The sequence below is a fragment of the Cucurbita moschata genome, unplaced genomic scaffold (genome assembly GCF_002738365.1).
Source record: "Cucurbita moschata cultivar Rifu unplaced genomic scaffold, Cmos_1.0 Cmo_Scf00011, whole genome shotgun sequence".
Taxonomy (NCBI): Eukaryota; Viridiplantae; Streptophyta; class Magnoliopsida; order Cucurbitales; family Cucurbitaceae; genus Cucurbita; species Cucurbita moschata.
In genome coordinates this window covers 420,743-492,831 of record NW_019268527.1, presented here as the reverse complement: position 1 = coordinate 492,831, position 72,089 = coordinate 420,743, and the positions used below count along the sequence as shown (strand labels likewise).

Here is a 72,089-nt window from a genome sequence, read left to right as displayed (position 1 = left end):
CAATAGCCCATCCTAGAAAAAAATTTAGAGCACAATTCATCACAAATATTATCGCAGAAGTATTTTGATACTTTCTTACATCTTATATAGCTTACTCATCCATATTGCCCAACTTGTATTATAGTCCTGAAAACAACATGGATCTTAAAATCTTATCCTAGGGGTATAACGATAATTTTTCATATTATACATACAATGCATTCTTATAAAAAATTGCCCTTTTGAAGTCTTGAACATGCATTTTCTAACCATTTAAGATAAGAAAGGTTGGCATGCTAGCACATCCTAGTGACCCTTACAAGTATTACTTGTCTAAAGTTTGTTTCGCTACTTACATGGATGAAGTATGCTTGAGCTAGCTTTTCTGCGTGTTAGAGGCTCTAAATTTTCTAAAATGTCTCTGGTGGGATGGTATAATTAGGGTTAGATCATAATCAAGACAAAAGTGGCTGAATGAGGGTCAAACAAGCCAAACTGGCTTACCACGTGCATACTGTCACAATTGCACAATCGCAACAGAGAGACAACGATTGAGTGACACTTTTTCTAACCCAGCGAATAAGTCAGACATGTGAAATTTGCACTTCCTGGACAATATTGGCATATCCTTTTTCTCATGTCAAATTTGTGCAAAATATTTTAGAAGACGTGAGTGAGAAAATACTTTGAATTTTTTTTTTTAGAAAGTAATGTTATAAGCAATGGGAAATGCTCAACTTTCAACCAAAATTCGCTCGGTTTCCACTACAAATTTCTCTAAATTTCCCAAATAGATTCTAGAATAAGAGAAAAGGTAAGCACCATCGAAATTTCTTTCCCATTTTCACAATTAGCTCTAGTGGGGAGCCTTTCATAACGAATCGTCTAAATTTCTTCCATGAATCAACGGTGAAGATGAGTTGATTGGAATGAAAACTACTCAAAACCATCAACAAACGAGGGATAACTTAAGAGGAGAAAAGCAAAACTTGATTTAGTGATTTTCCTTCGAATTGATGCCCCAAGACTCTTAAATCCTCTTAATCAAAGCCTCAAGAAATCGAGAAAAAAAAAACAAAAAAGCTTTGTGTATATCGAATTTTGAGGAAAAAAATCTACTAACTAGCCAATCTTTTCTCTCTCGTAACAAGTTACTAACTAAGAATTATGGAGAAAATTATGGTAAAGAACTAGATTTCCTTATCCTCCCTTCTATCATTTCCTCCTCATATAAGTCGTCATTATAACTCCTCTAATTCACATCCAAGCCTCTTCCATCTAGTAGTCATAATGTCACAATAAGTTATTGTCATGTTGCCTCCATAAAGTCACCTCCTACCCTTCTCAAGTTACTGCATACACCTTCTCTAATTTATAATCATGTCCCTCTCCCAAGCATTCTCGAAGTAATTGACATGTCACATCCTCTTAGTCACCTTTATATTATCTCCTTCTTTGAATCACGCATCAACCTCCTACAAGTCACAGTCTTATCACAACATCAACCTTTTTAAGTCATAGTCATGTTGGATCCTCCAACCCTACTCCAAGTCACCATCATATCTCTTTCTCCTAGTTGCGTCCTTGTCTCGTCCTCCAAGTTGCCACATAAGTCTTTTTAAGTTAGAACCATGTCTCTTCTTCAATCCTCCTCCAAGTAACCGACATATCACCCCTCCAAGCCTCTTAGTAAAACTTGGACTCGAATCCCAGACATATTTTTCTTTTTATTATTATAACAAACAATATATCGTGGAGATAATTAGGGACTTGCTAGCTTATCTTTAATCGTGGACCCTCAAGACCATATCAACGTTGGTATTAAATGATGGACTAAATATCAAAGTAGATGTAGTAGTTTAGTGGTGAAGATCCAAGTTGTGGTCGTGTAGACCTACGCTTGAATCCCAACAATTGAAAGTGGATTGAGTGTAATGAAGTAATTTTTTTATTTTTTTGCAATGGTTTCTTAAAAATTACACATGTTAGCGAGTTACAAGATAATACGATCATGTTACTATGTATGAAATGATAAAGAGTTTACTAGTTTAAACTTAACTTTACACTATCAAGATGGGCTCACAGTATGAACAATTTGATGTGGAGACAATTAAAAGTTTGTTGGTTTATCCTTAAATCATGAATGGTCCAGATAAGATCAACCTTGGTATTGAACGACTAGTTGATAGATGAGCCTTTTGGAGCTGGTTTACGGTGAATGATGGGCTAAAAAACAAAGTGGTTGTAGTTTAGTGGTGAGAATTCCACGTTGTGGCCGTGGCCGTGGAGATTTAGGCTTGAATCCCAACAGCCACATTTGAACTACTGATTGTGGCAACAACAATCCAATTTCTCATATCCTCGATAACAGGCAACAACAATATCTTCTTGAATTTCTTCATCAAACTTCAGTTTCTCGAACTACTGATTTTGGCAACAACAGTTCAATTTCTCGTATCCTCAGTAACTGGCAACAACAATATCTTCTCGAATTTCTTCATCAAACTTCAGTTTCTAACTACTGATTGTGACAAAAATATCTTCTTGAATTTCTTCATCAAACTTCAGTTTCTCGAATGGCTGATTGTGGCAACAGCAGTCCAATTTCTCATATCCTCGGTAACTACTCGGACATATTTACACCCCTTGTCTAAGGAATGATTCATTCCTTGTTTAACTGATGTGTGATTTCAAAATAAAGTTAAAAATTTGTCAACAACTGGATTCGACAAGCATAGCCCAACAAATTTTGAGTTTGTCCCCTTAACCACTCGAACATATTGACACCCCTTATATAAGGAATGATTCGTTCCTTGTTCAACCGAGGTGGAATTTCACAATAAAGCTAAAAATTCTTCAATAGCAGGTTTCAAACCTGCACAGGTATAGCTCGAAAGATTTTGAGTCTTTCTCCTTGGCCACTCGGACATATTGACATACCTTATATAAGAATGATTCGTTCCTCTTATCCATTCGGACATATTGACACCCTTATATAAAGAATGATTCGTTGTTTGTTCAATCAATGTGGAATTTCACAATAAAGCTAAAGATTCGTTCCTCTTATCCATTCGGACATATTGACACCCTTATATAAAGAATGATTGGTTCCTTGTTCATTTGATGTGGAATTTCACAGTAAAGCTAAAAATTCTTCAACAACAAATTTCAAACCTGCATAGGCATAGCTCAATAGATTTCGAGTCTATCTCCTAGGCCACTCAAACATATTGACACCCTTATATAAAAAATGATTCGTTTTCTATCCAATCGACATGGGATTTAACAATAAAGCTAAAAAGGTCGTCAACAACAGGATTCAAACCTATGTGGGCAAAGCCTAATAGATTTTTAGTCTGTCTTCTTAACCACTCAGACGTATTGACACCCCTTATATAAGGAATGATTTGTTCCATATTCAACCGATGTGGGATCTAACAATAAAAGCTAAAAAGTCGCCAATAGCATAATTCCTCCTTAACCACTCGAACATATTGACACCCCTTGTATAAGAATGATTCGTTCCCTATCCAACCGATGTGGAATTTCACAATAAAGCTAAAAAGTCTCCTTAACCACTCGAATATATTGATACCCCTTGTATAAGAATGATTCGTTCCCTGTCCAACTGATGTGGGATTTCACAATAAAGCTAAAACGTCTCGTCAACCACTTAGACATATTGATACCCCTTGTATAAGAATGATTCGTTCCTGTCCAACCCATGTGAAATTTCACAAGATTTGAACCTGTGCAAGCAAAACCCAACAGATTTCAAGTTTGTCTTCTTAACCACTCAAATATATTGACACACTTATATAAGGATGTGGGACTCACAATAAAGCTAAAAATTCGTCAATAGCAGAATTCCTCCTTAACATCTTGGACATACTTATATAAGGAATTATTTATTCCCTATCCAACCAATGTGAGCAGAATTCTTCCTTAACCACTCGCATACTAATACAAGGAATGATTTATTTCCTGTCCAACTGATGTGGGATTTCACAATAAAGCTCAAAAGTGGGATTTCATAGGATTCAATAACACAATAGTAATTTCATGGAAGAATCAAGAGAAAAAGGAAAGAAAAGAGAGGTTATAAATGGTGATTACCAAAAGCAACAACTAGATGTTCTTTGCTTAGCTACCATTGGTTACAATCTCTAAGGCCAAGAGGCTATTTTTAAAGACTTTTCTAAGGAAGTTGTAGATTAAACACTCTTGACAATAAATTAATTAACATTCAAATTCTTGAAGTGTTTAATGTCGTAGCCTTGTCTTTGAAACTTTTTTATGAGTTAGCTTATGTCTCTTTGATGAAAGACCCTTAGTAAGTTCTCCCTATGTTGTACACGATGAAGTCATAAAAAAAGGTTAAACCGATGGTGGAATATGAAAGGTCTTTGATTCTTGTGTTTGCGTAGCCTTACTTTGTGTCATTTGCTTTAAGTTATGACTAGGTTTGTGGCCACAAGCACTTTGTGTCATTGGAGCGTTGTTGGTTTCACTGCCTCTCTCGTTTTCTCATTGTTTTCTTTTCTGCAGGTGGTTCTGAGATGGTTGAAGTCTAGAGTTTGATGTTTTGGTGATCCATCAGTTGGGCGGGGGTCATGGGTCGTGTGAGAACAAAAACTCCAGCGTTCGTCGGAGTTTTTGGGTCTCGCCGGTGACCACAGACGCCTCTGATTTTTTTTTCGTTTGATCTGTTACATTCTCTAGCCCTAAAAAGAACTTTCGTCCTCAAAAGTCTCAAATTTCTGGAACAATTTAGGGTATTTTCTCTTATACACCCACGTATCTTCTTCGGTTTGATGATTTTGCCATAATACTTTGACAGAACCTATGTCCCTATTACGTAAGACTTTCACCTCCCAAGCTAGGACTTTAATCGATTTCTCTTGGTCACATAAATCTTTCTCGATCTCAAGGGGTCTGTAGTCTATCATGTGCGTAGGATCTGTAAGGTTAGCTTGGTAACATAAATCTTTCCTCAACATGGACAAATGGAATATGTCGTGTACGCTCGAGAGTGAAGATGGTAAGGTTAGTTTGTATGCTACTGAGCCTATTCGTTCTAAGATTTCGAAAGGTCCGATAAAGCGGGGGCTTAGCTTTCCCTTGAGTCGGAATCTTAGGATGCTTTTCATGGCAGCTATTTTTAGGAACCCCAAGTAACCCTCTTCGAACTCTAAATTCGTACGCCTAACATCCGTGTAGCTCTTTTGCCTACTTTGTATGGTGTACATTCTTGCTCTAATTTTCTATACCGCCTTGTTTGTAATGCGGACCAACTTGGGCCCTATTAATTTTCGTTCTCCTACTTTGTCCCAACACAATGAGGATCTACATCGTTTTCCATATAACACTTTAAATGGTGCCATCCCAATTGTTGCTTGGAAACTGTTGTTGTACGAGCATTCCATTAAGTGATATTTGATGTCCCAACTTCTCGTGAAATCCATAACACATGCCCGAAGCATGTCTTCTAAGATTTGGTTCAATCGTTCCATTTGACTATCAATCTGTGGATGGAAGGCAGAGCTAAATTCGAGGCGGGTACCCTACACTTTTTGAAGTCCGCGCCAAAAGACCGACGTAAAACGCGAGTCCCGATCTAATACTATTGATACTGAGACTCCATGCAACCTCACGATTTCTTTCAAATATAGTCAAGCCCAATTTTCTACTATATATGTTGCCTTACCTGATAGGAAGTGTGCCGATTTTGTCAGCTTGTCAATAATTACCCAAATTACCATGTAACCCTTTTGTGTTTTGGGTAAGCCTACTATGAAATCCATAGCAATATTCTCCCACTTCCACTTCGGTATGCTTAGAGGTTGTAGTAGTCCGGCTGTTTTCTGCCTAGGGGCAGCTACTTGTTGGCACACTAGACGTTTACTCACGTCCTCTGCGATATCCTTTTTCATACTCCGCTACCAGAAGTGTTGTTTCAGGTCTTGGTACATCTTCGTACTACTGGTTGTATCGAGAAAGGTGAGTTATATGCCTCGCTTAAGATTTCGTTCTTTATTTCACTCACAGCTGGGACACATAAATGTCCTTGACATCACTGTCTGTCGTCTATTGATTTAGAAAAACCGTTCATTGGGCCTCCTATTAATTGGTCTAGAATTTTATTTAGGTTAGGGTCTTCTCGGTTCGAGTCTATGATCCTCTGTCTGAGTGTGGGTTGCATTGTAAGTCGCGCTAATTCTAGGTTAGGGTCTTTTCGCCATATAGAGAGTGTCGCCAAATTTTTAATGGGAGCACCACCGCCGCTAATTCTAGGTCATGTGTAGGATGATTTTTCTCATAATATTTTAATTGACATGACACGTATGCAAGTCATTGTCATTGTCACGCCACCTCTCCCGAATCACAAACATACTACCTTACAAAGTTGACCTTTTCCAACTCATTGTATATCACTTTCACCAAGTTAACCTCCAATTCCCTGTCATGCCATCTCCTCCAAATAACTATCAAACTTTCTTCGGCAAGTCATTGCGTTGTTCTCTTTCAAGTCATATCAATTGGGCCTCCTCCTATAAGTCATCATCATATCTCCTTTTTCAATTCATATCCAAGCCTCTTCCATATCGTAGTCATATTGTCGCTATCAAATATTGTCATATTGCCTCCATGAAGTCACCTCCAAGCCTTCTACTCAAAGTTACTGCATACACCTCCTCTAATTCATAGTCATGTCCCTCCCCTAAGCATCCTCTAAGTAATTGACATGTCACATCCTCTTAGTCACCTTTGTATTATCTCCTTTTCCAAGTCACTCATCAACCTCTTACAAGTCACAGTCACATCACCACATCAACCTCTTAAGTCATAGTCATGTTCGATCCTCCATCTCTCCTACAACTCACCATCATATCTCTTTCTCCTACTTGCCTCCATGTCTTGTCGTCCAAGTCGCCAGATAAGCCTTTTTAAGTTAGAACCATGTCTATTCTTCAATCGTCCTCCAAGTAATCGATATATAACCCCTCCAAGTGTCTTAGTCATTACAATGTTGCCTCTCTAAGTCACCTCTATGTCGCCCCCTTGACTAAGTACCTCCATGATGCTTCCTCCCAAGAGCTAGATTATGATGAATGATGGCCAGAAAGAGCTAGACAAACAATAAGCCCTAGGCTCTCATAGTATTCTATTCCTATATGAAATTAACAATATAATGTTAAGATAATTAGGAGCGTGCTAGCTTATCCTTAATTGTGAACTACGAGGATAAAATCAATATTGGTATTAAATGATGAGATGACAGATGAGCCCCACCGGCATAGATTATAATGAATAATGGTAAAACTTGGGCTCAAATTCCAACTACCATATTTGTTTTTCATTATATAATGAACAATACATTGTGGAGATAATTAGGGACTTGCTAGCTTATCTTTAATCGTGGACCCCAAAGACTAGATCAACGTTGGTATTAAATGATGGACTAAATATCTAAGTAGATGTAATAGTTTAGTGGTGAGGATCCAAGTTGTGGTCGTGCAGACCTAGGTTTGAATCCCAACAATTGAAAGTGAAATTGAGCCTAATGAAGTAATTTTTTTTGCAATGGTTTCTTAAAAATTACACATGTCAATGAGTTACCAGATAATATGAATGTTACTATATATGAAATGATAAGGGTTTACTAGTTTAAGCTTAACTTTAAACTGTCAAGATGGGCTCCCACGGTATGAACAATTTTAGGTGGAAACAATTAGAAGTTTGCTGGTATCATGAATTGTCAAGATAAGATCAACGTTGGTATTAAATGACTAGTTGATAGATGAGCCATTTAGGGCTAGTTTACGAAGAATAATGGGCTAAAAATCAAAGTGATTGTAGTTTAGTGGTGAGAATTCCACGCTGTGGTCGTTGAGACTTGGGCTTGAATCCCAGTAGCCACATTTATCTCCTTAGCTTTTAGCTATTAATCAGCCATATTATTATGACTCAAAAGCAAAAAATACAAACAATAGACCTCAAATATGACATTCGTAATGATGTACTTTGGTCCTTGTTCCACCTCAAGTAGAGTTCACAACCCACCCAACCCTTCGAAAAATGACAATTAGTTATCAGATGATACGATCGTGTCTAGTTACTATGTAGGAAACGATAAAGGGTTTGCTAGTGTTTATGCTTGACTTTAAACCGTAAAGATGAGCTCTCAGATTATGAACTATACGATGTGGAGACAATAAGAAGTTTGCTTGTTTATTCTTAATCATTAGGCCACAAGACCAAATCAACGTTGGTAACCAAATATAAAACTTGTAGTCACATTTGTTTTTATAATTCTAAAAGCTAGTAGTTTTACTTATTTTTTAATTTTTTAATTAGATATGTTCTTAAAAATAACACAAATAATTTCAAAGTGAAATCGAGTTTGATGAAGTAATTACATAAATTTTGTAACAATCTATGAATAAATGAAGCTTGATTCTTATTGAATGTGGCATAAATTGCAACAACTTGTAATAATTTGAACATCTTTGTAAAATCTTCCATAAAGTGTATATTGCATGATTGATGCCTTGGTTAATATCAGAAGTTCTTTTTACAACTCTTAAGACAGGTAAATTTGCCGAATTGATGACCTTCCTCTTTCCTATCTCTCAATGTCACGACCCAATATTTTACTATGGGCCGTGACTCAAAAAGACAACATGAATGCAAAGAAAATAGTTGAAAATTTATAAGGGTGAAATGATTTATTCCAAGTAAAGAAAATAGCAATACCAAGTTTCAAACAAACAAAAGTTTTAGGAACAAAAATATGAAAATATGAATGCAAAAGAAAAGACTAGACTGATGCCCCAGGACATGTAGTTCTCTGTGACAATCCACCTCTCTCATCACGCCCTACCTCGACCAAACGCCTCACGTACCTAGAAAAAGATATAGCAGGGATGAATATAAAATTATACCCAGTAAGTCACCTACTTGTAGGCTCTCATTGCATCCTAAACTTAATAGATAAACATGGGCTTCTCATTGGTTCTAGGATGTCTGGTTCTAATCTTAGGCCATTAAGGCTTGCCCCTTGGGACTTCTATGGTTCTTCGTCCTCTCATTTAGTACTTAAGAGTTCCTTATGCTAAGCTGAAATGACCGGTGTCTCTCAATGGGGCACTACCTTTGTATGGCTAACTCAGATTACATGGTGTCTTGCCTAGGTGTGTGCTGAGTACATCCTGAGCTCATAATAGTCCCCTTATGGGGGGCATGACCCAACCCGTTCTCATGCAGCTAATGGGCTGTACGACGTGGGGACACATTTCTCATGCGAAATGGCTAGGAGCAGTAAGAACTGATCAGGAACCCTGGTCCTTCCATGAAGCTATAGATATCGTTCAGACAACTAACAGTCTAAGAATACCCCTAAGGTAGTATGTTTACCATGGTGATCTGCTAAGTTCCTAAGGAAGGGATCTATCTAAGCTTAGTGACTTGTCACTCTAATCATGGATCCCTAGGCTTATCATTACCGTGCTTCCTAAACATTATCAAGATGGTGCAAGCATCAAGAACAAGACACATCATGCACAGTTTATGCAAAAATAGGCAATCATGCTCAACGGGGCGATAACATCCATCAACACCCGAAACGAAGAGTTCACAATTTTTCCATCCTCCCTTCAGCATGCATAAACAGATACATACTAAGCGGAAGCATAAAACATGGTTAACTTTTCATAGAACGTACACATTGCCACCTAAGCTCATAACATGGAAAAGTCTAATCAACTAAGGAAATTAATCTAGCATGCATGCAATACAAAGCGATTCCTACAAGTACTCATTCCTAAGTTCCGTGTGGTGACTTACATGGTTGACACGTGCCCTTTCGCTAGGGCTACTAAGCACGTAGGGTATCCAAAACTATTGATTTTCCTCAATTAGGTCCCTATTCACATAAAACCATTGTTAAAACTGGAATTGAGATGAAAATCGGGCAACTAGAAGTCAAACAGGTCAAAAAGGTCTTTACACGCGCCCTCACGTGCAGGGAAGGAAGCTAGTCAAAAGTGGACACGCGAGTACAACTCTCGGTTTGCTTTTGCACAGTCGTGGGTCAGCGCTCCAGTTTGGGTCGACGATTTGGATCGCTTGGGTGGACCGTGGGTTGGTTTGGCCGACGAATTGCGGGTCGGGTCGGATCTACTCGCAGATCTGGAATCGGGTAGGGCACGCAGACGACGCATGTCGCCATTTCGCTGGGGCCGCATCGCTCCAGTTGTCGTCCGACACGGAGCTCCAGTCGATGTCTGACGTGTGTCGCCTCCTCATCAAGTTGTGCCTCATTGATTGCCAAACGACACGTGGCTGCTAGAAAAAATCTTCTCTCCTTCCTATCCGACAAAAAAAAGAAAATGGGTAAGTTTTCTTGAATCTTCTCTTTTTTTTCTTCATCTTTCGATCTAAAACTCGAATCAACACGATTTCTTTTACAAAGTTGTAGATTGTAATACCATCTACACTTTAGCATTTTTTCTTTATTTTTTTCCTCATCACAGGACGAGTTAGAAATCGAAAGTAAGTCCATTAGCATCCTTACCACTTTTGGGAGAGCTTTCGGACCCTTCGTGTTTTCAGCCAAGTTTCTCCACGGAATCAGTGAAAGACCTTTCCTAGGTAACACACCCAAATATTAGGTCTCAATTCATAAAAGTTAGTCTCAGATCTGGAAAACATTCTAAAACTCATCTCGATTATGGACGAAGTTTTGCTTGGCTCCTAGATTCTCCCAAACTTTCTTCTAATCCTCCTTTTCTTTTTTATGGTCAATATTAGGGTTACACTTGTACCCCTCTAATAGATGGAAGAGTAAGATGACTCATTTGTCCCTTTGTTGACTTGGGCCAATTTCTCTCTCTCTCTTTGATTTCAGCTTTACACTCCATGCCAAAGGTTGAAGTATTTTTCTTTGATCTCCATAATGTAGTATTGGGTCAATGATATTCCTGACCGCTTTGTGATTAATCCGAGCCTCGACATATATAAGAGACTATGTTCCACTGATTTCCTTATTTCTTCCACTCTCTTCTGGAGAGCGAACAAGTACTTTAGTGCCCCCATGCGGTGGCATTCAACATTCTCAACTAACGATATCTTTTTTCTACTGTCTCATACTCGACTTTTGAATTCACTCGGAGTTTTGCTTGAAAGGTGTATAGTACCACCTTTTGCAGGCATTCAGATTTTTTATGGGCCTCTAGCATATGTAGCAAGACAAGGGGCCTTGATCGTGACTACTCTTACTATGAAGTTTTTGCCATTGAGTTCTACCTCTCGGTTGGGAGGACTCGCTTTCCCCTCTTCTTCCTTTAAGTCTATCACCTCCCCCACCCTTGGGGGAGAGGTCGGTAATTGCTATTATTCCCACTTATGGAAGCTTGGTTCTGCCTTTCGTCTTGGAATTGATAGTTGCTAAGGTAAGTAGCATAAGCCATTGAAAAGGTCTTGGTCCCTTTGGTCATAAAGTGTGGCCTTCGCCCACACTTCAGCCCCTCAATAAAACTTAAGACCTTGTCTTTTTCAGACATGTCACGAATATCCAACATAAGCCCAAAAAAATCGCTTAACCTAGTCTCAAATATTGCTAGTATATCTCAACTCTCTTAAATTTCTTGCGTGTATCTCGACATTCTCTAGGAAGAACTGAAAGCAGAGTTCTTATTTTAATCTTTCTCACGTGTCCATGATACTACAACCATCTTAAATGTCCATGTACTTGGATCTTCACCACAACTTTGCATCGTCGATTAGATGCATTATTTCCAAAACTTCACTTCTTCTGCTACGGTGTTTGTGGCTCGAAAGTAAAGTTCAAAGTCAAAGATAAAATTTCGTAGAGCCTTTCCATTTTAAACCCCATAAAAGGGCTTAGGCTCCAGGATCTTTATCTTGTTTAATTGTATTATAATTCCAGGTGAGGTTTGGTTCCTCACAGCTCCCATGGTGAGGTTTAATCTAGTTCTCAGACAGCCACTTCAGCCCTGACCACTCCTAGGGCTGCTCTCAAATCCTTAGAAATTTCTTAGACCATTTGATCTATTGCTCGTTGGGCCTTGTCTAAGCCTTTGATGTATTCTTCCAACCGAGTTTTTTTTTAAAGGTGATAAGGAAACCCTATTCCTCAGCCCAACGATCCAAGCTTTTGTTCAAGCAAAAATCCTGGAATCAAAGAAATTAACACCTCCTTATACAAAATTCGGATCAACGAAGAGATAAGGCTATAATTAGATTACATCTTACGATCAAAGATCTAGAAGCTGATGGAGTTCATATAACACATGCGGAAGTAATTTGGATCTTAGACACTCTTAGAACATCTATTATAGTAAATAACTAGCATGTTCATAAGTATTAAAACTCAAGGTCTTTGAGTACTAACCTTTTGTAATTCAAATTCCTTTTTCCTCACGAACCGGTTTCGAACTACTATTAGTGTCTTCTCCACTATTCTCCGGCCTTAGAACGGGATTGTTGAATCCAGTGAGTGACAAAACTTAGGAGGGATTTAGTATAGATGAAGAGAGAGTTTGTGAGAGTTTTTCTCAAGATTTTTCCAAGGGAGAGGTTTCATGTACCTTGATCACTCTATTTATAGAGTCATGTTTGCATGTTCATGCAAATTTGAGATAACCAAATTTTGACCCTCAAAATTCCACTCAAATGTTTGGATTAGGTGGCAAGCATGCAAGTTTGGTTAAACCAAATTTTGACCCTCAAAATTCCACTCAAATTTGTGGGGATTATTTGGCAAGCATGCAAGTTTGGTTAAACCAAATTTCGACATCTCAAAATTTCACTAACTTAAACATGAATTTTTCCATTGAATGAAGTCAACATTTTGACTTTCTTCCTTTTAATTCAACAATTAATTTGAATAATTTAATTTTATATTAAAGTAATATTAAATTATTAATTAAACTATTTAATTAATATTTAATATTAATTCAAATATCAATCCCAATCAATTTCGAGATATATTTGATTAAAATATTTAAATCTTATTTAAATATCTCAGATTCTCTTTTTTTTTTGTTTAATTCGTAAATAAAACAAAAATGCGGTTAAATATATCGTATATATGTAGCACATATTCCCTAATTTGAATTCGAACACTTCGAACTCACTCGTCATACTGTTCTATGGTTTAGTTTGATATGAGCTAGCAGAGGAACCTAATTGACCTATAGATCATGGGCTCCAACGATCCAAAATTAACCGGTTAAACTCGATAACCTTGTTAACCAACATTCGTTAACTACTAGGACATTCCACTATAGCCTAGTAGTTGCACTCCCCTCACTATAGATATATTTATGTCCATTTGATATAATCATGATGTAAGTCGATCCTTCACAGGTTGTTCATAACTAGAGCTAGGTCAATTTACCCTTTTATCCCTGAAGTTACTTCTTGTTCCTTATGTCCCACTGATCCTCTAATTAACAATTGGTTTGTTGTCCATCCAGTAAACCGAATCTCTCTCAGGCCAATGAGAGGGTGGGGCCCCTTGTTCAAGACCTGGAGTTAGTACTTAATGGAACTACTTCTCTTCTATCCCTAAAAGTGGGTAGGAGTCTATTTTGCACCCCACGTCCCCAGCCATTCACCCAGTCTTACCCCTGAAATGGGAGGCCTATTGAGTCAGTGAACTCGAGCCACTCTCACCCATGCAAATCTAAGGATAATTCCAAATAAATAGGAGTTCATGGTTAGCTCAGGATTAAGATCGAGTTACCTAGGTCATTGAATGAAAAGAAAATCAGTCTCAACAGTAAACGGCATTATAAAGTGAGAGTGATTTTCTTCATGGTCTGATCTTATGCAATACTCATTGCATAGGACGCTCCCACTCACATGTCTCCGCATGTACAATTTAGTGATCACATTGTTTATGTCCTATACAAAAGTAGGGCGCATTCATAGTGTCCCAGGATAAGGTACTTAGTCTTATCCCTGTACTATATATCATTTTGATTATATACTTGAACTTGATCCACTCTTATGTCTCTACGTATAGTTCAAGTAATCATACTATAGTCAGAGTGTTCTTAGTTTATTGGATTTAGATTAATAATCGTAAAATTCACTTTATTCAATAATAATCTTTACTGAATAAACATCAATAATAACTTTATTGAAAATAGAATATGTTATTGTTTACCAACTATGAGTTTTTTAACCCAAAACCCAACAGAATCAAGATTTGGAACCTTGTCCTAAATTGAGTCACCCTACCGTCGAACTTGATTGAATGGCTTGGGTGCAATCTACCACAAGAATTGCTTGAAACTTAGAAATGACAAAGATGATGCTCATATTACTAAGGGAGAACGTCTCAACTTGAGACCATTCATCATAAATCTAATTTCTACGTAATAATTTGTGGGTATTTATTGTCTCCCACAAAAGAAGCTAGTGGTCGTGATTTAATCTCAATCCCCTTAAAAGAACCTTCGAGCCATGTGTGTGCCGCCTTCTCTATGCATGTTTTCGTGTTAGTGTCCTCTTTTTGCTCCTTTAGACCTCCGTTTGTCTGTTTTTCATCTCAATTTTGATACTAACCCTAATTTGATTTGAATTATGACCTACTAGAGAAATTTTATNAAAAAAGCAAGCTAAAAAAGGCACAAATCATCCCAGCAAGTATCCACATAGCTCAGTTTCTCAATTATCTACTACAACGACACTATGTGAATTATTCTATAACTCAACCTCAACTCCCACTTGCTTTGTTCTCCCAGAACCTTTCTTGTCTTTGTCCTTGTACATGACATTTTTTGATTATTCTGTAACTCAACCTCAACTCCCACTTGCTTTGTTCTCCTAGAACCTTTTTTGTCTTTGTCCTTGTACATGACATTTTCATCCAAAGTCACGTTACGGTGTCACAAGATTTTTTTTTTTTTTGTTTTTGACGTCCCAAAACTTGTATCCAAACATATTAGAATCATAGCCTTAATTTTTTTTTGTTCTTGACATCCCAAAACTTGTATCCAAACATATTAGAATCATAGCCTATGAAGCAAAAGTCACGTTATAGTGTCTCAAGATTTTTTTTTTGTTCTTGACGTCCCAAAACTTGTATCCAAACATATTAGAATCAAAGCCTATGAAGTAGCATATCATAGTCTTAATTTTTTTTTTTTGTTCTTGATGTCCCAAAACATTTATCCAAACATATTAGAATTATAGCCTATGAAGTAGTACTTCAAAGCCTTAGCATCAAGCTTGTAACTCTTCTTTGGATCAACACAAACATACGCACCTTAAATCCCAAGGGTACTGACGACCCTATATTGCCCACTCATTCAATGTTCAGTTCAACGAATTGTCTTGCTTTACCTGTGACGTAGAACTTTGATCAACCAAGTGATGAAGCTGGAGCGTTTGTGAAGCTAACTCGTTTCTGTTTGTCATAATATAGTTTCACAAGAACTCATATCAACAAATTTCAGACCTCGTAATGTAGCTTTACAAGGACTCATATCAACAAATTTTAGACCTTCTAAATCTCCATTTATTTCCCCTTCGGTCAGCACTAAAGCACTAACAGATGAATATCACTACTCTACCTTTGTTTGGGTCATTCCATTTACTTCTTCCCCTTCGGTCAACACTGAAGCACTAACAGATGAATATCACTCTACCTTTGTTTGCAAGATTCGAACCTGCGCAGGCATAGCTCAACAGATTTCGAGTCTATATCCTTAATAACTCAGACATTTTGACACCCTTTATATAAGGAATGATTCATTCACTATTCAATCGATATTGGATCTCACAATAAAGCTAAAAAGTCATCAATAGCAAGCCTCTTTAACCCCTCGAACATACTTATATATGGAATGATTCGTTCCCTGACTAACCGATGTGAGCAGAATTCCTCCTTAAACACTCAGACATACTTATATAAGGAATGATTCGTTTCCTATCCAACCAATGTGGGATTTTACAATAAAGCTAAAAAGTGAGATTTCACAAGATTCAATAACCCAATAGTGATTTCATGGAAGAGTCAAGAGAATAAAGGAAAGAAAAGACAACCTCACTCGTCGATTAAAGTCTATAAGTAGGCTACTTAGTGATATCAAGGACACGATTAATATCAAGGACAACCCAATAGTAATATCAAGGACACGATTAAAGTCTATAAGTAGGCTACTTAATGAGTCTTTGAACTCGTTCCATGTTTTCCAGATTTTTAAGGTAAATAAGGAGCTAGTTGAGGTCAGGAGTGAATTTTAAAGCAAGTTCCATAAAGAAACCTCACTTGTCGTCCTTAACTCTTTTGATTGAAAATATTCTGTCAGTTAGTTATTTTGTATTTTAACTAATTATGTTTGAACTCTATTTTGAAATAATGTAAATTTATTATATATTATATTTTAAATTCTATTTATTTTATTTCGCAAAAAAAATTGCTCGTCTTTTATTACATAATCGGGTTAAGCCCTAAGTCGCGTCTGTGCCTTACAGACCTAACCCAAGTCAAACCACGCCCCCAAACACTCCACCATCATGTTCACTCAGGAGCGACACCTTTATTTTTGTGGAAACCAACTTCTAAGATCGTAAGCACTGAAGATCGAATCATCCTTGGACTTGGACTTGGATTGGAGAGGCATTTTTTTAGAAGTACTACCCTACGGTAGCAACGTTAAAAAATTAGGAGGCATTCTTTAGCCTTAAACAAGGGAAAAGGACCATGGAGAAATATAACGTAGAATTCACTGAGATATTTAGATTTGTCCATGAGATGGTAGATACGGAGAAGACAAGAACTTTCCGCTTCATTATGGGCTTAAGGGAAGATATCCAAAGGTTATCGGCTGCCCATGCTTCAAACAATTACGCCACAACCCTTAACTTCGATAAGTCAACCAGCACAACCTTTGAAAATCTTAAATATCTTTACATCCATTCGGATCATCCCCAAATTTAAGTAGATCCAACGGCTGAAATTTAAAATGAAAGATGGTGAAAGCTTGATGGAAGAAGATATTTTCAACAAAAATTCTAAAAATTTGGATTTCAAATTCATGGCTAATCTAGACGTTTCAAAGTAGGTTTTAGCTCAAACTATAAATTAAGAAGCATGAACTAATTCATTTGGATTTTAGGTCAACCTTGAATTTTTCTAAATTTGAGGGTTATAAATATTTTCCTTCAATGAAAGATGGTGAAAGCTTGATCGAAGAAGATATTTTCAACAAAAATTCCTAAAATTTGGATTTCAAATTCATGGCTAATCTAGACGTTTCAAAGTAGGTTTTAGCTCAAACTATAAATTAAGAAGCATGAACTAATTCATTTGGATTTTAGGTCAACCTTGAATTTTTCTAAATTCGAGGGTTATAAATATTTTCCTTCCAACTTCGTTCCTAAAAATTCTAAGATAAGAAAACGTACAACTTTGGTGAAGCATTGAAAGTGCATCTAAATTATTTGGGCAATACAATCACCATTAAAGAAGTTTAAGGAAAAGCTTGGAATTGCAATACGAGGTTATAAACGAATTCATCGTGTCTAATCTATCCCACTTAGTTTCTTCACCTTCAAAGGGTATTATCCTAAAAGAGCTCGAGGAATTGCAATACAAGGTTATAAACGAATTCATCGTGTCTAATCTGTCCCACTCAATTTCTTCACCTTAAAAGGGTATTATCCTAAAAGAGCTCAAAGGCCAACGAGCTTAGGAGCGTGCCCAATTGAAAGAAATATGTTTCTCTCCACTCCCTATTATCTCAAATTAATTTTTCAATATATGATAACAAAAAAATAAATATATAAAATAATGGCATCGCCCGAACTTCAACCGGTGAACCAGAGACCTTCAATGTGTTAGACTGATGTGATAACCAACTACACCCGACACCAATGATTTTCAAGCTCTAGTCTATATGCTTTTTATTATGTGTTTCTACTAAATAAAGGACATAAAGGACATGTAGCTTCTTTAATTAATACTCAGCTTTCTACTCCTAGTAGTGCTTCAATTTTCACTATCTCGTACTTAACTTCTAAATTTTTTTTCAAGTTTTGCTTATGAACCAAGACGAAGTGCCTTGATTACGATTGTTCTGGCTATGAAGTCTCCTTTGTGAAGTTTTACCTCTGTTAGGAGGACTCACATTCCCCTCCTTCGCCTTCAAGTTTGTCGCCTTCCCCACCTTTGGGGGAGCTGAGTTGGTAATTTCTATTATCCCATTTGCAAAAGTTTGGTTCTACCTTATGTTTTGGGATTGATCGTTACTAAGGTCAAACAATCATTAGACTATAGAATAGACTTGAACTCTTTGTTCAGAGAGCTTGGTCTTTACCCACAACTTCAACCCCTCAATAGAACTGAAGACCTTGTCTTTTTTGGACATGTCACAAATATCAAACATAAGCCCAAAAAACTGCATAACGTAGTCTCGGATATTCCAAATATGCCTCAGTTCCTTTAACTTTCTCCTTGCTATTATCTTGCCATTCTTTGAGAAGAACTGTGAACGGAGTTCTTGTTTTAAGCTTTTACAAGTGTCTATAGTACATCGTTCATCTTGAATGTCCGTCCATGTACTTGGACCTCAAACATAACTTTGCATCATCGACTAGATAAAGTTTTCAAATGCATTGGTATCTCAAAGCCCACAGAAGAGCTTGAGCTCCAAGACCTTGTTATATTGGATTGCACCCTCAACTAGGGTTTGGTTCCCCACAGCTCTCATAGTGAGGTTTAGTCAAGCAATGAGGTTTAGTCAGGCAATCAAATCCAACACTTCAGCCCTGACCACTTCAAGAGGTGCTATTACATTCTAAAACATTTCTGAGACCATCTTAACAATTGCTTGTTTGGCATTGTGTAGGCCATCGATATATTCTTCCATCCCAACAATAGAGCTCATTGATCTATCTCTATGCTCGACGCCACCAACAGTTGTGGTCTTATCTTCTAGGGCATTGACCCTAACCATTAATTCACAGATAGGTATTGCCTCAAGGCAGCCTACCATTTCGTCAATCAAGTTGCCTTTAATGACAATCTCATTCATCCGGGACTCCTAAAGCCCTATTCCATAAGCAACTTCACTCAGGTAGAGTAACTAATCTTTGATCTCTTTTCATACCCATTCAGTCAATCCATGTTGCGATTTGTGTGTCTTGCAAACTCAAAAAAATTGAGTCATGACAGAATGGGTATTAGAGTTCAAGGTTTTTCTATGCCCCAGCTTGAGGCAACGCTATGCCGAAACAAGGTAAATATGCTTCTAAGACTCTAAATTTAACTATGCCTAAGGTTTTCGATCATTAGGTGCATGATTATAGAGTTACTATTTAAGTTAAGATTTAAGATAACCTCAAGATCCTTAAGATAAGTGAGTAACCCTAGAGTACTCTTTAGGACTAAAACCATGTGACCCAAGCGTAGGACCTCAACTAGATGAATAAAACAAAGGTTGGCTTCTAAGAACTCCACATAAGCAACCGTTGATGTAGAGATGGTCCATGCCCAAGTCTAGAACACATAAATAAAAACTCATTAAGGACACATAAATAAAAACTCATTAAGGACCTTCTAACACTCGAAATAAGGATAAAGTAATTAAACTAAGATTAACCTGCCCAAGTAAGACCCAAAATTTTCAAAAAAGGAAATTATGGCATTCATCCAAGGAGAAGGATCTTAAGCAAGTCATTCCAATACCCTAACAAGTAATTTTAGGGATTTAAGGCCTCCGAGAAGACTTTGAAAGGAAAAAGTAAGCATAAATAAGGAAAATGTCATTTTTCCAATTTTCAAGGAACTTTCAAGATTTTTAATTCCATTTTTATTTCGAGCCACAATCTATTTTTTTTTTTTAAATTGAGTTGTTTTCTAGTTTAAGAGGATTGAGATGAGTAATTTTGATGAAGATATTGAGACCTAACACATCTTAAATCAAGTTGCCTAAGAACTCGAAGCTCTATATTTCGGGTGAGCTGTAGACCAAGGATAATTTCTATAAACTCAAGCCACATGCTTAAAAACGTTCCACCAAAATAATTTCTTTAGCTAGAGGAAAGAAGAAGGAAGAAGTTCCATTTTGAAATCAAGCGTGGAAAACCTTTAGAATTGACTGCCCGATATAAAACTTATCGATTGAACTCTCGTGAGAAAACAATTTTTCGAAGATCTTTGGAGGTTAATAATTTTGGCTACGATCCTCGAGAAGGTATGAACTCAATCCCTAACTCTTCTCTGTAACACCATCGTTAAGTTTCATAAAGAAATCCAGGGAAGAAACGTCGTAAACGAAGCTCGAGAGAGGCACTTTCAAGCAGCAGCAAATAGACCGTGCACATCTTCTTCCCTCTCAAATGAAGACGACCAATGTGGTCGGTTCAACTGAACCAACCATTCCAAACCAAATTGCGGCAAAATCTTGGACTTTTCTTAATTTTAGCCATCTTTTACATTAGTTCTAGTTAAAAACTTCAAGGTTCCAAAAACTAGACACTTTGAGGATTCTTTCAAAGAAAATTTTAAGTAATTTTAATATCGAAACCTCGAGAAAGGAGGTCTTGAACGTCGATGACGAGGTAAGTGGCCACCTTAGATTTTTCTTAAAAAATATATGTAGGAATAACATGAATTTCTGTATGAATCTTAAATTAAGTATGAATTAAGGAAATATGAAAAAAAAAATACCAAGAACTGTGAGTTAATACCCTAAACCGATTAATTTTCATGGGATTTAAATAAGGTTAAAATTACCCACTAAATCAAATCCTTTGCCCATGAAATTTTAATGTTCGAGCAAATTATGATGCGTTAAGATAAAATATGAAATTGGAGACAACTGATCGTGACACTCTCGATGTGTAAAGCTGAATATGTGGTAGCATCTTGGTGTGTGTGTCCCATGATATGGCTCAGAAGTTTGTTGAGCAAGATGGAGCTAAAACAACTAGGTGCAACCGTGATTCAAGTTGACAACAAATCAGCAATTGAGTGGGCAAAGAACCCAGTGAACCATGAAAGAAGCAAACACATTGACGTTCGTTTTCACTTTATTTGAGATCATGTGAAGGAAGGAAGTGTGGAATTGCTGCATGTGGCAAGTCAGGATCAAGTTGCGGATATCTTTACAAAATCGCTACCGAAAAGTACTTCTCGACAAATACAAGAAGATGATTGGTACGACCGATGGTAGGAGCATTTAAGTTTAGAGGGAAATTTTATTGAATAAACATTAAATGTTATTTTTAGTTAATTTTAGTGGGTTTTAAATTCAAAAGTCAGTCAGGAATACCCAGAGTATTGAAGATGAAAGGCGAAGAGTGTTTATAGGAAATAGTGGCATTTGATGGATTAGGAAACAGTGACATTATGATGACTATATTTAGTTTTAGAAAAGCTTATATATAAATTGTTATTCCTATATTTAGTTTTAGAAGACCTTATGTATAAATTGTTCTTCCTATCGTGAAGTAAAGAAAAAATAGAGAAGTAATAGAAGAGAGTTTTTTCACATGAATAGAGTGTTCTTTGTTTCTTGTTCTTCCTATCGTGAAGCAAAGAAAAAATAGAGAAGTAATAGAAGAGAGTTTTTTCACATGAATAGAGTGTTCTTTGTTTCTTTCTATTGGTGTGTGTGAGATTTATTTCACAAATTTGTGAGATTTCTTTAACATTCTCTTCTTCAATCCTACTCCAAGTAATCGACATATAACTCCTCCAAGTCTCTTATTCATTACCATGTTGCCTCTTCAAGTCACCTCTATGTCACCCCCTTGACCAAGTACCTCCATGATGCTTCTCCCTAGGAGCTAGATTATGATGAATGATGGCTAGAAAGAGATAGAGAAACAATAAGCCCTGGGCTCTTATAGTATTCTATTCCTATATGAAATGAAGAATATAATGTTGAGACAATTAGGAGCTTGCTAGCTCATTCTTAATTGTGAACGGCCAGGATTGAATCAACATTGGTATTAAATGATGAGATGATAGATGAGCCCCAAGGAATGGAACTTTCATTGGTATTAAATGAATCAACATTGGTATTAAATGTGAACTTTCATTCTTGTGCTTGCGTAGCCTTCCGTTGTGTCATTTACTTTAAGTTATGACTAGGTTTGTGGCTACCAAGCCCTATGTGAGGAATATGATATGATGTTAAATTGATGAGATTCGAATAAGTAAGTTAGAATAGAAGGGATGGAGGAAGACAAGGTAATTATAACATCCAAGTAAGTTAAGGCACAAAGAAGATGTTTTCAACCCTTTACTACCTTCTCATAAGGATCCAAAGATATTGGAAAAAAATAATAATAAGCATAAAGAAAAAATAATAATAAATAATTTTTCTAATTGTTTAAGAAATTTCTTTGATTTTTAATATTTCATGGAGAAGGAATTGAATTTTTAATTTTTTTTAGTGGAGGATGAACTTTAAAATGTTGAAGAAGGAAAAAATTACTAACAAGGGTAAAAAAATTTAAGATAAAGTTTGGAGTTTTAGAATAAAATGTTCAAGAAGACTCGAGGTTCAAAATTGCTCATATCATCAGATGGATTGAGCTGAAATTTGAATATGTTCAAGAAGACTCGAGATTCCTTAGATCCAACAACTAATATTTAAAATAAAGGTAGGTAGAACCGTCATATGAGTAGATATTTATGACAGACAGTTCAGAAACTTGGAATTAAAATTTAGTACGACTCTAGAATGATCAAAGACAATGCAAGCTTCATCTATAAATAAGAAGTTGTGGGCAATATTTTGAGATAAGAATCGAGTGATGAGAGTTCCTAGAACTCGAGAGATTAAGGCTCTTATTATTTTTGTTCAATTTTCTTCTCGAATTTCTTCTAAATTCGAGGGCTACGCTACACTATTTTCTCTCAAACCAATTTGTACATCTTCTAAATGAGTTTTCTAACAAGTTTCATGAAGGATTTTGGAATTAAAAGTGGTCAGACCAAGTATGTAATGAGAGTCTACAAATACATTGCTTACTGATTATATTTATATACTTGTCCTTTCGACAATTTTTTCTTTGAGGTGTATGATGTTGTTGGATGGGGCGAGAAGTACTTGAGAGCTAGGTAGCCACAGAAGGGTGTTGACCCAAGGCGTATGTCTTCTCCATTATTATTATTATTATTATTATTTTGTCTGTTATATCATATACATCTTTTGTATCTCGGTCCCGTTCCTTCTTTTAGGAACAAATTGAACATAGTACATGTATATGTTTTTACATTAATTTTCGTTATGTTATTGAATGTTTAAAATCGCGCAAAAGTTTAGGGTAGTTTTCTATCCTATTCTCATACATTCATGTTGCATTGTATAGTTCATTAATCATGTCAGGTTAAGCCTTTACTTATTAGCCTATTAGAGAAACTAGAGTAGATTGAACTGGTAGCATATCGATTAGCGTTACCCTCAGTTCCCTCAAGAGTTCATGATGTGTTGCATGTTGCACAAGTATATAACAAACAATACACACGTGATTGACTACGAGCCGCTTCGGTTAGAGGAAAGATTAATCGATGTGTTGAAATGTCACAACCATTTTTAGGCTTCGAAACTTTCGGAATTTTATTTCAATAAGCTCCCACAAGCCTTACCTTGTGTTTTAGTTATATCGAGGAAGACTTTATGGAGGAGATTCATTCATTAGAGGAGTGGAGCAAGTAGATTAAAGTCCGGCCAAAACTTTCTCTATATTTCTTCAAGGTATGTTTATTTAACCTTTAATTTTGTTTAATTCTAAATAAAATCAAAGCTGATTCCAATGCTTCCACTACATGAGTAAAATGTTCATTCCTTTTTATTGGTGTTTTAAACGTAAGTGTTAAGAATGAGAAATAGAAGTGGGATCGAAAGTATGATCTTCATTAATGTTTACGAGGTTTAAATAGGATCCAAACTATCAACTAATATCTTAAAAATGAGGGAAAATATATAACTAAGTTGGTAAATAAAATAAAATATACTGCTAATCAAATCCTAAGATAAAATATATTACTAACTACTCCCACAAATAAAGAAAAAAAAATTAACTGATTAGAGATATGTAAGATATACTCCACAACTAATTATTAAAATATATCCTTCAAATCATATCTTAATAGTAAGAGAATATTGGAAAACCTTCTGGCCAATAAGAAAATGAAAATGAAATAAAAAAATTCGAAGATAAGAAAAATTTGAGTTGACTTAAAAGAAAAAAAAAATGAAAATTATGAACAATTTTATCACAAACATTTAAAGTGATAAGTCCACCACAAGCAACTAAGTTTTTCTATTGTAATTGTTAGGATTGCACAACAATGCACACGTGAGATCTAGATGAACACAAAGGATAGAAGAGAGAAAATGCATGAGAACTACTAGCTAAAAGTTTATTGATGACTTCAGTTATGTACTGTAAGAGATAATACAAAATGTACATTTTAAAAGCACTGCCGAAGGATATATGGATATATATATATATGGTTCAGTTTACTATATATGATTTTATCAAACATAACCATATGCTATATATATAACTATCTACCATATATATCTTTACAAGCTTTTTATTATAAATAATAGTTTACTATATATTTTCCATACATAACTTTACTAGTATGTATAACAATTGGATAAGTTATAAATAGGCAGCAGGTTCCATAACCTAACAATTCTTGAGGTTGATCCAGTCAACAAAGAATTTCATTCTCAAACAACCATCAATATCTTCACTGCACTATACCAATTGAGACTTCGCACAATCTCATTTATTCAACATCAACACATTTTGTCAACGTGTTTGCTAGATTCTTTGCACACTTTATCTTCTTCAAACACATCACCATCTTCCACTAACCTGCGAGTGCAATGGTATCATTTTCTGATGTGTTTTGTCTTTGATAGACTGGGTTCTTCACCAACTGTATGACACTGTGACTATCTACATGAAGAATCTTCTCGTGCTGCTTCTTGCCTAATTCTTTACATAGTCTGTCATCAATATCATTTTCTTTCTAGTTTTAGCTATTGCCACGTACAAAGCCTTAGTAGATGAAGGAGCAACACAATTCTGAAGCCTAAACATCCAACTCATCTCATCATCCATGGCTTGCTCCCACTTGGTTGTATCCTCTAACTGTAGGGCATCACTAAAGGGCTCTAGTTCCTCTTCATCAATCAACAACATATAGTGTAATGAAGGTACATACCTATCTAATAATCTGATAGTTCTGGTTGATTCTCTTAACACTTGCTTAGGTGTCACTTGCTCCACCTCTGGAACCTAAGCAACAGTCTTAGAAGTTTCTCGAGTATCTACTACAACATCACTATGTGAATTGTTCTGTAGCTCAACTTCAACTCCCACTTGCTTTGTTGTCCCAGAACCTTTCTTGTCTTTGTCCTTGTACATGACATTTTCGTCAAAAGCCACGTTATACTGGCTCAAATTTTTTTTTGTTCTTGACGTCTAAAAACTTATACCTATGAAGTAGCAATTCATAGCCTTAGCATCAAGCTTGTAACTCTCTTTTCTATCCATACCTCTTTTGGCAACTTGAACCGTAAGGGTACTGACGACCCTCTATTTATCAAGTAGGCTATTGTATTTACAACATCAACTCAGAATGTCTTTGACAATCTAGAACGAATCCTCATACTCTTTGCCTGCTCATTCAATGTTCTGTTCATCCTTTCACCAACACCCCTTAACCACTCGGACATATTGACACCCCTTATATAAGGAATGATTCGTTCCCCCTTAACCAATCGAACATATTGACACCCCTCCCCCTTAACCAATCGAACATATTGACACCCCTTACCCTTAACCACTCGAACATATTGACACCCCTTACCCTTAACCACTCGGACATATTGGCAGGACCTGTGCAGGCATAGCCCAACCGATTTCAAGTTGGTCTCCTTAACCACTCGGACATATTAACATCCCTAATATAAGAAATGATTCGTTCCCCTTAACCATTCGGACATATTAACAATCTTATATAAAAAATAATTTGTTACTTGTTCCACCCCTTACCCTTAACCACTCGAACATATTGACACCCCTTACCCTTAACAACTCGGACATATTAACACCCCTAATATAAGAAATGATTTGTTACTTGTTCAACCGATGTGTGATTTCACAATAAAGCTAAAAATTTGTCAATGGTAGAATTTGAACCTACGCAGGCATAGCATTTCGAGTCTGTCTCATTAACCACTCGGACATATTAACATCCCTTATGTAAAGAATGATTCTTTCCCTGTTTAGCCGATGTGTGATTTCACACTAAAAATTCGTCAAACTTCAGTTTCTTCTTGGATTTCATTAAACATCGGTTTCTCAGATCTTCAATTTCTCGTTTGCGTATACTTTCGCTGAGAACTACTTCTCGAATTTCTTCATCAAACTTCAGTTTCTCAGATTCTCGGGTACTACTGATTGTGGCAACAATAGTATCCCACTTTCATTTCTCGTTTGCGTTTACTTTCGCTGAAACTACTTCTCGGATTTCATCAAACTTTAGTTTCTTCTAGTATTTCATTAAACATCAGTTTTACAGGTTTCTGAATCAAACTTCAGTTTCTTATCGTATTTCATTAAACATTAGTTTCTCAGATTTCTGAATCAAACTTCAGTTTCTCAGATTTCTACATCAAACTTCAGTTTCTCAGATTTCTACGTCAAACTTCAGTTTCTCAGATTTCTTCTTCAAACAAGATTTTCAGGGATAGCCCAAAATTGCATAGCCGAGTTCGTCTCCTTAACCATTCGGACATATTATATTGACACCCTTACCTTATATAAAGAATGATTCGTTCCTTGTTCAACCAATGTGTATTTTCACGATAAAGCTAAAAATATGTCAATAGCAAGATTCAAACCTACGTAGGGATAGCCCAACAGATTTCGAGTCTGTCTCCTTAACTACTCGGACCCAAACTTTAATTTCTCAGATTCTCGAGTACTACTGATCGTGGCAAACCATTCCAACATATTGACACCCTTATATAAAGAATGATTCCTTCAGTTTCTCAAATTTCTTCTTCAAACAAGATTTTCAGGGATAGCCCAAAATTGCATAGCCGAGTTCATCTCCTTAACCATTCGGACATATTATATTGACACCCTTACCTTATATAAAGAATGATTCGTTCCTTGTTCAACCAATGTGTATTTTCACGATAAAGCTAAAAATATGTCAATAGCAAGATTCAAACCTACGTAGGGATAGCCCAACAGATTTCGAGTCTGTCTCCTTAACTACTCGGACCCAAACTTTAATTTCTCAGATTCTCGAGTACTACTGATCGTGGCAAACCATTCCGACATATTGACACCCTTATATAAAGAATGATTCCTTCAGTTTCTCAAATTTCTTCTTCAAACAAGATTTTCAGGGATAGCCCAAAATTGCATAGCCGAGTTCGTCTCCTTAACCATTCGGACATATTATATTGACACCCTTACCTTATATAAAGAATGATTCGTTCCTTGTTCAACCAATGTGTGTTTTCACGATAAAGCTAAAAATATGTCAATAGCAAGATTCAAACCTACGTAGGGATAGCCCAAAATTGCATAGCCAAATTTCGAGTTCGTCTCCTTAACCATTCGGACATATTATATTGACACCCTTACCTTATATAAAGAATGATTCGTTCCTTGTTCAACCAATGTGTGTTTTCACGATAAAGCTAAAAATATGTCAATAGCAAGATTCAAACCTACGTAGGGATAGCCCAACAGATTTCGAGTCTGTCTCCTTAACTACTCGGACCCAAACTTTAATTTCTCAGATTCTCGAGTACTACTGATCGTGGCAAACCATTCCAACATATTGACACCCTTATATAAAGAATGATTCCTTCAGTTTCTCAAATTTCTTCTTCAAACAAGATTTTCAGGGATAGCCCAAAATTGCATAGCCGAGTTCATCTCCTTAACCATTCGGACATATTATATTGACACCCTTACCTTATATAAAGAATGATTCGTTCCTTGTTCAACCAATGTGTGTTTTCATGATAAAGCTAAAAATATGTCAATAGCAAGATTCAAACCTACGTAGGGATAGCCCAAAATTGCATAGCCAAATTTCGAGTTCGTCTCCTTAACCATTCGGACATATTATATTGACACCCTTACCTTATATAAAGAATGATTCGTTCCTTGTTCAACCAATGTGTATTTTCACGATAAAGCTAAAAATATGTCAATAGCAAGATTCAAACCTACGTAGGGATAGCCCAACAGATTTCGAGTCTGTCTCCTTAACTACTCGGACCCAAACTTTAATTTCTCAGATTCTCGAGTACTACTGATCGTGGCAAACCATTCCGACATATTGACACCCTTATATAAAGAATGATTCCTTCAGTTTCTCAAATTTCTTCTTCAAACAAGATTTTCAGGGATAGCCCAAAATTGCATAGCCGAGTTCGTCTCCTTAACCATTCGGACATATTATATTGACACCCTTACCTTATATAAAGAATGATTCGTTCCTTGTTCAACCAATGTGTGTTTTCATGATAAAGCTAAAAATATGTCAATAGCAAGATTCAAACCTACGTAGGAATAGCCCAAAATTGCATAGCCAAATTTCGAGTTCGTCTCCTTAACCATTCGGACATATTATATTGACACCCTTACCTTATATAAAGAATGATTCGTTCCTTGTTCAACCAATGTGTATTTTCACGATAAAGCTAAAAATATGTCAATAGCAAGATTCAAACCTACGTAGGGATAGCCCAACAGATTTCGAGTCTGTCTCCTTAACTACTCGGACCCAAACTTTAATTTCTCAGATTCTCGAGTACTACTGATCGTGGCAAACCATTCCGACATATTGACACCCTTATATAAAGAATGATTCCTTCCATGTTCAACCGATGTGTGTTTTCATCATAAAGCTAAAAATGCGTGGCAAACCATTCCGACATATTGACACCCTTATATAAAGAATGATTCCTTCCATGTTCAACCGATGTGTGTTTTCATCATAAATCTAAAAATGCGTCAATCGCAGGATTCGAACCTACACAGGCATAGCCCAATAGATTTCGAGTCTCTCTCCTTAACCACTCGAACATATTAACACCCCAAACTTCAATTTCTCCGATTCTCAGGTACTACTGATTGTGGCAACAACAGTAAGGGATGTGAGATTTCATAATAAAGCTAAAAAATGAATAACCAAATTTCGAGTTTGTCTCCTTAACCATTCCGAAGTATTGACACCCTTATATGAAGAATGATTTGTTTCTTATTCATAAAGATAAAAATACGTCAATAGCAGGATTCGAACCTATGCAGGCATAACCCAACAGATTTCGAGTCTATCTCCTTAACCACTCGGACATATTAACACCCCAAACTTTAGTTTCTCAGATTCTCGAGTACTATTGATATTAACACGATTCTTGAGTACTATTGATTGTGGCAACAACAGTATCCCACTTGTATAAAGAATGATTCGTTCCATGTTCAACCGATGTGTGTTTTCACAAGAAAGCTAAAAATGCGTCAATAGCAGGATTCGAACCTACGCAGGCCATAGCCCAACAGATTTCGAGTCTCTCTCCTTAACCACTCGAACATATTAACACCCCAAACTTCAATTTCTCCGATTCTCAGGTACTATTGATTGTGCCAACAACAGTATCCCACTTCCACTTATATAAGTATTATGTAGGATGTGGGATTTCATAATAGAGCTAAAAATTGCATAGCCAAATTTTGAGTTTGTCTCCTTAACCATTCCGATTTATTGACACCCATATATAAAGAATGATTCGTTCCATGTTCAACCGATGTGTGTTTTCACAAGAAAGCTAAAAATGCGTCAATAGCAGGATTTGAACCTACGCAGGCCATAGCCCAACAGATTTTGAGTCTCTCTCCTTAACCACTCGAACATATTAACACCCCAAACTTCAATTTCTCCGATTCTCAGGTACTATTGATTGTGCCAACAACAGTATCCCACTTCCACTTATATAAAGAATGATTCGTTCCGTGTGTTCTTCAATTTCTCCGATTCTCAGGTACTATTGATTGTGCCAACAACAGTATCCCACTTCCACTTATATAAAGAATGATTCGTTCCGTGTGTTTTCACAATCAAGATGAAAATACGTCAATAGCAGGATTCGAACCTACGCCGGCATAGCCCTTAACAACTCGGACATATTGACACCCTAGACTTTTATTTCTCAGATTCTCGGGTAACTACTAATTGTGGCAACAACAGTATCCCACTTCCACTTATATAAAGAATGATTCGTTCCGTATGTTTTCACAATAAAGATGAAAATACGTCAATAGCAGGATTCGAACCTATGCAGGCATAGAGCCGAACAGATTTCGAGTCTGTCTCCTTAACCACTCGGACATATTGTCACCCCAAACTTCAATTTCTCTGATTCTCAGGTACTGATTGTGGCAACAACAGTATCCCACTTCCTTTTATATAGGATGTGGGACTTTATAATAAAGCTAATAAATTGTATAGCCAAATTTCGAGTTTGTCTCCTTAACCATTCCAAAGTATTGACACCTTTATATAAAGAATGATTCATTCCTTGTTCAATCGATGTGTGTTTTCACAATTAAAGATAAAAATACGTCAATAGCAGGATTTGAACCTACGCAGGCATAGCCCAACAGATTTCAAGTCTGTCTCCTTAACCACTCGGACATATTGACACCCCAAACTTTAGTTTCTCAGATTCTCAAATACTACTGATTCTGGCAACAACAGTATCCCACTTATAAGTATCATGTAGGATGTGGGATTTCATAATAAAGCTAAAAATTGCATAGCCAAATTTCGAGTTTGTCTCCTTAACCATTCCGAAATATTGACACCATTATATAGAGAATGATTCGTTCCTTGTTCAACCGATGTGTGTTTTCACAATAAAGCTAAAAATAGGTTAGTAGCAGGATTCAAACCTACGCAGGCATAGCCTTTGTTCAACCGATGTGTGTTTTCACAATAAAGCTAAAAATAGGTTAATAGCAGGATTCAAACCTACGCAAGCATAGCCCAACAGTTTTCGAGACTGTCTCCTTAACGGGGCGATAACATCCATCAGCACCCGAAACGAAGAGTTCACAATTTTTCCATCCTCCTTTCAGCATGCATAAACAGATACATACTAAGCGGAAGCATAAAACATGGTTAACTTTTCATAGAACGTACACATTGCCACCTAAGCTCATAACATGGAAAAGTCTAATCAACTAAGGAAATTAATCCAGCATGCATGCATAACAAAGCGATTCCTACAAGTACTCATTCCTAAGTTCCGTGTGGTGACTTACATGGTTGACACGTGCCCTTTCGCTAGGGCTACTAAGCACGTAGGGTATCCAAAACTATTGATTTTCCTCAATTAGGTCCCTATTCACATAAAACCATTGTTAAAACGGGAATTGAGATGAAAATCGGGCAACTAGAAGTCAAACAGGTCAAAAAGGTCCTTACACGCGCCCTCACACGCAGGGAAGGAAGCTAGTCGAAAGTGGACACGCCAGTACAACTCTCGGTTTGCTTTTGCGCAGTCGCGGGTCAGCGCTCCAGTTTGGGTCGACGATTTGGATCGCTTGGGTGGACCGTGGGTTGGTTTGGCCGACGAATTGCGGGTCAGGTCGGATCTACTCGCAGATCTGGAATCGGGTAGGGCACGCAAACGATGCGCGTCGCCATTTCGCTGGGGCCACATTGCTCCAGTTGTCGTCTGACACGGAGCTCTAGTCGATGTCTGACGTGTGTCGCCTCCTCATCAAGTCGTGCCTCATCGGTTGCCGAACGACACGTGGCTGCTTGAAAAAATCTTCTCCCCTTCCTATCCGACAAAAAAAAAAGAAAATGGCTAAGTTTTCTTGAATCTTCTCTTTTTTCTTTTTTTATCCTTCGATCTAAAACTCGAATCAACACGATTTCTTTTACAAAGTTGTAGATCGTAATACCATCTACACTTTAGCATTTTTTCTTTATTTTTTTCCTCATCACAGGATGAGTTACGAACATCGAAAGTAAGTCCATTAGCATCCTTACCACTTTTGGGAGAGCTCTCGGATCCTTCGCGTTTTCAGCCAAGTTTCTCCACGGAATCAGTGAAAGACCTTTCCTAGGTAACACACCCAAATGACCTTTCCTAGGTAACACACCCAAATATTAGATCTCAATTCATAAAAGTTAGTCTCAGATCTTGAAAACATTCTAAAACTCATCTCGATTATGGACGAAGTTTTGCCTGGCTCCTAGATTCTCCCAAACTTTCTTCTAATCCTCCTTTTCTTTTTTATGGTCAATATTAGGGTTACACTTGTACCCTCTAATAGATGGAAGAGTAAAATGACCCATTTGTCCCATTTGTCCCTTGGTTGACTTGGGTCAATTTCTCTCTCTCTCTTTAATTTCAGCTTTACACTCCATGCCAAAGGTTGAAGTATTTTTCTTTGATCTCCTTAATGTAGTATTGGGTGATTCCAAAGTCAACAATGATATTCCTGACCGCTTTGTGATTAATCCAAGCCTCGACATATATAAGAGACTATGTTCCACTGACTTCCTTATTTCTTCCACTCTCTTCTGGAGAGCGAACAAGTACTTTAGTGCCCCCATGCGGTGGCATTCAACATTCTCAACTAGCGATATTTTTTTTCTACCGTCTCATAATCGACTTTTGAATTCACTCGGAGTTTTGCTTGAAAGGTGTATAGTACCACCTTTTGCGGGCATTCATATTTTTTATGGGCCTCTTGCATATGTAGCAAGACAAGGGGCCTTGATCGTGACTACTCTGACTATGAAGTTTTTGCCATTGAGTTCTACCTCTATGTTGAGAGGACTCGCTTTCCCCTCTTCTTCCTTTAAGTCTATCACCTCCCCCACCCTTGGGGGAGGGGTCGGTAATTGCTATTAATCCCACTTATGGAAGCTTGGTTCTGCCTTTCGTCTTAGAATTGATAGTTGCTAAGGTAAGTAGCATAAGCCATTGAAAAGGTCTTGGTCCCTTTGGTCATAAAGTGTGGCCTTCGCCCACACTTCAGCCCCTCAATAAAACTTAAGACCTTGTCTTTTTTAGACATGTCACGAATATCTAACATAAGCCCAAAAAAATCGCTTAACCTAGTCTCAAATATTGCTAGTATATCTCAACTCTCTTAAATTTCTCGCGTGTATCTCGACATTCTCTGGGAAGAACTGAAAGCAGAGTTCTTATTTTCTTTCTCACGTGTCCACGATATTACAACCATCTTAAATGTCCATGTACTTGGATCTCCACCACAACTTTGCATCGTCGATTAGATGCATTGTTTCCAAAACTTCACTTCTTCTGCCACGGTGTTTGTGGCTCGAAAGTAAAGTTCAAAGTCAAAGATAAAGTTCCCTAGAACCTTTCCATTTTAAACCCCATAAAAGGGCTTAGGCTCCAGGATTTTTATTTTGTTTAATTGTATTATAATTCCAGGTGAGGTTTGGTTCCCCACAACTCCCATGGTGAGGTTTAATCTAGTTCTCAGACAGCCACTTCGACCCTGACCACTCCTAGGGCTGCTCTCAAATCCTTAGACATTTCTTAGACCATTTGATCTATTGCTCGTTGGGCCTTGTCTAAGCCCTCGATGTGTTCTTCCAACCGAGTTTTTCTTGAAAGGTGATAAGAAAACCCTATTCCTCAGCCCAACGATCCAAGCTTTTGTTCAAGCAAGAATCCTGGAATCAAAGAAATTAACACCTCCTTATACAAAATTCGGATCAACAAAGAGATAAGGCTAGAATTACATTACATGTTACGATCAAAGATCTAGAAGCTGATGGAGTTCATATAACACATGCGGAAGAAATTTGAATCTTAGGCACTCTTAGAACATCTATTATAGTAAATAACTAGCATGTTCATAAATATTAAAACTCAAGGTCTTTGAGTACTAACTTTTTGTAATTCAAATTTCTTTTTCCTCACGAACCGGTTTCGAACCACTATTAGTGTCTTCTCCACTATTCTCCAGCCTTAGAACGGGATTGTTGAATCCATTGAGTGACTAAACTTAGGAGGGACTTAGTATAGATGAAGAGAGAGTTTGTGAGAGTTTTTCTCAAGATTTTTCCAAGGGAGATGTTCCATGTACCTTGATCACTTTATTTATCGAGTCATGTTTGCATGTTCATGCAAATTTGAGATAACCAAATTTTGACACTCAAAATTCCACTCAAATGTTTGGGATTAGGTGGCAAGCATGCAAGTTTGAGTTAACCAAATTTTGACCCTCAAAATTCCACTCAAATTTGTGGGGTTTATTTGGTAAGCATGCAAGTTTGGTTAGACCCAATTTCGACATCTCAAAATTCCACTAACTTAAACATGGATTTTTTGATTAAATGAAGTCAACATTTTGACTTTCTTCATTTTAATTCAACAATTAAATTGAATAATTTAATTTTATATTAAAGTAATATTAAATGATTAATTAAACTATTTAATTAATATTTAATATTAATTCAAATATCAATCCCAGTCAATTTCGAGATATATTTGATTAAAATATTTAAATCTTATTTAAATATCTCAGATTCTCTTTTTTTTGTTTAATCGTAAATAAAACAGAAATACGGTTAAATATATCATATATATGTAGCACATATTTCCTAATTTGAATTCGAACACTTCGAACTCACTCGTCATACTGTTCTTTGGTTTAATCCGATATGAGCTAGCAGAGGGACCTAATGGACCTATAGATCATGGGCTCCAACGATCCAAGATTAACCGGTTAAACTTGATAACCTTGTTAACCAACATTCGTTAACTACTAGGACACTCCACTATAGCCTAGTAGTTGCACTCCTCTCACTATAGATATATTTATGTCCATTTGATATAACCATGATGTAAGTCGATCCTTCACAGGTTGTTCGTAACTAGAGCTAGGTCAATTTACCCTTTTATCCCTGAAGTTACTTCTTGTTCCTTATGTCCCACTGATCCTCTAATGAACAATTGGTTTGTGGTCCGACCAGTAAACCGAATCTCTCTCAAGCCAATGAGAGGGTGGGGCCCCTTGTTCAAGACCTAGAGTCAGTACTTAATGGAACTACCTCTCTTCTATCCCTAAAAGTGTGACGAGTGAGTTCGAAGTGTTTGAATTCAAATTAGGGAATATGCATTACATATATACGATATATTTAACCGCATTTTTGTTTTATTTACGAATTAAACAAAAATAGAGAATCTGAGATATTTAAATAAGATTTAAATATCTTAATCAATTATGTGTCGGAATTGATTGGGATTGGCATTTGAATTAATATTAAATATTAATTAAATAGTTTAATTAATCATTTAATGTTACTTTAATTTGAAATTCATTATTCAAATTAATTGTTGAACTAAAATGAAGAAAGTCAAAATGTTGACTTCATGGAAAAATCCATGTTAGTGGAGTTTTGAGGTGTCAAAATTTGGTTAAACCAAACTTGCATACTTGACAAATAAACCCCACAAGTTTGAGTGGAGTTTTGAGTGTCAAAATTTGGTTAACTCAAACATGCATGCTTGCCACATAATCCCAAACATTTGAGTGGAATTTTAAGTGTCAAAATTTGGTGATCTCAAATTTGCATGAACATGCAAACATGCCTCTTTAAATAGAGTAATCATGGTACATGGAAGGTCTTCTTCTTGGTAAAAAAACCTTGAGAAAAACCTCTCACAAACACTCTCTTCACATATACAAAATCCCTCCCAAGTTTAGTCACTCACCGGATTCCACAATCCCGTTCTAAGGCCGGAGAATAGCGGAGAAGACACTAGTGGTGGTTCGAAACCGATTCGTGAGGAAAAAGGAGTTTGAACTAGAAAAGGCCGGAGAATAGTGGAGAAGACACTAGTGGTGGTTCGAAACTGGTTCGTGAGGAAAAAGGAGTTTGAACTAGAAAAGGTTAGTATCTAAACTCATTAAGTTTTAATACTTACGAACATGCTAGTTTTTTTACTATGATTGATGTTCTAAAAGTGCCTAAGATTCAAATTGCTTCCGCATGTGTTATATTAACACCATCATAGTGATCACATTGTTTATGTCCTATACAAAAGTGGGCCGCATCCATAGTGTCCCAGGATAAGGTACTTAGTCTTATCCCTGTACTATATATCATTTTGATTATATACTTGAACTTGATCCACTCTTATATCTCTACGTATAGTTCAAGTAATCATACTATAGTCAGAGTGTTCTTAGTTTATTGAATTTAGATTAATAATCGTAAAATTTACTTTATTCAATAACAATCTTACTTAATAAACATCAATAATAACTTTATTGAAAATAGAATATGTTATTGTTTACAAACTATGAATTTTTGGACATAAAACCCAACGGAATCAAGATTTGGAACTTTGTTCTAAATTGAGTCACCCTACAGTCGAACCTAATTGAATGGCATGGGTGCAATCTACCACAAGAATTGCTTGAAACTTAGAAATGACCAAGATGATGCTCATATTACTAAGGGAGAACGTCTCAACTTGAGACCATTCATCATAAATCTAATTTCTACATAATAATTTGTGGGTATTTATTGTCTCCCACAAAAGAAGTTAGTGGTCGTGATTTAATCTCAATCCCCTTAAAAGAACCTCCGAGCCATGTGTGTGCCGCCTTCTATATGCATGTTTTCGTGTTAGTGTCCTCTTTTTGCTCCTTTAGACCTCCGTTTGTCTGTTTTTCATCTCAATTTTGATACTAACCCTAATTTTATTTGAATTATGACCTACTAGAGAAATTTATGAATTTTGGAGCCCATAACACACAAAAAAGCTAGCTAAAAAAGGCACAAATCATCCCAGCAAGTATCCACATAGCTCAATTTCTCAATTATCTACTACAACGACACTATGTGAATTATTCTATAACTCAACCTCAACTCCCACTTGCTTTGTTCTCCCAGAACCTTTCTTGTCTTTGTCCTTGTACATGACATTTTTTGATTATTCTGTAACTCAACCTCAACTCCCACTTGCTTTGTTCTCCCAGAACCTTTTTTGTCTTTGTCCTTGTACATGACATTTTCATCCAAAGTCACGTTACGGTGTCACAAGATTTTTTTTTTTTTGTTTTTGACGTCCCAAAACTTGTATCCAAACATATTAGAATCATAGCCTTAATTTTTTTTTGTTCTTGACATCCCAAAACTTGTATCCAAACATATTAGAATCATAGCCTATGAAGCAAAAGTCACGTTATAGTGTCTCAAGATTTTTTTTTTTGTTCTTGACGTCCCAAAACTTGTATCCAAACATATTAGAATCAAAGCCTATGAAGTAGCATATCATAGTCTTAATTTTTTTTTTTTTTGTTCTTGATGTCCCAAAACATTTATCCAAACATATTAGAATTATAGCCTATGAAGTAGTACTTCAAAGCCTTAGCATCAAGCTTGTAACTCTTCTTTGGATCAACACAAACATACGCACCTTAAATCCCAAGGGTACTGACGACCCTATATTGCCCACTCATTCAATGTTCAGTTCAACGAATTGTCTTGCTTTACCTGTGACGTAGAACTTTGATCAACCAAGTGATGAAGCTGGAGCGTTTGTGAAGCTAACTCGTTTCTGTTTGTCATAATGTAGTTTCACAAGAACTCATATCAACAAATTTCAGACCTCGTAATGTAGCTTTACAAGGACTCATATCAACAAATTTTAGACCTTCTAAATCTCCATTTATTTCCCCTTCGGTCAGCACTAAAGCACTAACAGATGAATATCACTACTCTACCTTTGTTTGGGTTATTCCATTTACTTCTTCCCCTTCGATCAACACTGAAGCACTAACAGATGAATATCACTCTACCTTTGTTTGCAAGATTCGAACCTCCGCAGGCATAGCTCAACAGATTTCGAGTCTATGTCCTTAATAACTAAGACATTTTGACACCTTTTATATAAGGAATGATTCATTCACTATTCAATCGATATTGGATCTCACAATAAAGCTAAAAAGTCATCAATAGCAAGCGTCTTTAACCCCTCGAACATACTTATATAAGGAATGATTCATTCCCTGTCCAACCGATGTGAGCAGAATTCCTCCTTAACCACTCAGACATACTTATATAAGGAATGATTCGTTTCCTATCAAACCAATGTGGGATTTCACAATAAAGCTAAAAAGTGAGATTTCACAAGATTCAATAACCCAATAGTAATTTCATGGAAGAGTCAAGAGAATAAAGGAAAGAAAAGACAACCTCACTCGTCGATTGAAGTCTATAAGTAGGCTACTTAGTGATATCAAGGACACGATTAATATATAGGACAACACAATAGTAATATCAAGGACACGATTAAAGTCTATAAGTAGGCTACTTAGTGAGTCTTTGAACTCGCTCCATGTTTTCCAGATTTTTAAGGTAAATAAGGAGCTAGTTGAGGTCAGGAGTGAATTTTAAAGCAAGTTCCATAAAGAAACCTCACTGGTCGTCCTAGCTCTTTTGATTTAAAATATTTTGTCATTTAGTTATTTTGTGTTTTAACTAATTAGGTTAGAACTCTATTATTTTGTGTTTTAACTAATTATGTTAGAACTCTATTTTGAAATAATGTAAATTTATTATATACTATATTTTAAATTCTATTTATTTCATTTCGTAAAAAAAATTGCTTGTCTTTTATTACATAATCGAGTTAAGCCCTAAGTCGCGTCTGTGCCTTACAGACCTAACCCAAGTCAAACCACGCCCCCAGACACTCCACCATCATGTTCACTCAGGAGCGACACCTTTATTTTTGTGGAAACCAACCTCTAAGATCGTAAGCACTGAAGATCGAATCATCCTTGGACTTGGACTTGGATTGGAGAGGCATTTTTTTAGAAGTACTACCCTACGGTAGCAACGTTAAAAAATCAGGAGGCATTCTTTAGCCTTAAACAAGGAAAAAGGACCGTGGAGAAATATAACGTAGAATTCACTGACATATTTAGATTTGCCCATGAGATGGTAGATACAGAGAAGACAAGAACTTTCCGCTTCATTATAGGCTTAAGGGAAGATATCCAAAGGTTATCGGCTGCCCAAGCTTCAAACAATTACGCCACAACCCTTAACTTCGATAAGTCAGCCAGCACAACCTTTGAAAATCTTAAATATCTTTACATCCATTCATTAGATCATCCCCAAATTTAAGTAGATCCAACGGCTGAAATTCAAAATGAAAGATGGTGAAAGCTTGATCGAAGGAGATATTTTCAACAAAAATTCCAAAAATTTGGATTTCAAATTCATGGCTAATCTAGACGTTTCAAAGTAGGTTTTAGCTCAAACTATAAATTAAGAAGCATGAACTAATTCATTTGGATTTTAGGTCAACTTTGAATTTTTCTAAATTCGAGGATTATAAATATTTTCCTTCAATGAAAAATGGTGAAAGCTTGATCGAAGAAGATATTTTCAACAAAAATTCCAAAAATTTGGATTTCAAATTCATGGCTAATCTAGACGTTTCAAAGTAGGTTTTAGCTTAAACTATAAATTAAGAAGCATGAACTAATTCATTTGGATTTTAGGTCAACCTTGAATTTTTCTAAATTCGAGGGTTATAAATATTTTCCTTCCAACTTCGTTCCTAAAAATTCTAAGATAAGAAAACGTACAACTTTGGTGAAGCCAGTGCATCTAAATTATATGGGCAATACAATCACCATTAAAGAAGTTTAAGGAAAAGCTTGGAATTGCAATACAAGGTTATAAACGAATTCATCGTGCCTAATCTATCCCACTCAGTTTCTTCACCTTCAAAGGGTATTATCCTAAAAGAGCTCGAGGAATTGCAATACGAGGTTATAAACGAATTCATCGTGTCTAATCTGTCCCACTCAGTTTCTTCACCTTAAAAGGGTATTATCCTAAAAGAGCTCAAAGGCCAACGAGCTTAGGAGCGTGCCCAATTGAAAGAAATATGTTTCTCTCCACTCCCTATTATCTCAAATTAATTTTTCAATATATGATAATAAAAAAATAAATATATAAAATAATGGCATCGCCCGAACTTCAACCGGTGAACCAAAGACCTTCAATGTGTTAGACTGATGTGATAACCAACTACACCCGACACCAATGATTTTCAAGCTCTAGTCTATATGCTTTTTATTATGTGTTTCTACTAAATAAAGGACATAAAGGACATGTAGCTTCTTTGTCCACCGAAGTAGAATTTGTGGCAGCTTCCTCGTGTGTTTTTTTAGAGTTTTTAGGCTTAGTCTGGATTCAACTTCCGTCAAACTTGGACTCGACGCGGGGTTCCAATTGAATTAATAAAAGAGTGAGAACGAAAATGAAAATGTGATGGCTAGGACAACAATATCATACAAGATACTTAAATGCAAAACGATTCTAAATTTAGAAATCGGTGTATTACTATATTTTATATTTGATTGCAACCAAATCTTTTATAATTTTATTTTGAGTTACCAACTTCTCCTTTTTTCTTCATTTTGGATCGGACAATAGAAGAGTTGCGTGAACAAAAAATACAAGGGAGGTTCATGGCCAAGGGTAAAGATGCCCGAGTAACAGTTATTTTGGAATGTACTCGTTGTGTTCAAAACAGTGGTAATAAGGAATCCGTGGGGATTTCCAGATATATTACTCAAAAGAATCGACACAATACGCCTAGTCGATTGGAATTGTGATAATTTTGTCCCCGTTGTTACAAACATAAGATTCATGGGAAGATAAAGAAATAGATCGAGTCTATATGCTTTTTATTATGTGTTTCTACTAAATAAAGGACATGTAGCTTCTTTGTCCACCAAAGTAGAATTTGTGGCAGCTTCCTCATGTGCTTGTCTAGGGGTGTGGATGAGGAGAGTATTGAAAAAACTTCCTCGTGTGCTTGTGGATAAGGAGAGTATTGAAAAAATTTGGTCATATTCAAGAAAAGCGTATCACTATGTTACATGATAATAGATTTAACATTTAAGTTATCTAAGAATCCAAATGCCTCATACATGGTCTCAATTAATCATAATGAACACAAGGAATGGTCTCAATTACTCGTAATGAGCCCAAGTAAGAAATGGTCTCAATTACTCAGAATGAGCACAAGTAAGGAAAAATGTTCTCTAATGATCATCTAGAATTTTGGTTGACCATAGTGGGAGTCAAACCCATGACTTTCTGATCTACTGCATTATGTGGTCAGTTTTGAAAATTTAAGTATATACTTCAATGTAAATATATTTGTAACGATATTAGACTTCTATTAACCTAAATTCGCTACTGTCATCATTACATACTCTCTTATGCAGAAATAAACATTTACAACTTCATCATGCAACACTATCATGGACTTACATGTTCGAAACATCTTTACAACAACATAACAAAATACTAAATAAAACATTAAAAGTAAAAAATTCTATCCTAACCTAAAGTTTAAGAAATGAAATACCACTGTCTTATGCATTTTCCATGGTCTTTACTTGCGATGTCATCATCAACCCTACCAGGGTGTCTTGTCGTTACATGAAATAAAAGTATCACACGAAGTATTTTAAGAAATGTTGACTAAGTGACCCCACTATATTGGGGTTAGAGAACGCAAACACATGCAACTCATGATTAGAGACCTATCGCTAAGACCATCATAGGGGTACCCTCCAGTCTGGACAAAATTGGATGTGTATTACTTCTCTACACACAACCCACACGTGCGAGCGTAGATCCCCAGGCTGTTCGCACCCACTAGACTCATCATAGTCAAGCTAGCTGTCCGTAGTGAAATTCGGAGGTTAGCAGACCACTGAGCGTCATACGAGACATGATGGTGATCATCTCATAGCGTAGGCTTCCGTACTCATCATCATAAATGAGGAATTAACCTGATGTATATGAACACACAAAATGCATGAGGTCCCTATGATTTTCATCTTTAAATCATTCTTATGACACAACCCTATACATTATTCACACATTGCACTAGATAAATGCATGTGTTGGCCTTCATACGTTAATCATCACTAACATCAATTAAGGTTGCATCTTAGAAAATTCATCGTCATAATGCATCATGACATTTAATTTATGTACATCATCTTAATATAGAATATCATCATATTAAGCCATCTCATCATCATGAATCTTCCATCATAACGTTATCATCATGCATCATCATATCATGTAATCATCTCATATCATCATATAGCATCATCACATCATCATATAGCATCATCACATCATCATACAACATCATTACATCATCATATAACACAAAGTATAAATGACATGTACATAAGGCCACTTACTTAGTTGACCTTAGCCAAAGATCTATCTATCTCCAAAGTTACTTGCTTTCATCCTTCTAATTCGAAGGTGCTAATTCACATTGAAATTTATGTATATATTTTAATATAAATATACTTCTTTGTACTTATGTCGTCATTTATTGGTTAGATGGAAGAATGGAAGAAGTAAGAAATTAGATGGGAGACAGAGATAGAAGAGAAATGATCCAAATCTTTTTGTCAAGGGATGATTCTATACTCGTTAAACTTTTTCATTCATGATGTTATTTTTTTTTTCCACGATGCAAATTCTTTATTTACCATAAATAATTTTTGTATTAATTACATATCACTATTTTAATTTGTTTTTTACAAAATAATAATAAATAAATAAAAAATAATAAATCAATTTAATTAATACTCAGCTTTCTACTCCTAGTAGTGTGTCAACTTTCACTGTCTCGTACTTAACTTCTAAAATTTTTTTCAAGTTTTTCTTATGAACAAAGACGAAGTGCCTTGATTACGATTGTTCTGGCAATGATGTCTCCTTTGTGAAGTTTTACCTCTGGTAGGAGGACTCACATTTCCCTCCTTCGCCTTCAAGTTTGTCGCCTTCCCCACCTTTGGGGGAGCTGAGTCGGTAATTTCTATTACCCCATTTGCAAAAGTTTGGTTCTACCTTATGTTTTGGGATTGATCGTTACTAAGGTCAAACAATCATTAGACTATAGAATAGACTTGAACTCTTTATTCAGAGAGCTTGGTCTTTACCCACAACTTCAACCCCTCAACAGAACTGAAGTCCTTGTCTTTTTTGTACATGTCACGAATATCAAACATAAGCCCAAAAAATTGCATAACGTAGTCTCGGATATTCTAAATATGCCTCAGCTCCTTTAACTTTCTCCTTGCTATTATCTTGCCATTCTTTGAGAAGAACTTTGAACGGAGTTCTTGTTTTAAGCTTTTACAAGTGTCTATAGTACATCGTCCATCTTGAATGTCCATCCATGTACTTGGACCTCAAACATAACTTTGCATCATCGACTAGATAAAGTTTTCAAATGCATTGGTATCTCAAAGCCCACAGAAGAGCTTGGACTCCAAGACCTTTGCCTTGTTATATTGGATTGCTCCCTCAACTAGGGTGTGGGAAGTTCCCACAGCTCTCATAGTGAGGTTTAATTAGGCAATCAAATCCAACACTTTAGCCCTGACCACTCTGAGAGGTGCTATTATATTCTAAAACATTTCTGAGACCATCTTGACTAGATAAAGTTTTCAAATGCATTGGTATCTCAAAGCCCACAGAAGAGCTTGGACTCCAAGACCTTTGCCTTGTTATATTGGATTGCTCCCTCAACTAGGGTGTGGGAAGTTCCCACAGCTCTCATAGTGAGGTTTAATTAGGCAATCAAATCCAACACTTTAGCCCTGACCACTCTGAGAGGTGCTATTATATTCTAAAACATTTCTGAGACCATCTTAACAATTGCTTGTTTGGCATTGTGTAGGCCATCAATATATTCTTCCATCCCAACAAATAGAGCTCATTGATCTATCTCTATGCTCGACGCCACCAGCAGTTGTGGTCTTATCTTCTAGGGCATTGACCCTAACCATTAATTCACAGATAGGCATTACCTCATTCACAGATAGGCATTACCTCAAGGCAGCCTGCCATTTCGTCGATCAAGTTGCCTTTAATGACAATCTAATTCATCCGGGACTCCTAAAGCCCTATTCCATTATAAAGATGGTTCGTCCGATGTGTGTTTTCACAATAAAGATAAAAATACGTCAACAGCAGGATTCGAACCTACGCAGGCATAGCCCAACAGATTTCGAGTCTGTCTCCTTAACCACTCGGACATATTGACACCCTTATAAAGAATGATTTGTTCCATGTTCAACCGATGTGTGTTTTCACAATAAAGCTAAAAAAATGCATTGATAGTAGGATTCGAACCTACGCAATCGTAGCACAATTGATTTCAAGTTTGTCTCCTTAACCACTCGGACATATTGACACCCCAAACTTCAATTTCTTCGATTCTCAAGTACTACTGATTGTGGCAACAACAGCATCCCACTTCCACTTGTATAAGTATTATGTAGGATGTGGGATTTCATAATAAAGCTAAAAATTGCATAGCCAAATTTCGAGTTTGTCTCCTTAACCATTTCGAAGTATTGACACCCTTATATAAAGAATGATTCGTTCCTTGTTCAATCGATGTGTGTTTTCAAAATAAAGCTAAAAATAGGTCAATAGCAGGATTCAAAACTAGGATGTGGGATTTCATAATGAAGCTAAAAATTGCATAGCCAAATTTCGAGTTCTGTCTCCTTAACCATGCCGACATATTGACACCCTTATATAAAGATGATTCGTACCCTTATATAAACATGATTCGTCCGATGTGTGTTTTCATCATAAAGAGAAAAAGTACGTCAATAGCAGGATTCGAACCTACGCAGGCATAGCCCAACAGATTTCGAGTCTGTCTCCTTCACCACTCGGACATATTGACACCCCAAACTTCAATTTCTCCGATTCTCAGGTACTACTGATTGTGGCAACAACAGTATCCCACTTCCACTTATATAAGTATTATGTAGGATTCCATAATAAAGCTAATAAATTGCATAGCCAAATTTCGAGTTTGTCTCCTTAACCATGCAGACATATTGACACCCTTATATAAAGAATGATTCGTTCCTTGTTCAATCGATGTGTGTTTTCACAATAAAGATAAAAATACGTCAATAGCAGGATTTTATCCTACGCAGGCATAGCCCAACAAATTTTAAGTTTGTCTCCTTAACCACTTGGACATATTGACACCCCAAACTTTTGTTTCTCAGTTTCTCAAGTACTACTTATTCTGGCAACAACAGTATCCCACTTATAAGTATTATGTAGGATGTGGGATTTCATAATAAAGCTAAAAATTGCATAGCCAAATTTCGAGTTTGTCTCCTTAATTATTCGGACATATTGACACCCTTATATAAAGAATGATTCGTTCCATGTTCAACCAATGTGTGTTTTGGCAATAAAGTTAAGAAATAACATCAATGGCAAGATTCAAACCTACGCAGGCATAGGCCCAACAAATTTCGAGTCTAACTCCTTAACCACTGAGACATATTTGACACCCCAAACTTCTCTTTCTCAGATTCTCGAGTACTACTGATTTCATGTTGGTCTCCTTAACCACTCGGACATATTAACACCCCTAATATAAGAATGATTTGTTACTTGTTCAACCGATGTGTGATTTCACAATAAAGCTAAAAATTCGTCAACGCAGGCATAGCATTTCGAGTCTGTCTCATTAACCACTCGAACATATTAACACCCCTTATGTAAAGAATGATTCTTTCCCTGTTCAGCCGATGTGTGATTTCACAATAAAGCTAAAAATTCGTCAAACTTAAGTTTCTTCTTGGATTTCATTAAACATCAGTTTCTCAGATCTTCAATTTCTCGTTTGCATTTACTTTCGCTGAGAACTACTTCTCGAATTTCTTCATCAAACTTCAGTTTCTCAGATTTTCGGGTACTACTGATTGTGGCAACAATAGTATCTCACTTTCATTTCTAGTTTGCGTTTACTTTCGCTGAAACTACTTCTCGGATTTCATCAAACTTCAGTTTCTTCTAGTATTTCATTAAACATTAGTTTTACAGGTTTCTGAATCAAACTTCAGTTTCTTATCAGATTTCATTAAACATTAGTTTCTCAGATTTCAGAATCAAACCTCAGTTTCTCATATTTCTACATCAAACTTCAGTTTCTCAGATTTTTACATCAAACTTCAGTTTCTCAAATTTCTTCATCAAACAAGATTCTCGGGTACTACTGATTGTGGCAAAAACAGTACCCCACTTCCACTTATATAAGTATTATGTAGGATGTGGGATTTCATAATAAAACTAAAAATTGGATTTCATAATAAAACTAAAAATTGCATAGCTAAATTTCGAGTTCGTCTCCTTAACCATTCGGACATATTATATTGACACCCTTACCTTATATAAAGAATGATTCGTAGTTCGTCTCCTTAACCATTCGGACATATTATATTGACACCCTTACCTTATATAAAGAATGATTCGTTCCTTGTTCCCTTAACCATTCGGACATATTATATTGACACCCTTACCTTATATAAAGAATGATTCGTTCCTTGTTCAACCAATGTGTGTTTTCACGATAAAGCTAAAAATACGTCAATAGCAAGATTCAAACCTACGTAGGAATAGCCCAACAGATAGCCCAACAGATTTCGAGTCTGTCTCCTTAACCACTCGGACATATTGACACCCTAAACTTCAGTTTCTTTGATTCTCAGGTACTACTGATTGTGGCAACAACAGTAAGGGATGTGAGATTTCATAATAAAGCTAAAAAATGAATAGCCAAATTTCGAGTTTGTCTCCTTAACCATATAGCAGGATCCGAACCTACGCAAGCATAGCCCAACAGATTTTGAGTCTATCTCCTTAACCACTCGGACATATTAACACCCCAAACTTTAGTTTCTCAGATTCTCGAGTACTATTGATTGTGGCAACAATAGTATCCCACTCCCACTTATATAAGTATTATGTAGGATGTGGGATTTCATAATAAAGCTAAAAATTGCAGCCAAATTTCAATTTTGTTTCCTAAACCATTCAGACATATTGACACACTTATATAAAGAATATTGCGTCAATAGCAGGATTCAAACCTACGCAGGCATAGGCCAACAGATTTCGCGTCTCTCTCCTTAACCACTCGAACATATTGACACCCCAAACTTTCGTTTCTCCGATTCTCAGGTACTACTGATTGTGGCAACAACAGTATCCCACTTCCACTTATATAAGTATTATGTAGGATGTGGGATTTCATAATAAAGCTAAAAATTGCATAGCCAAATTTTGAGTTTGTCTCCATAACCATTCCTACATATTGACACCCTTATATAAAGAATGATTCGTTCCTTGTTCAACCGATGTGTGTTTTCACAATAAAGATAAAAATACAACAATAGCGAGATTTAAACCTACACAGGCATAGCCTAACAGATTTCGAGTCAGTCTCCTTTACCACTCGAACATATTGACAACCCAAATCCGACATATTGACACCCTTATAAAGAATGATTCGTTCCTTGTTCAACCGATGTGTGTTTTCACAATAAAGCTAAAAATGCGTCGATAGTAGGATTTGAACCTACACAGTCGTAGCACAACAGATTTCGAGTCTGTCTCCTTAACCACTCGGACATAATTACACCCCAAACTTCAGTTTCTCAGATTCTCGAATACTATTGATTGTAGCAACAACAGTATCCCACTTCCACTTATACAAGTATTATGTAGGATGTGGGATTTCATAATAAAGCTAAAAATTGAATAGCCAAATTTCGAGTTCTGTCTCCTTAACCATGCCGAAATATTGACACCCTTAAATAAAATTGAATAGCCAAATTTCGAGTTCTGTCTCCTTAACCATGCCGAAATATTGACACCCTTAAATAAAGATAACCATGCCGAAATATTGACACCCTTAAATAAAGATGATTCGTTTCTTGTTCAACCGATGTGTGTTTTCACAATAAAGATAAAAATACGTCAATGGCAGGATACGAACCTATGCAGGCATAGCCTAACAGATTTCGAGTCTATCTCCTTAACCACTCGGACATATTAACACCCCAAACTTTAGTTTCACAGATTCCACTTCCACTTATATAAGTATTATGTAGGATGTGGGATTTCATAATAAAGCTAAAAATGCGTCAATAGCAGGATTCGAACCTACACAGGCATAGCCCAATAGATTTCGCGTCTCTCTCCTTAACCACTCGAACATATTGACACCCCAAACTATCGTTTCTCCGATTCGCAGGTACTACTGATTGTGGCAACAACAGTATCCCACTTCCACTTATATAAGTATTATGTAGGATGTGGGATTTCATAATAAAGCTAAAAATTGCATAGCCAAATTTCGAGTTTGTCTCCATAACCATTCCTACATATTGACACCCTTATATAAAGAATGATTCATTCTCGTTCCATGTTCAACCGATGTCTGTTTTGACAATGAAGCTAAAAATAACGTCAATAGCAGGATTCGAACCTACGCAGGCATAGCCCAACAGATTTCGAGTCTATCTCCTTAACAACTCGAACATATTAACACCCTAGACTTTTGTTTCTCAAATTCTCGGGTACTACTAATTGTGGCAATAACAGTATCCCACTTATAAGTATTATGTAGGATGTGAGATTGTCTCCTTAACCATTCGGACATAAGAATGATTCGTTCCATGTTCAACCGATGTGTGATTTGGCAATAAAGCTAAGAAATACATCAATAGCAAGATTCGAACCTACACTAGCATAGCCCAATAGATTTCGAGTCTGTCTCCTTAACCACTCGTACATATTGACACCCTAAACTTCTATTTCTCAGATTCTCGAGTACTACTGATTGTGACAACAACAGTATCCCACTTCCACTTATATAAGTATTATGTAGGATGTGGGATTCCATAATAAAGCTAAAAATTTCATAGCCAAATTTCGAGTTTGTCTCCTTAACCATTCTGAAATATTGACACCATTATATAGAGAATGATTCGTTCCTTGTTCAACCGTTGTGTGTTTTCACAATAAAGCTAAAAATAGGTTAGTAGCAGGATTCAAACCTACGCCAAACTTTAGTTTCTCAAATTCTCGAGTACTACTGATTGTAGCAACAACAGTATCTGACTTCCACTTATATAAGTATTATGTAGGATGTGAGATTTCATAATAAAGCTAAAAATTGCATAGCCAAATTTCGAGTTTTTCTCCTTAACGATTCCGACATATTGACACTGTTATAAAAAGAATGATTCATTCCTCGTTCAATCGATGTGTGTTTTCACAATAAAGCTAAAAATAGGTTAATAGCAAGATTCAAACCTACGCAGGCATAGCCCAACAGATTGAAGTACAAATGACTCAAAATATAAAGATAGTCTGATTCCGTAGAATTACCCACTCTATGGCTGCAGAACTCTCAAACACCCATCAACCTCAACTAACAACATGGAAACACCTGAAAAAGAATGGAGAAATGGTGAGTATAAAAATACTTAGTAAGCAACCTACTTGTTCGGTCTCAACACATTCTTAATCTAGTAGGTATGCACGAGTTTTACTCTGAACTCTAGAATGTTCAGACCTAGTCTCTACTGCTATCTTGGCATCTGGGCTGCCTTGAAGCTTCAAGCGTTACTTAAGCTGCTCAGGAACCCACTTTAGGTTCATAGGAGAAGGTTCACCCTTTCCTGGCATCGTGGATATGTCAAGCGACAAGTCTCTTTCGAGTGAGCTATTCTGTTCTTTGACTTAGGATAGCTTGCTTTGCCTGTGTAGTGTAAATTCGGTGACTTGGGTTAAGGCGTGACCTCGTAGAATTCTCTCCCTTGTGTGCTAGTATGATGTGTACTTGACTACTCATCATTCATGGGAGGTTAGTTGGTGAACTTTCCCTCAGTATTATATAATCACCCAGGGTTGGGTAGCAACCTATTTGTTTATCAACTTCTAAGATTACCCACATGATTCCATTGCCACTCTTAAGATAGAACTATTATGTAGGATAATCCAATTTAATTGTCAGGTCACACAAACCTAATCAGCCCATGCGTGACTCGATAATAGGGGTATCATAGTAAAAACTTGAAAATATGGGTATAAGAGGGGAAAGGGTTGCAGAGGCTTTGATGACATCATTAAACTGGTGACACCGTACATATTTGGAGCTCTACTTGGTTCTTAAGAGCATTTAGGCAGTTTAAAGCTTGCCTCTCTTTTCTGGGACGACTAGGACTAACTCCTTGAACTAATCTACTATCCAGGTGCACACAGCTCTAGACCTGTGATCACCCGCTCATGATCCTAGGGTCTAGGATCTACAAAAAATGTATTGACTTAGGTCAACTTGTAATCACTTTAGCTCTAGTGCCCTAGTCTTAGCTTGGTGCTCTTGTGCATGCTTCGCTAAGGAGATTATCCTATCGACCACCTAGAGAATGGTATACATAATCTAAACATTTGTGCAAGCTTATAAGGGAGATATCCTATCAATCACATAAATCACTAAAAACATAAAATAAAACATTCATGCAAATAAACAAGCTCAACGGTGAGATTTTAACCATCAATCACCTGGAGCACAGATCACAATAGTCCATCCTAGAAAAGAATTTATAGCACAATTCATCACAAATATTATCGCATAAGTATTTTGATACTTTCTTACATCTTATATAGCTTACTCATCCATATTGCCCAACTTGTATTATAGTCCTGAAAACAACATGGATCTCAAAATCTTATCCTAGGGGTATAACGATAATTTTTCATATTATACATACAATGCATTCTTATAAAAAATTGTCCTTTTGAAGTCTTGAACATGCATTTTCTAGCCGTTTAAGATAAGAAAGGTTGGCATGCTAGCACATCTTTGTGAACCCTACAAATATTACTTGTCTAAAGTTTGTTTCGCTACTTACATGGATGAAGTATGCTTGAGCTAGCTTTTCTGCGTGTTGAGACTTTAAATTTTCTAAAATGTCTCTAGTGGGCAAGTATAATTAGGGTTAGATCAAAATCAAGACAAAAGTAGCTGAATGAGGGTCAAACAAGCCAAACAATGGCTTACCACGTGCATACTGTCACAATCGCACAATCGCAACAGAGGGACAACGATTGAGCGACACTTTTTCTAACTCAGCAAATAAGTCAGACATGTGAAATTTGCACTTCGTGGACAATATCGGCATGTCCTTTTTCTCATGTCAAATTTGTGCAAAATATTTTAGAAGACGTGAGTGAGAAAATACTTTGAATTTTTTAATGTTATAAGCGATGGGAAATGCTCAACTTTCAACCAAAATTCGCTCGATTTCCACTACAAATTTCTCTACATTTCCTAAATAGATTCTTGAATAAGAGAAAAGGTAAGCACCATCGAAATTTCTTCCCCATTTTCACAATTAGCTCTAGTGGGGAGGCTTTCATAACTAATCGTCTAAATTTCTTCCATGAATCAAGGGTGAAGATGAGTTGATTGGAATGAAACTACTAAAAACCATCAACAAACGAGGGATAACTTAGAGGAAAAGCAAAACTTGATTTAGTGATTTTCTTTGGAATTGATGCCCCAAGACTCTTAAATCCTCTTAATCAAAGCCTAAAAAAAAAAAAAAAAAAATCTTTTCTCTCTCCGAACTTGAAACTCACCCAAACTTACTTATGGAGAAAATTATGGTAAAGAACTAGATTTCCTTATCCTCCATTCTATTATTTTCTCCTCCTATATAAGTTCTCAAGTTACTGCATACACCTCCTCTAATTTATAATCATGTCCCTCTCCCAAGCATTCTCGAATAATTGACATTTCACATCCTCTTAGTCACCTTCATATTATCTCCTTTGAATCACGCATCAACCTCCTATAAGTCACAGTCATATCACAACATCAACCTTTTTAAGTCATGTTGGATCCTCCAACCCTACTCCAAGTCACCATCATATCTCTTTCTCCTAGTTGCGTTCTTGTCTCGTCCTCCAAGTTGCCACATAAGTCTTTTTAAGTTAGAACCATGTCTCTTTTTCAATCCTCCTCCAAGTAACCGACATATCACCCCTCCAAGCCTCTTAGTAAAACTTGGACTCGAATCCCAGACATATTTTTCTTTTCATTATTATAACAAACAATATATTGTGGAGATAATTAGGGACTTGTTAGCTTATCTTTAATCGTGGACCCTCAAGACCATATCAACGTTGGTATTAAATGATGGACTAAATATCAAAGTAGATGTAGTAGTTTAGTGGTGAAGATCCAAGTTGTGGTTGTGTAGACCTACGCTTGAATCCCAACAATTGAAAGTGGATTGAGCGTAATGAAGTAATTTTTTTATTTTTTTGCAATGGTTTCTTAAAAATTACACATGTTAGTGAGTTACAAGATAATACGATCATGTTACTATGTATGAAATGATAAAGAGTTTACTAGTTTTAAACTTAACTTTAAACTATCAAGATGGGCTCACAGTATGAACAATTTGATGTGGAGACAATTAAAAGTTTGTTGGTTTATCCTTAAATCATGAACGGTCAAGATAAGATCAACCTTGGTATTGAATGACTAGTTGATAGATGAGCCCTTTGGGGCTGGTTTACGATGAATGATGGGCTAAAAAACAAAGTGGTTGTAGTGTAGTGGTGAGAATTCCATGTTGTGGCCGTGGCCGTGGAGATTTAGGCTTGAATCCCAACAGCCACATTTGAACTATTTGTGGCAACAACAATCCAATTTCTCGTATCCTCGATAACGGGCAACAACAATATCTTCTTCAATTTCTTCATCAAACTTCAATTTCTCGAACTGCTAATTGTGGCAACAATAGTCCAATTTCTTCATCAAACTTCAATTTCTCGAACTGCTAATTGTGGCAACAACAGTCCAATTTCTCGTATCCTCAGTAACTGGCAATAACAATATCTTCTCGAATTTCTTCATCAAAATTCAGTTTCTAACTGCATATTGTGACAACAATATCTTCTTGAATTTCTTCATCAAACTTCAATTTCTCGAACGGCTGATTGTGGCAATAACAGTCCAATTTCTCATATCCTCGATAACTACTCGGACATATTTACACCCCTTGTCTAAGGAATGATTCATTCCTTGTTTAACTGATGTGTGATTTCAAAATAAAGCTAAAAATTTGTCAACAACTGGATTCGACAAGCATAGCCCAACAAATTTTGAGTTGTCTCCTTAACCACTCGAACATATTGACACCCCTTATATAAGGAATTATTCGTTCCCCTTAACCATTCGGACATATTGACACCGTTATATAAAGAATGATTCGTTCCTTGTTCAACCGAGGTGGAATTTCACAATAAAGCTAAAAATTCTTCAACAACAGGTTTCAAACTTGCACAGGTATAGCTCAACAGATTTCGAGTCTATCTCCTTAGCCACTCGAACATATTGACACCCCTTATATAAGGAATGATTCGTTCCTCTTATCCATTCGAACATATTGACATCCTTATATAAAGAATGATTCGTTGCTTGTTCAATCGATGTGGAATTTCACAATAAAGCTAAAGATTCGTTCCTCTTATCCATTCGGACATATTGACACCCTTATATAAAAAATGATTCGTTCCTTGTTCAACTGATGTCGAATTTCACAGTAAAGCTAAAAATTCTTCAACAACAAGTTTCAAACCTGCATAGGCATAACTCAACAGATTTCAAGTCTATCTCCTAGGCCACTCAGACATATTGACACCCTTATATAAAAAATGATTCATTTCTTGTTCAACCGATGTGGGACCCAATAAATGTGGAATTTCTTGTGCAGGCAAAGCGCAGCATAAGAAGGCAAAACCCAACCGATTTCATGTTTGGACATATTGACACCCTTTATAGAAGGAATGATGGGTGAAATGATTGGTTTTCTATCCAATGGACGTGGGATTTAACAATAAAGCTAAAAAAGTCGTCAACAACAAGATTCAAACCTATGTGGGCAAAGCCCAATAGATTTTTAGTCTGTCTTCTTAACCACTCAAACATATTGACACCCCTTATATAAGGAATGATTCGTTCCATATTCAACCGATATGGAATCTAACAATAAAAGCTAAAAAGTCGCCAATAGCATAATTCCTCCTTAACCACTCGACATATTGACACCCCTTGTATAAGAATGATTCGTTCCCAGTCCAACCGATGTGGAATTTCACAATAAAGCTAAAAAGTCTCCTTAACCACTCGAACATATTGACACCCCTTGTATAAGAATGATTCGTTCCCTGTCCAACTGATGTTGGATTTCACAATAAAGCTAAAACGTCTCGTCAACCACTCAGACATATTGATACCCCTTGTATAAGAATGATTCGTTCCCTGTCCAACCCATGTGAAATTTCACAAGATTTGAACCTGTGCAAGCAAAACCCAACAGATTTCAAGTTTGTCTTCTTAACCACTCAAATATATTGACACACTTATATAAGGATGTGGGACTCACAATAAAGCTAAAAAGTCGTCAATAGCAGAATTCCTCAACCTCTTGGACATACTTATATAAGGAATTATTTATTCCCTATCCAACCAATGTGATCAGAATTCCTCCTTAACCACTCACATACTTATACAAGGAATGATTCGTTTCCTGTCCAACCGATGTGGGATTTCACAATAAAGCTCAAAAGTGGGATTTCATAGGAATCAATAACACAATAGTAATTTCATGGAAGAATCAAGAGAAAAAGGAAAGAAAAGAGAGGTTATAAATGGTGATTATCAAAAGCAACAACTAGATGTTCTTTGCTTAGCTACCATTGGTTACAATCTCTAAGGCCAAGAGGCTATTTTTAAAGACTTTTCTAACGAAGTTGTAGATTAAACACTCTTGACAATAAATTAATTAACATCCAAATTCTTGAAGTGTTTAATGTCGTGGCCTTGTCTTTGAAACTTTTTGATGAGTTAACTTATGTCTCTTTGATGAAAAACCCTTAGTAAGTTCTCCCTATGTTGTACACGATGAAGTCATAAGAAAAAGGTTAAACCGTTGGTGGAATATGAAAGGTCTTTGATTCTTGTGTTTGTTCATGAACCTGCCTGAACCGATATTACCTGCGGTTTTTGTTCATTTCATTTCCTCTGCTGTAAGAAAGATGAATTCGACTTTTGAACTTGTCCCTTCTTGAGCTCTTTCACAAGGTAAAGCTATTTGATTGAAGAACGTAGCCTTACTTTGTGTCATTTGCTTTAAGTTATGACTAGGTTTGTGGCTACAAGCACTATGTGAAGAACATGACATGATGATAAATTGATCAGATTCGAATAAGTTAGCATAGAAGGGATGGAGGAAGACAAGGTAGTTGTAACATCCAAGTAAGTAAAAGCACTCGAGAAAAAGTAAGAGATCCAAAAGAAGAATTAAGAGATCGAAAGATGGTTCAAAGGGCTCAAAGAAGATATATTCAACCCTTTAATAAGGTTTCATAAGGTTCCAAAGACATTGAAAAAAAAAATCCTTTTTCTAATTCTTTAATTGGATTTTTAATATTTCATTGAAAAGGAATTGAACTTCTTTTTTTTTTTTTTTTAAGGAGGAATTTTAAAATGTTGAAGAAGGAAAAAATTAATAAAAAGGGTAAAGGGTAAAAACTTTTAAGAAAAAGTTTGAAGTTTTAGAATAAAATGTTAAAAAATAAAAATAAAAATACAAAAATGCTATGAAGTTCAAGATAATTATGAAAATGATTCAGCATTATCTGTAGCCGATTCGATTTTAGATTTGACAAGATGCACAAAATCGCTCATAGTATAAGATCTAACCATTGGATTGAGCTGAAATTTGAATATGTTCCAGAAGGCTCGAGGTTCCTTAGATCCAATAGCTAATATTTAAAATAAAGGTAGGTAGCACAATCATATGAGTAGATATTTTCGATAGACTGTTTAGAAACTTCGAGTTAAAATTTAGTAGGAGTCTAGAATGTCAAAGACAATACAAGCTTCATTTATAAATAAGAAGTTGTGGGCAATGTTTTGGGACAAGAATCGAGTGATGGAGTTCCTAGAACTTAAGATTCAGACTCTTTTTTTTTTTTTCTTCTTGAATTTCTTCTAAATTTGAGGGCTATGATACACTATTTTCGCTCAAACCAATTTGTACACCTTCTAAATGAGTTTACTAACAAGTTTCATGAAGGATTTTGGAATTAAAAGTTGTCAAGTATGCAATGAGAGTCTACATATAGATTGCTTATTGGTTATATTTATATACCATCCTTTCGACAATTTTTTCTTCCAGGTGTATGATGCTGTTGGATGAGACGAGAAGTACTTGAAAGCTAGGTAGCCACATAAGGGTGTTGACCTAAGGCATATGTCTTGTCCATTTATTTATTTATTTATTTATTTTGTCTGTTATATCATATACATCTTTTGTATCTCGGTCTGTTTCTTCTTTAAGGAACAAATTGAACTTAAGTACATGTATATGTTTTTACATTAATTTTTGTTATGTTATTGAATGTTTTAAAATCGGGCAAAATTTTATGGTAGTTTTCTATCCTATTCTCATATATTCATGTTGCATTGCATAGTTCATTAATCATGTCATGTTAAGCCTTTATTTTATTAGCCTATTAGAGAAACTAGAGTAGATTGAACTGGTAGCATGCCGATTAGCGTTACCCTCATTCCCCTCAGGAGTTCATGATGTGTTCCATGTTGCACAAGTATACAACAAACAATACACACGTGATTGACTACGAGCCACTCCAGTTGGATGAAAGATTAATCTATTTGGAGAAATATCACAACACAATTTTTTAGGTTCCGAAACTCAGACCGTGATAAAGACAAAGACCAAAAGAAGATATAAGATAAAGTAAAATAAAATGAAAGATACTTGAGTTAAAATTTAAATCAAAATAGAGACAAACAACAACCATAATTAAATACAAAATGAATCTCATTATAGAATGGTGCTGTTCAATTTTATTTTTAATAAAGAAATAAGTTTGAGATACAATTACAAATTGAAATAAAAATGACTCAAAATTACCTACTCTCTGACCACACAACTCTCAAACACCCCTCAACCTCAACTAACAACCAGCGAACACTTGAAAAAGAATGGAGAAATGGTGAGTATAACAATACTCAGTAAGCAACCTACTTTTTTGTTCTCATCACTTTCTTAATCTAGTTGGTATGCATGGGTTTTACTCTAAGCTCTAGAAAGTTCAAGCCTAGTCTCTATTGCTATTTGAGTATGTGGGGTGCCTTGCAATTTCAAGCGTTACTTAAGCTGCTTACGAACCCCCTTTAGGTTCACAGGAGGTGGTTCACCATTTCCTGGCATCGTGGATATGTCAAGCAACAAGTTTCTTTAGGGTGAACTCTTTTGTTCTTTGACTTAGTGTAGCTTGCTTTGCCTATGTAGTGTAAAACTAGTGTCTTGGGTTGAGGCGTGACATCGTACAATTCTCTCTCTGGTGGGATAGTATGATGTGTACTCGTCTACTCATCATTCATGGGAGGTTAGCTAGCAAATTTTCCCAAGGTTGGGGGAGCGACCCATTTGCTTACTAGCTACTAAGATTACCCAGAAGATTCCATTGCCACTCTCAAGATAGATCTGTTATGTAGGATAATCCAATTGAATTGTCAGGTCACACAACCCTAATTACATGCCTGACTCGGGTATCATAGTAAAAACTTAACAATATGGGTATTAAAGTGGAAAGGATAGCAGAGACTCTGATGGCATCATTAAAATGGTGACATCGTACATACTTGAAGGACTATTTGGTTCTAAAGGGCATCTAGGCGGTTTAAGCCTTGTCTCTCTCTTTTGGGACGACTAGGACTAACTCCTTGAACTAATCCACTCTCCAAGTGCACACAGGTCTAGACCTCTGATCACTCACTAATGATCCTAGGGTATAGGATCTACAAAAAAATGTACTTACCTAGGTCAACTTGCAATCACTTTAGCAATAGTGTCCGTCTTAACTTTGTTCTCTTGTTCATGTTTTGCTAGGGAGATTATCCTGTCGATCACCTGGAGCATGGTATATATAGTCTAAACATTTTTATATGATTATAAGGGAGATATCCTATCAATCACATATATCACTAAAAACATAAACTAAAACATTCATGCAAATAAACAAGCTCAACGGTGAGATTATAACCATCAATCACTTGGAGCACAGATCACAATGATCCATCTTAGGAAAGCATTTAAAACATAATTCATCATAAATCTTACCATAGAAGTATTTTGTTACTTTCATACCTCTTATATAGCTTACTCATCCTATTGCCCAATTTGTGTGTTATAGTCATGAAAGCAACACGCATCTTAGAATCTTATCCTAGGGGTATAATGGTAATTTTTTTAAAACATCCTTAAATTTTCCTATTTAATCTAAGGCCATTATTATACTTCCAACCTTGCATTTAATGGGGAATTCATTCTTTAGATGGACTCTTATTATAAATGAAACATGGATTCTTACCTCCGTTATTACTCTGTGAATAACTAATACTAGGGAAAGAAAGGAAAAAAAAACAATGCTGAATTAAATACCCTATACTAACCTTTAGTTTATAAATGTAATTACAATTCAACCTGTATTAGCTTATACTAATAATGCAAATGCAATTCAACCTATACTAACCTATACCATGAATGCAAATACAACTCAACTTATACTAACATAATTTATTAAATTAGAAAGCAAATCTATCCTATGCATGTGCCATAGTCACAGGATTTGTGATGCTTCCATCGGTCTCACATGGGTGCTTTGCCTTTATCTGAAAATGTAGAAGCACGAGGCTTGAGTATTTAAAAAATACTTAGTAAGTGACCCCCTATCGGGGTTATGCAATAAGAACATGCAAATATAATAATGGTACCTATCATATTAGTCTATTTTCCTATGGCACTATCCTAATGGGTAGCTTAGATGTGTACCATATACTCTACATACAACCCCATACGTGTGAGTACGGGCTCACCAGTTAATTCGCGCATCGCTGGGATCCTTTTCTTGTTGGGCGAGCCTGTTCTGGTAGCTCTTTATGCCGGACACACATTAGAACTAGTAACCGTCATGGTAGCATTATGTAAAACATAATGATACTTCACCTGCCTAGTGGTATACGTGTCCGCACTCTTGTGATGGAATCGGGGTATACCCCCAATGCATGAACGCACATAATGAATATGGTTCCAATATTTTTTTTGTTTTCGACATTATTAAATATAATCCCACTATCATTTTCATTCATATCATATTACTTCTCATTTTTCAGTCCTTCTATCATGCATACTTCTAACGGGATTATATTTCATGCTATTGACTGTGATTTCATACCATATATCAGTCGTTTACATACAATTTATGAAATATAAACTCACATTTCATACTTTCATCATAACTTATTATGACATGCGATTCCTACACAAAACATCTCAACAATCACATAAACATTCTAAGCACAACACATCACGTCACATTATATCGCACATCAAGTCATTTAAAAAATAGCATACATTCACATTGCATACTTTTACGTATTAAATAGTAACAGTCTGACATACAATTTATGACACGTGCGAATCCATGGGCACGTACCAACATACAACATACAATTGTGTAACCTACGACGGTAGAGCCACTTACTTGGTAGGCCTTATCTGACGTACTCCCTAAAATATATACGTAAGCTCCTAGCTCATTGTATGCGTCTTACGCTTTCACCGGTGATTGGTTCCTATTGGATCGTTTGACACCTTTGTTAGTATTTCACAAACATAATTAAATTTCAACTTGAACTTTGTGAAATACGGCCTTGAAATGACCTATTTTACCTTGAACGAGGTGGAAATCAAGTTTTAGAGGGTTGGAACGATGCTGAACAGGTCAGAAATAGGTTTTCCGAGCAGAATACGCTGCACGAAGCTGAGAAGCCGCCGCTGAGCCGATCAAGCCACCGGAGTTGAGGGGGACTTTGCGCCGACACTGACTTGTGGTGCAACCAAAAGCGGCCGTGTGTGCAAGTTGAAGTCGGGTCAATGTGCGGGTCATCAGGTGGGTCTGGCTTCGGTCATGGGTTCTGGGCTGGGTTCTATTGTTGGGCTGCGGGGATTCTGTCTGGGCTAAGGGTTATTTAGTTGGGCCGAGTGGGTTTAGGCTGCAGATGGGTTGGACCATCAGGGCGAGTTTTCAAATTCTGGGTCGCAGGTTCCTTTGTCTGTTCTTGGTTGCAGTTTCGGGTCGTGATTGATGGGTTAGGCCGAGGTGTAGATTGGATTTTTTGGGTTGGACTGAGGCATCTAAGTCGTGGGTATTGGACTCGATTGGGTTGGTTTCTGGTTCGGGTCCAGGTTTGAATCTCGGGTCGAGACTCGTCTTCTTCACCCGATTACCAGAAAAAGTTCCAGCTACTTTTCTGTTTCTTTGGTAACGTCGTTTCTAATGCTCGTTTTCCTCCTTTTTCTTTCGTTTTCGAGTTTCCTCTTCCTCTTCTTCCCGTTTCTAATGATCTGAGGAGATCTGAAAACTCGAGGTTATGTCCTCCTCCTCCAGCGGTGTACAACGTATATGAAGCGTCGAAATCTATCCTTGGTGTGTATACAGGTCTCTGGGGTTATTTTCGTGGCGTAAATCGATGATTTCAATGTCGATTTCGTATAGGTTCACTTCGCCGGAGGGTCGTCGGTTTCACTGCCTCTCTCGTTTTCTCACTGTTTTCTTTCCTTGCAGGTGGTTTTGAGATGGCTGAAGTCTAGAGTTTGATGTTGTGGTGATCCACCAGTTGGGCGGGGGTCGTGGGTCGTGTGAGAACAAAAACTCCAGTGTTCGTCGGAGTTTTTGGGTCTCGCCGGTGACCACAGATGCCTTTGATTTTTTTTTCGTCTGATCTGTTACATTCTCTAGCCCTAAAAAGAACTTTCGTCCTCGACAGTCTCAAATTCCTAGAACAATTTGGGGTATTTTCTCTTTATACACCCACGTATCTTCTTCGGTTTGATGATTTTGCCATAATACTTTGACAAAACCTATATCCCTATTACGTAAGGCTTTCACCTCCCAAGCTAGGACTTTAATCGATTTCTCTTGGTCACATAAATCTTTCTCGATCTCAAGGGGTCTATAGTCTATCATGTGCGTAGGATCTGCAAGGTTAGCTTGGTAACATAAATCTTTCCTCAACATGGACACATGGAATACGTCGTGTACGCTCGAGAGTGAAGATGGTAAGGTTAGCTTGTATGCTACTGAGCCTATTCGTTCTAGGATTTCGAAAGGTCCGATAAAGCAGGGGCTTAACTTTCCCTTGCGTCGGAATCTTAGGACGCTTTTCATGGCAGCTATTTTTAGGAACCCCAAGTAACCCTCTTCGAACTCTAAATTCGTACGCCTAACGTCGGTGTAGCTCATTTGCCTACTTTGTACGGTGCGCATTCTTGCTCTAATTTTCGATACCGCCTTGTTTGTAATGCGGACCAACTTGGGCCCTATTCATTTTCGTTCTCCTACTTTGTCCCTACTTTGTCATAATGTAGCTTCACAAGAACTCATATCAACAAATTTCAGACCTCATAATGTAGCTTTACAAGGACTCATATCAACAAATTTCAGATCTTCTAAATCTCCATTTATGTCCCCTTCGGTCAGCACTAAAGCACTAACAGATGAATATCACTACTCTACCTTTGTTTGGGTCATTCCATTTACTTCTTCCCCTTCGGTCAACACTGAAGCACTAACAGATGAATATCACTCTACCTTTGTTTGCAAGATTCGAACCTGCGCAGGCATAGCTCAACAGATTTTGAGTTTATGTCCTTAATAACTCAGACATTTTGACACCCTTTATATAAGGAATGATTCATTCACTATTCAATCGATATTGGATCTCACAATACTCAGACATACTTATATAAGGAATGATTCGTTTCCTATCCAACTAATGTGGGATTTCACAATAAAGCTAAAAAGTGAGATTTCACAAGATTCAACAACCCAATAGTAATTTCATGGAAGAGTCAAGAGAATAAAGGAAAGAAAAGACAACCTCACTCGTCGATTGAAGTCTATAAGTAGGCTACTTAGTGATATCAAGGGCACGATTAATTTCAAGGACAGCCCAATAGTAATATCAAGGACACGATTCAAGTCTATAAATAGGCTACTTAGTGAGTCTTTGAACTCCTCCATGTTTTCCAGATTTTTAAGGTAAATAAGGAGCTAGTTGAGGTCAGGAGTGAATTTTAAAGCAAGTTCCATAAAGAAACCTCACTAGTAGTCCTAGCTCTTTTGATTTAAAATATTTTGTCAGTTATTTTGTATTTTAACTAATTATGTTTGAAGTCTATTTTGAAATAATGTAAATTTATTATATATTATATTTTAAATTCTATTTATTTCATTTCGCAAAAAATAATTGCTCGTCTTTTATTACATAATCGAGTTAAGCCCTAAGTCGCGTCTGTGCCTTACAGACCTAACCCATGTCAAACCACGCCCCCAGACACTCCACCATCATGTTCACTTAGGAGCGACACCTTTATTTTTGTGGAAACCAACCTCTAAGATCGTAAGCACCAAAGATCAAATCATCCTTGGACTTGGACTTGGATTGGAGAGGCATTTTTTGAGAAGTACTACCCTACGGTAGCAACGTTAAAAAATCAGGAGGCATTCTTTAGCCTTAAACAAGGAAAAAGGACCGTGGAGAAATATAACGTAGAATTCACTGAGATATTTAGATTTGTCCATGAGATGGTAGATACTGAGAAGACCAGAACTTTCCGCTTCATTATGGGCTTAAGGGAAGATATCCAAAGGTTATCGGCTGCCCATGCTTCAAACAATTACGCCACAACCCTTAACTTTGATAAGTCAACCAGCACAACCTTTGAAAATCTTAAATATCTTTACATCCATTCATTGGATCATCCCCCAATTTAAGTAGATCCAACGGCTGAAATTCAAAATGAAAGATGGTGAAAGCTTGATCGAAGAAGATATTTTCAACAAAAATTCCAAAAATTTGGATTTCAAATTCATGACTAATCTAGACGTTTCAAAATAGGTTTTAGCTCAAACTATAAATTAAGAAGCATGAACTAATTCATTTGGATTTTAGGTTAACTTGAATTTTTCTAAATTTGAGGGTTATAAATATTTTCCTTCCAACTTGGTTCCTAAAAATTCTAAGATAAGAAAATGTACAACTTTGGTGAAGCATTGAAAGTGCATCTAAATTATATGGGCAATACAATCACCATTAAAGAAGTTTAAGGAAAAGCTTGGAATTGCAACATGAGATTATAAACGAATTCATCGTGTCTAATCTATCCCACTCAGTTTCTTCACCTTCAATGGGTATTATCCTAAAAGAGCTCGAGGAATTGCAATACGAGGTTATAAACGAATTCATCGTGTCTAATCTGTCCCACTCAGTTTCTTCACCTTAAAAGGGTATTATCCTAAAAGAGCTCAAAGGCCAACGAGCTTAGGAGCGTGCCCAATTTTAAGAAATATGTTTCTCTCCACTTCCTATTATCTCAAATTAATTTTTCAATATATGATAATAAAAAAAATAAATATATAAAATAATGGCATCGCCCGAACTTCAACCGGTGAACCAAAGACCTTCAATGTGTTAGACTGATGTGATAACCAACTACACTCGACACCAATGATTTTCAAGCTCTAGTCTATATGCTTTTTATTATGTGTTTCTACTAAATAAAGAACATAAAAGGACATGTAGCTTCTTTGTCCACCGAAGTAGAATTTGTGGCAGCTTCCACGTGTGCTTTTTTTATAGTTTTTAGGCTTAGTCTGGATTCAACTTCCGTCAAACTTGGACTCGGTGCGGGGTTCCAATTGAATTAATAAAAGAGTGAGAAAGAAAATGAAAATGTGATGGCTAGAGCAACAATATCATACAAGATACTTAAATGCAAAACGATTCTAAATTTAGAAATCAGTGTATTACTATATTTTATATTTGATTGCAACCAAATCTTTTATAATTTTATTTTGAGTTACCAACTTCTCTTTTTTTCTTCATTTTGGATCGGAAAATAGAAGAGTTGCGTGAACTAAAAATACAAGGGAGGTTCATGGCCAAGGGTAAAGATGCCCGAGTAACAGTTATTTTGGAATGTACTCGTTGTGTTCAAAACAGTGGTAATAAGGAATCCGTGGGGATTTCCAGATATATTACTCAAAAGATTTGACACAATACGCCTAGTCGATTGGAATTGAGATAATTTTGTCCCCGTTGTTACAAACATACGATTCATGGGGAGATAAAGAAATAGATCGAGTCTATATGCTTTTTATTATGTGTTTCTACTAAATAAAGGACATGTAGCTTCTTTGTCCACCGAAGTAGAATTTGTGGCAGCTTCCTCGTGTGCTTGTCTAGGGGTGTGGATGAGGAGAGTATTAAAAAAACTTCCTCGTGTGCTTGTGGATAAAGAGAGTATTGAAAAAATTTGGTCGTATTCAAGAAAAGTGTATCACTATGTTACATGATAATAGATTTAACATTAAGTTATCTAAGAATCCAAATGACTCGAATGGTCTCAATTACTCATGAGCACAAGTAAGGAAGGGTCTCAATTACTCATAATGAGCCCAAGTAAGAAATGATCTCAATTACTCATAATGAGCACAAGTAAGGAAAAAAGTTCTCTAATGATCATCTACAATTTTGGTTGACCATAGTGGGAGTCAAACTCATGACTTTCTGATCCGAAGTCAGACACGCTAATCTACTGCGCTATGTGGTCAGTTTTGAAAGTTTAAGTATATACTTCAATGTAAATATATTTGTAACGGTATTAGATTTCTACTAACCTAAAGTCGCTACCGTCATCATTACATACTCTCTGACGCAGAAATAAACATTTACAACTTCATCATACAACAATATCATGGACTTACATGTTCGAAACATCTTTACAACAACATAACAAAATACTAAATAAAACATTAAAAGTAAAACATCCTATCCTAACCTAAAGTTTAAGAAATGAAATACCACTGTCTTATGCATTTTCCATGGTCTTTACTTGCGATGTCATCATCAACCCTACCAGGGTGTCTTGTCTTTACATGAAATAAAATTATCACACGACTTGAGTATTTTAAGAAATGTTGACTAAGTGACCCCACTATTGGGGTTAGAGAACGCAAACACATGCAACTCATGATTAGAGACCTATCGCTAAGACCATCATAGGGGTAGCCTCTAGTCTGGACAAAATTGGATGTGTATTACTTCTCTACACACAACACACACGTGCGAGCGTAGATCCCCAGGCGGTTCGCACCCACTAGACTCATCATAGTCAAGCTAGCTGTCCGTAGTGAAATTTGGAGGTCAGCAGACCACCGAGCGTCATACGAGACATGATCGTGATCATCTTGATGGTGTTAATATAACACATGTGGAAGAAATTTGGATCTTAGGCACTTTTAGAACATCAATTATAGTAAAAAAAAACTAGCATGTTCATAAGTATTAAAACTTAATGAGTTTAGATACTAACCTTTCCTAGTTCAAACTCCTTTTTCCTCACGAACTGGTTTCGAACCACCACTAGTGTCTTCTCCACTATTCTCCGACCTTAGAACGGGATTGTGGAATCCGGTGAGTGACTAGACTTGGGAGAGATTTTGTATATGTGAAGAGAGTGTTTGTGAGAGGTTTTTCTCAAGGTTTTTCACCAAGAAGAAGAAGACCTTCCATGTACCATGATCACTCTATTTAAAGAGCCATGTTTGCATGTTCATGCAAATTTGAGATCACCAAATTTTGACACTTAAAATTCCACTCAAATGTTTGGGATTATGTGGCAAGCATGCATGTTTGAGTTAACCAAATTTTTACACTCAAAATTCCACTCAAACTTGTGGGGTTTATTTGGCAAACATGCAAGTTTGGTTAAACCAAATTTTGACACCTCAAAATTCCACTAACATGGATTTTTCCATGAAATGAAGTCAACATTTTGACTTTCTTCATTTTAATTCAACAATTAATTTGAATAATGAATTTCAAATAAAACAAAAATGCGGTTAAATATATCGTATATATGTAACGCATATTCCTTAATTTGAATTCGAACACTTCGAACTCACTCGTCACACTGTTCTATGGTTTAGTCCGATATGAGCTAGCAGAGGGACCTAATGGACCTATAGATCATGGGCTCCAACGATCCAAGATTAACCGGTTAAACTCATTAACCTTGTTAACCAATATTCGTTAACTACTAGAACACTCCACTATAGCCTAGTAGTTGCACTCCCCTCATTAAAGATATATTTCTGTCAATTTGATATAACCATGATTAGTAAGTCGATCCTTCACAGGTTGTTCGTAACTAGAGTTGGGTCAATTAGCCGTTTTACCCCTGAAGTTACTTCTTGTTCCTTATGTCCCACTGATCCTCTTATGAACAATTGGTTTGTGGTCCAACCAGTAAACCGAATCCCTCTCAGGCCAATGAGTGGGTGGGGCCTCTTGTTCAAGACTTGGAGTCAGTACTTAAGGGAACTACCTCTCTTAAAAGTGGGTAGGAGCGAATTCCATCTTGCACCCCACGTCCCTAGCTATTCACCCAGTCTTACCCTGAAATGGGAGGCCTATTGAGTCGGTGAACTCGAGCCACTCTCACCCATGTAAATCTAAGGATAATTCTGAATGAGCAGGAGTTCATGGTTAGCTCAGGATTAAGATCGAGTTACCTAGGTCATCGAATGAAAAGAAAATCAGTCTCAACAGTAAACGACATTATAAAGTGAGAGTGATTTTCTTCATGGTCCGATCTTATGCAATACTCATTGCATAGGACGCCCCCACTCACATGTCTCCACATGTACAATTTAGTGATCACATTGTTTATATCATATACAAAAGTGGGCCGCATCCATAGTGTCCCCAGAATAAGATACTCAGCCTTATCCTTATACTATAGATCATTTTGACTATATACTTGGACTTGATCCACTTTTATGTCTCTACATATAGTTCAAGTAATCATACTATAGTCAGAGTGTTCTTAGTTTATTGGATTTAGATTAATGATCGTAAAGTTCACTTTATTCAATAACAATTTTTTCTGAATAAACATCAATAATAACTTTATTGAAAATAGAATATATCTTTGTTTACAAACTATGAGTTTTAGGACATAAAACCCAACACATCTCATAGCGTAGGCATCCGTACTCATCATCATAAATGAGGAATTAACCTGATGTATATGAACCATCAAAATGCATGAGATCCCTATGATTTTCATCTTTAAATCATTCTTATGACACAACCCTATACATTATTCACACATTGCACTAGATAAATGCATGTGTTGGCCTTCATACGTTCATCATCACTAACATCAATTAAGGTTGCGTCTTAGAAAATTAATCATCATAATGCATCATGACATTTAATTTATGTACATCATCTTAATATAGAATATCATCATATTAAGCCATCTCATCATCATGAATCTTCCATAATAACATTATCATCATGCATCATCATATGATGTAATCATCTCATATCATCATATAATGTCATTACATCATCATATAGCATCATCGCATCATCATATAATATCATCACATCATCATCCAACATCATTACATCATTATATAACACAAAGCATAAATGACATGTACATAAGGCCACTTACTTAGTTGACCTTAGCCAAAGATCTATCTATTTCCAAAGTTACTTGCTTTCATCCTTCTAATTTGAAGGTGCTAATTCACATTGAAGTTTATGTATATATTTTAATATAAATATACTTCTTTGTACTTATGCGGTAATTTATTGGTAGATGGAAGAATGGAAGAAGTAAGAAATTAGATGGGAGACAGAGATAGAAGAGAAATGATCCAAATCTTTTTGTCAAGGGATGATTCTATACTAACTTTTTCATTCATGATGTTATTTTTTTTTTCACGATACAAATTCTTTATTTACCATAAATAATTTTTGTATTAATTACATATCACTATTTTAATTTGTTTTTTACAATAAAAAAAATAATAAATAAATCAATCAATTTAATTAATACTCAGCTTTCTACTCCTAGTAGTGTTTCAACTTTCACGGTTTTGTACTTAACTTCTAAATTTTTTTTCAAGTTTTTCTTATGAACAAAGACGAAGTGCCTTGATTACGATTGTTCTGGCTATGATGTCTCCTTTGTGAAGTTTTACCTCTGGTAGGAGGACTCGCATTCCCCTCCTTCGCCTTCAAGTTTGTCGCCTTCCCCACCTTTGGGGGAGCTGAGTCGGTAATTTCTATTACCCCATTTGCAAAAGTTTGGTTCTACCTTATGTTTTGGGATTGATCGTTACTAAGGTCAAACAATCATTAGACTATAGAATAGACTTGAACTCTTTGTTCAGAGAGCTTGGTCTTTACCCACAACTTCAACCCCTCAACAGAACTGAAGTCCTTGTCTTTTTTGGACATGTCACGAATATCAAGCATAAGCCCAAAAAATTGCATAACGTAGTCTCGGATGTTCTAAATATGCCTCAGCTCCTTTAACTTTCTCCTTGCTATTATCTTGCCATTCTTTGAGAAGAACTGTGAACGGAGTTCTTGTTTTAAGCTATTATAAGTTTCTATAGTACATCGTTCATCTTGAATGTCCATCCATGTACTTGGACCTCAAACATAACTTTGCATCATCGACTAGATAAAGTTTTCAAATGCATTGGTATCTCAAAGCCCACAGAAGAGCTTGGGCTCAAAGACCTTTGCCTTGTTATATTGGATTGTACCCTCAACTAAGTTTTGGTCCCCCACTGCTCTCATGGTTTAGTCAGGCAATCAAATCCAACACTTCAGCCCTGACTACCCCAAGAGGTGCTATTACATTCTAAAACATTTCTGAGACTATCTTTACAATTGCTTGTTTGGCATTGTGTAGGCCATCGATATATTCTTCCATCCCAACAATAGAGCTCATTGATCTATCTCTATGCTCGACGCCACCAGCAGTTGTGGTCTTATCTTCTAGGGCATTGACCCTAACCATTAATTCACAGATAGGCATTGTCTCAAGGCAGCTTGCCATTTCGTCGATCAAGATGCCTTTAATGACCATCTCATTCATCCGGGACTCCTAAAGCCCTATTTCATAAGCAACTTCACTCAGGTAGAGTAACTAATCTTTGATCTCTTTTCATACCCATTCAGTCAATCCATGTTGCGATTTGTGTGTCTTGCAAACTCAAAAAAATCGAGTCATGACAGAGTGGGTATTAGAGTTCAAGGTTTTTCTATGGCCCAGCTTGAAGCAACGCTATGCCGAAACAAAGTAAATATGCTTCTAAGATTCTAAATTTAACTATGCCTAAGGTTTTCGATCATTAGGTGCATGATTATAGGGTTACTATTTAAGTTAAGATTTAAAATAACCTCAAGATCCTCAGTTATCTCTAGAGTACTCTTTAGGACTAAAACCATGTGACCCAAGTGTAGAACCTCAACTAGATGAATAAAACAAAGGTTGGCTTCTAAGAACTCCACAGAAGCAAGGCAACCCTTGATGTAGAGTTGGTCCATGCCCAAGTCTAGAGCACATAAATAAAAACTCATTAAGTACCTTCTAACACTCAAAATAAGGATAAAGTAATTAAACTAAGATTAACCTGCCCAAGTAAGACCCAAATTTTTCAAAGAAAGGAAATTATGGCATTCATGCATAGAGAAAGATCTTAAATTTCAATACCCTAATAAGTAATTTTAGGGATTTAAGGCAACTGGAGAAGGCTTTGAAAGGAAAAAGTAAGCATAAATAAGGAAAATGTCATTTTTTCAATTGTCAAGGAACTTTCAAGATTTTTAATTCCTTTTTTATTTCGAGCCACAATCTATTTTTTTTTAAATTGAGTTGTTCTCTAGTTTAAGAGAATTGAGATGAGTAACTTTGATGAAGATATTAATGATGGTATTAATATCATGCGGAAGCAATTTGGATCTTAGGCACTTTTAGAACATCAATTATTGTAAATAACTAGCATGTTCATAAGTATTCAAACTTAATGAGTTTAAATACTAACCTTTTGTAGTTCAAACTCCTTTTGCCTCACGAACCGGTTTCGAACTACAACTAGTGTCTTCTCCACTATCCTCCGGCCTTAGAACAGGATTGTGGAATCCGGTGAGTGACTAAACTTGGGAGGGATTTTGTATATGTGAAGAGAGTGTTTGTGAGAGATTTTTCTCAAGGTTTTTCACCAAGATGAAGAAGACCTTCCATGCATCATGATCACTCTATTTAAAGAGTCATGTTTGCATGTTCATGCAAATTTGAGATCACCAAATTTTGACACTTAAAATTTCACTCAAATGTTTGGGATTATGTGGCAAGCATGCATGTTTGAGTTAACTAAAATTTGACACTCAAAATTCCACTCAAACTTGTGGGGTTTATTTGGCAAACATGCAAGTTTGGTTAAACCAAATTTTGACACCTCAAAATTCCACTAACATGGATTTTTCCATTAGATGAAAGTCAACATTTTGACTTTCTTCATTTTAATTCAACAATTAATTTGAATAATGAATTTCAAATTAAAGTAACATTAAATGATTAATTAAACTATTTAATTAATATTTAATATTAATTCAAATGCCAATCCCAATCAATTTCCACACATAATTGATTAAAATATTTAAATCTTATTTAAATATCTCAGATTCTCTCTTTTTGTTTAATTCGTAAATAAAACAAAATTGCGGTTAAATATATCATATATATGTAACGCATATTCCCTAATTTGAATTCGAACACTTCGAATTCACTCGTCACACTGTTCTATGGTTTAGTCCGATATGAGCTAGCAGAGGGACCTAATGGACCTATAAATCATGGGCTCCAACGATCCAAGATTAACCGGTTAAACTCATTAACCTGGTTAACCAACATTCGTTAACTACTAGGACACTCCACTATAGCCTAGTAGTTGCACTCCCCTCACTATAGATATATTTCTGTCCATTTTATATAACCATGATTAGTAAGTCGATCCTTCACAGGTTGTTCGTAACTAGAGCTGGGTCAATTTACCGTTTTACCCCTGAATTTACTTCTTGTTCCTTATGTCTCACTCATCCTTTAATGAACAATTGGTTTGTGGTCCAACCAGTAAATCGAATCCCTCTCAGGCCAATGAGAGGGTGGGGCCCCTTGTTCAAGACCTGGAGTCAGTGCTTAAGGGAACTACCTTTCTACTATCCCTAAAAGTGGGTAGGAGTGAATTCCGTCTTGCACCCCACGTCCCTAGCCATTCACCCAGTCTTACCCCTGAAATGGGAGGCCTGTTGAGTCGGCGAACTAGAGCCACTCTCACCCATGCAAATCTAAGGATAATTCCGAATAAACAGGAGTTCATGGTTAGCTCAGGATTAAAACCGAGTTACCTAGGTTATCGAATGAAAAGAAAATCAGTCTCAACAGTAAACGACATTATAAAGTGAGAGTGGTTTTCTTCATGGTCCGATCTTATGCAATACTCATTGCATAGGACGCCCCCACTCACATGTCTCCACATGTACAATTTAGTGATCACATTGTTTATATCATATACAAAAGTGGGCCGCATCCATAGTGTCCCCAGAATAAGGTACTCAGCCTTATCCTTATACTATAGATCATTTTGACTATATACTTGAACTTGATCCCCTCTTATGTCTCTACATATAGTTCAAGTAATCATACTATAGCTAGAGTGTTCTTAGTTTACTGGATTTAGATTAATGATCGTAAAGTTCACTTTATTCAATAACAATTTTTACTGAATAAATAGAAATAATAACTTTATCTAAAATAGAATATATCTTTGTTTACAAACTATGAGTTTTAGGACATAAAACCCAACAATTGAGAGCTAACACATCTTAAATCAAGATGCCCAAGAACTCGAAGCTCTATATTTCGAGTTTGCTGTAGACCAAGGATAATTTCTATAAACTCAAGCCACACGCTTAAAAACGTTCCACCAAAATAATTTCTTTAGCTAGAGGAAAGAAGAAGGAAGAAGTTCCATTTTGAAATCAAGCGTGGAAAACCTT

General features: G+C 36.3%; 7 non-coding genes across 7 annotated transcripts; all 7 read right to left on the bottom strand.

Annotated features, from left to right (window-relative positions):
- Positions 1-29,308: 29,308 nt before the first annotated feature.
- On the bottom strand, positions 29,309-29,390 carry TRNAS-CGA. The gene has a single exon. It is a non-coding gene; the product is annotated as a tRNA-Ser (tRNA).
- Positions 29,391-29,545: 155 nt separating this feature from the next.
- TRNAS-CGA lies at positions 29,546-29,628 on the bottom strand. The gene has a single exon. It is a non-coding gene; the product is annotated as a tRNA-Ser (tRNA).
- A 236-nt stretch (positions 29,629-29,864) lies between these two features.
- On the bottom strand, positions 29,865-29,947 carry TRNAL-CAA. Its single transcript has one exon. It is a non-coding gene; the product is annotated as a tRNA-Leu (tRNA).
- A 392-nt stretch (positions 29,948-30,339) lies between these two features.
- On the bottom strand, positions 30,340-30,423 carry TRNAS-CGA. The gene has a single exon. It is a non-coding gene; the product is annotated as a tRNA-Ser (tRNA).
- Positions 30,424-30,647: 224 nt separating this feature from the next.
- TRNAS-UGA lies at positions 30,648-30,729 on the bottom strand. The gene has a single exon. It is a non-coding gene; the product is annotated as a tRNA-Ser (tRNA).
- Positions 30,730-44,125: 13,396 nt separating this feature from the next.
- TRNAS-CGA lies at positions 44,126-44,207 on the bottom strand. The gene has a single exon. It is a non-coding gene; the product is annotated as a tRNA-Ser (tRNA).
- A 572-nt stretch (positions 44,208-44,779) lies between these two features.
- On the bottom strand, positions 44,780-44,861 carry TRNAS-CGA. Its single transcript has one exon. It is a non-coding gene; the product is annotated as a tRNA-Ser (tRNA).
- Positions 44,862-72,089: the final 27,228 nt, after the last annotated feature.